The sequence below is a fragment of the Protopterus annectens genome, chromosome 8.part0, assembly GCF_019279795.1.
Source record: "Protopterus annectens isolate FY-2018-M chromosome 8.part0, PAN1.0, whole genome shotgun sequence".
Taxonomy (NCBI): domain Eukaryota; kingdom Metazoa; phylum Chordata; order Ceratodontiformes; family Protopteridae; genus Protopterus; species Protopterus annectens.
Genome location: NC_056741.1, coordinates 117,911,093 through 117,983,181, shown reverse-complemented (window position 1 = coordinate 117,983,181; position 72,089 = coordinate 117,911,093).

The window sequence follows — 72,089 nt, the reverse complement described above, 5'->3', positions numbered from 1 at the left end:
GGTCACAGTTTCAGAGATGTACAGAGATACTGCTGCACATACATTTCTATGACATCTAGTACATCTGCACAGTTATCTTTGCAAAGCATCATGACACTGACATGACTGACGTGTTTGTGTCACACACATGTCACACCCATTATGCATTGGATATCATCACCATATATGTGTGTCACCTCATTACAGTGTTCATACTCCATGTGAATGCTGTCTTGCTGTGGGCATGTCTATTTGCCTGCACTTGTGTTCTTACCTATCTGCACATGCCTGGATGTGTCCACGGTAATGCTGTTGACCTTGATGCTGTGTATATGTCACATATCAACACAGACACAGCCGTAATGGACTTGAGCAGTGACAATGCACACATACGCATGGACACCTGTACATGCATGTGTTTTGCCATATACATCTACACAGCACTGTACAGCTGTTCATCATCCTGCCACGGATCGCCTGTGTTGCACATGTGATAGACATGGGACAATGGCTAGTCAGACATCATTCGCAGGGATGGTTATCAACCATAGCATGTGCGGGCAAGGTTTCCTAGCTGTAACAGACAGCCATTATGCCACCGCAAGGTGCATCAGTGCCACATTACTGATCCAGTCAGTTGATAGTACATCTACCATGCGGCCATCACACCATGTATGACTGGGATGACATGTGCAGCTTTGATGGACAGGGTTGCATGGTATGGCGGGAGTATGTCACATGTATGGCACAGGGATCTGTCCAGCATGTGGCGATCCTAGTATTAGGACGGTGGCTGTCCATGACATATGTCTTACAGATCAGGATATGGACATGTAGCATGTCCATCATCATGGTGTAGCAAATGTCTTTCTGCAAGGTAGACAGCATACTGCATAGTGGAGGTGAGGATTGTAAAGGCTGGTATCGCCCATCCACGCATGGCCATTAGCCCTTAAAGGTGGTATGTGATCCAATATTGGTCACCACAGTGCTGTATATGCCTGTCCAGTGATCTCCGTGCTCATGGATGGCACCCTGTCATGACATGGGTACCTCATATGACTACCTAAGGGGCCTGGAGACGTCACCAAGTCGTGGGGTGCACTGCACAGCACCATCCCTTACACAGTGTCCATAATGTTGACCACAGCCTAGGTAGTAGTTAATGGGTACAGGGATGTTCACCTAGCGGTGACAATGCTGGTATCATCCATCAGACTGTGCAAATATGTCACACACCTCACCCACACAGCCCATTCTGTATGTTGTTCACAACACTAACACAGCTATACTCATAGGTCATGGCCATTCACAGCCTTACATACACAGATGTCTAACATTTGTCTGTGTGGTATGGGCTACAGTGAGGGTGGAGTACAACACATTAACCCTGTTCTACTGTAGCTGGCACTGGTGTGATATGCACATGTCACTCTGGCACCTTTTGTAGTTGTGAGTCTGTCAACAGGCCACCGGTGGAACACTCCTGTGACATACAAAGGTATTTGTAATCAAACATCCGTGCTGTCTTGTACATCTGTACTGCTAACATCTACAGTGATAATGGTTCATGGACATGCACACCATACTCAGCAGGGTTATAGTGTGGTGCCACCCATAATGACTGTCGTCACCACTTGTGGGTTGATATTATCCAACACCCTATCTGTATTGTATGGTCATGCTAGGCACTTGTTCAGAACTTGTGAGCATGTCATGAGCTACTGATTAATATAGCACCCATTCCACACCATTTCCCACAGGTACACTGGCTGTCCTACACTTCCCAGCTTGCTTATGGTACAACAGCTGTTGTACACACGTAACGCACATATCCTGTGGGACATGGTGGTATATACAGGCATGTCCAACTGTCACGTACCACTGCTACTGCCTGTCTATATGATGGATATGTCATACATGTGGCAATAGAGCAATTGTCTCATGTACACATTCAATGCTCACCTCCCAACATACGACACTACAGCCTGTGGGGGATGCACTTCTGCAGCCGTGCTGGGGGCATAGCTCTCAAGTGTACCTCATTATGAGGAACATACCTCATTTGGGGTCTTCAAAAGTGCATGTTCCTCAAAGTTCCACATTGAAAGGGTCTGTCACACATTCATTGTTGGAAATTGTTTAACTGCTAGCCATGGCTAAATAGATGTGACTCATATTACTTCGTTAGAATATCTTTTTTATATGTAAGACCAGCCTATTTTAGCCATCATATGCCCTTCCTAGTTGAAGCTGTTAGTAAGCCAGTAGTAAGTGTTCCATGTTTTGCCCATTTGTCACACATTATGAGGGCTAATGTTCCTCATTTTGGGGACAGGAGGTTGACAGCTATGGCTGGGGGTAATGCTGTCACCAACCCTGACTGCACCTGACAGTCATGTGGGGATGTGTAACATTCGCAACACACCCCACCCATCACATAGTCTCACATGATCTCCACCACAGGCCACACCTACAAGGACAACTTGTGCAGTACATCTCCATACTCTGTGTAGGCACCAGAGGCAGCCCCCATCATGGAAAACAACATCACCAACTTATAGCCCACAGACTCATATGTGCCCATCACATACAGCCAATAGGGAGTTATAACATTCACAACACACCAGTCATAGGTGACTCTGTAGGGAGTCACACTGCAGTTCCACACAGCAGGCTACACAAGGCGATAGCCGCTTACATCTTGCTGTCGGGTAGCTGGTTCTGCAACATAACCTATGCACCCATGCCACACCTCACCAGGTACGATGTGACTGTCATTTTCCATGTTAGTGTGACTGCCTTGAGATGCCACTTCACAGACCACGAGTGCAGGGACATGCAATAGCTCACCAGTCTTATAGCCCTGAGGGTGTGGGCCAAGCCCTGGGGAGCATTATGCATTCGTCCGGACCCAATACCACTGTACAACGACTGACTGTGTCACTTCAACAGTTGCCTATGCTTCTACTGTCATTCCACAGGAATCTGGTATCTGTCCGCTTTGACTGACCTGGTCAAACACAATGCTGTGGCACAGATGACTTGCACCTGTCAGCCCTGGGAGTACAGCTCACATGTAAGGCTCTTGCTGCTTCTATACTGCCTGTCTTGCACAGTTTCCAATACCAGTCACCGGCAGAACGGGAACTGGCAAGCACGACATGGGGTCATGTGACACAATGCTTGCATCTTCCTCTGTGACGCACGCAGGCAAGGCTCACCTTATGATGCACCACTCCACTATCTCTGCAGTGACTGGGACCTGCCTCTAGGCTCTGCAGAGCACACCTGCAATGACAGGTTATAGACAGACCATACCTTTCAGGCACATACCTGGACCGGCACACCCACAGCTGAGGGGTTCCCATATCCCACTATGTTGTGCACACATCCTGGCTAGTTACTTAGCACAATGCATCAGAGGTGCTCCATGTGCAACTAACTGTGTCCGGAACCGCTATACACATTGTAACAAGCTACAGATTCAACATCATACCCCATGGTTAACATACCTCATTTGTTGGTATATTGGACAGTGGGGCTCAGACAGCTACTACTGATGTGTGACTGACACTACCCCACACTTAACTGGGATGGCCACTCATGTACCGACACATCCATGAGTCATAACCTCCACTCTGCTGGATCAACCCATACACACCACCTCCAAGACCAACATTAACCTTGACATGAACACTACCACCATGTGACTGGTGTTACACACCTGGGGTTATCCCCTCATTGGTGGATTCCGAACATATGCTAATCAACCTTGTTAGCCACATCCCGGCACCACACCCATCACAGCATACACAGTACATGAGTACTACAACACCTACTACAGATGTCTTCTGATAGCGGTTGGTAACGTCATGACACCCGTGCAGATGGATGGTGCACATACAAATGCTGAAACATACCCCAGTGCACTTCATTAGCATGTACACAACTGCATGGATCATGCTATTCCACACAGAGCCATGATGGTACACACCAGATAACAGACGCCACTCTGGTGGTCATGTTCCATGGACATATGATGTACAACAACAGGTGTAGGCTGTTGCACAGTGGTGTACATTCCCATGGGTGGGGTAGCTCACTGGTCAGCCTCAGTAGGGTCACAGGATCCCTCATCACATACTCCAAGACTAGCTACATAAACATTACTGTGACACATTCCGGGGTGTACCACTAGGCATTATGGTGGTATGTCAGTAGTCGATGGCAACACCCACATCTGCTGTCACATACAACAGTCACTCAGGAACATTACAGACCCAGGTGATGTTGGCAACATGCTGGAGGATGGATTCAATGCTAACATTACACCCTCTCACTCACTACAGGGCCACAATCCATACAGGAACATTGTGGTGTCCCTGCGGTCACACCTACACAGTACTAACCTGCACTCTATATGTCCTGGGACACTGGCCCCATGTCACCTTCCAACGTCCCAGGCTGTGAAGTCCACAAACCTCTGAATGACATGTCTCCCCACTAGGCCACTATATTCAGTAATAGCCTTGTTTCAGACATTGTAGCCCCTGAATGGCACACAGCAGCATTTATCACACTACACACAGGTGGCACCACAATGCACGAGTGGGACTATAGTCCTACACACCTGACTGGACTGTTCTGCATGGCTATGGGGCACATCATCAAGGACGTCATTCACAGAGACATTGTTGGGCTCCCGTCCTTTGATGCCACCCGAGTTGGGCTTGTTAGGGCCAGAGCATGGCCCCTACACCTGGTGGACTCCTTTCATACAGTTACCAGGGTAGTTGCTGATGGTACGGGAGACAAAACATCCTACATTGTCCTCTCATTGCCATTCAGCACCATTCTTCATTCTGGTATTGACAACATACACATCCACCTGCACATCGTACCCTATGTCTCAGGATGTTATGCAATGTGGCTCATGGACAGGACACACACAGTGAGGCCAGCATACCATAGTACCTACTGCATTTCAGTTACATTTGGCATACCACAGTCCTCAGTCATAGGGCCCCTCATGTTCAGTATATGCTTCCCTGCGGTACAGGCTAGCACAGGGGACTTTCCCTGCCTAGCTTTACAAACCCCTGCATACAAAGCACCATGATTGCTCCACCAGCTGATACTGACTCCATCCATACAGGTGTCACTGTGACAGATACCTGATATGACTATCATGGCATCAAGCTGCATGACACAAGGTGCATGAACATCACCTTTGCATTACACCATCCACCCACTGACTATCACATGGGTGGTAGTCCCCTACATACATATCACATTGTACATGTTTGTAATACACACGTATGTTGCACCCACTCCTGTAGTTACCGTATTGCCACTGTGGCGTGGATATCCTTCTATGTGGCCACACTTATCTGTACTGGGTGTGTAGCTGGTACATAGGCACCCATTGTACCTCTGAACTCAAGACTTCTACACACATTCAAGGGTACACCACCCCATTTAGGGTGTACCTTACACAACAGCTACAGTTTTACATACCACAACATTAACACTCCATGACGTTTATTGAGCTCCGACAGTTTAAGTATGTGGCTACACTACGGACACCACATCTGTACACATTTGCATACTACATACTCAGGGGTGACCTCTGCTGATCAGACAGGGCCCATGTCCACAACATTATTAATGGATATACTCTTCATACGCGACATAAGCCAAGGCCACTGTGAGCAACATGCTCATGGATATGTGCACACACGCCACAATGAGTGGGATGTGCTTGAGGGTTACATTCCCAAACCGGACACTCACCATGCTTTGGGACATGAGTCCTATGTACATCACACAGGGACACTCAGTAGCACTGTTCATGTGATACCTCCCTTGGTGGTTGGGAGACACATGTAGGCCTGGGATCACTGCAGTGGCTGTACTGTGCAGAGGTGCAGGTGACACATGGCTCTGCTGTTCACAGGACACTACCCTAGAGAGGTGCCACTGGTGTGAACACTGTAGTTGTGCTTACACATAGACTTGCCAGACTGCATAGTACCTCACTATGCACCTGTGAAGCTATTACATGTCCTTTGTGCATGGTTACTTGGTAGCCCTTCCAGTTAGTTTAGCTATCATGCTATTACAATGTCCCATGCCTACAAGCCATATGTATCCTGTTATTGTACATGCCAATAGACGATACCTTTGGTATGCATGATATGCCTGTTATGCTGTGTAGAATATCTGTCATATCTACCTACAATACTGTACATTACACATATTTCACATAGTATCCCATAATGCAAAGCATACTTGCACAGCGGGACCACCTTAGATATGTCATTGATGTTATATGCCCATACACATGCGTGCTGTGACAGTATATCAACATATACTATCCCCTGCTATGGCATGTACTTGTTGGACATACCCTACCACTGACGGCGGGTTGTATGAAATTGTTCTGTTTAAAGCCCTCATGTAGCATCCCTTGTGGTGTCTGTGATGTGTACCTTGTGGCCCACTGCTGGACGCACAGTTTCTACAAGCGTTAGTATGCTCAGCAAGACATCACTACATAAATACCTTTTCCCACTTTATGCATTGCGGACACGTTTAATTAATGCAAACCAGGCTATACATACAGTAAAACTCATTAATACAGATCATGCTATGCATAACCTTACATATCGGGTGTTCTACATACCTTGTTATCGTTACGGAGTTTCGTGTCTATCTCTCTCACAGTGTTTCAACTGGTATTCGGTATAAGCATACGGTTTGAATGTCTGGCAAGTCATCCTTATATACTTCGATACCTGTAACATGTGGTTTCATCCGCCAATTGGTGTTCCTGAGTGAATAATTACGTGCATATCAGCTGTGCAGCTACTCCATTCACCAATTACGCGGCAACAGTGGGGTATAATTGAATTCTCCACTTGGGTGTTGCCTATTTGCCCTACCTTCGGGGAGACGGCCTGTATTGTGTTTTGTTATGTGTAATTGCAACTGCTATGCATGGAGACAAGTATACTTTGGATTCATGTCCCCCGTGGATTGTGCGTGACAGCTAGAGTATGTGGTTCAACATGTGGGTGTACCTGTCATCCCAACGTCTGACAACGGACTATTGCAAACAAAACCTGTAACATCGCTGTTTGTTCCATTATACAACGCCTGCGATTTTGCATGATGCCTTTAATTGTGACTCTCACAAGGTATGTTTAGGGTTCTGCAGATGTAATTGACTGACTGGATGTTTGTGCTGCTATTACAGTCTGTATTGCTTTAGTTTCTAGTGTGGGGGATGTCGGTGGGTGTACGTAGCATATACAGGTTTGTGGGGCTTGCATTTCTACATATTCCATATATATATGTGTGGGCTCCGTCCCTAATTAGAGAGCTAACAGTTAGTAGACTTATGTTACGGGATTGTACATTGGGCCGTTGTTAATTGGTTTCTATATCATCTGCAGGTGAGGTTGATACTTATATACCTCCGGAATTGCAGCAATATATCAAGGGATATGTGTAAGTGACAGCTATCCCTTGTATTTCTGTCCCAGATATTTGCAGTCATTGCGGTTGTGTTGGTAAAAGAACCTGTTTGCCATGGGTTGCCACCTTTTCATATGGCCATTGTTGGACACTTGCGGGACACACAGTGGTGTTTACAGGCCAACACATAGCCACGGTCAGTACACAGGTTAGCACATACTTTTATCCTCAGTACATACCTATTGTTGTGGGACTTTGGCTACTTATCATATTGCATGTAACATTTACGTTTCTTACATACAGGCATAACTATTTAATAGAACTATTACATTATATATGGGACATATTAATGTCCTGAAATCTCGGACAATTGCCCTTTGTACTGTTTTATATCAGGACACACCTGCCCAGGGTGGGGCTGTCCCTCCTACTGTGGGACAGGTGGTGACCGTATGCCTACGGCTAGCTATACCCACACCTACCGTACTGATCTACCTCTGACTTGGCACTAACAGACACATGTTGCAGACACACACACACATTACAGTCACACGGAGACGCACACGGCACCCTCAATGCACACATACGCAGAATACGGCACTCACAAACACAGTTGAACACAGTACCTACGTGGACCGCAACACCGGCAGCAGTGACTAAATGTCCCTTCATATCATCATACTATTACTCGCGGCTGTACTGTTCCGGTACTGTGTTCTATCGGTCTTTCAGCCTCGTGGTTACGCATGTCGGTATGTTACACATTCCATAGTTGGTGGTATCCTATTTATTTGTACCTCCAAGGTGTTATGAATGTCGTTGACCTATCTATATATATTTGCAGATATCGCTGAATCCATATATATCAACATATATCACTCTATTGCCCTTTCTATCTGTATTATATATATGCATATATGTGTACATATATATATATATATATATATATATATATATATATATATATATATATATATATATATATATATCTGGCGTGAAAAGTGACAGGCACACAGCACCACCATATGCTGATAGGCTCATGTACTGTTCAGGTATTGACATTCCGTGTTCCACTAGCTGTTGTGTGTACAATGTTTGAGGGCTGCCTATGTAGGAGTCACACATTGGGCCACCTATACATTACAATTTACAGGTGGTCATGTTTGTGTACCATCCATTTTACTGTGTGTGCAGGTGGAGAGGTGTCAGTCCGTAGGGGCCTACACTGTCAGAGTATGTGCTATACGTTCCCTCTTTGCCAAGGCGTAGGCATATTGGGCACACCTTCGTCTGCCTACTGGGGCTGGCACAGTGTGTTCATGGTCTGAATCCCTCTGTGCCTGTAATGGCCTTGGCAATTGCGGTGGGCTATGAGGGCCTTCACCATTTTGTCCCTGCTTCAGCTGCTTCCGCAGGATCATATTATGTAGCATGGCACATACTATGATGATGTGGGCACACGTGCCTGGAGAGTACTGCAAGGCTCCACCAGATGTATCCAAGCACCGGAACCATGATTTCAGCATCCCGAACACACGCTCTATGATGATTCTGGTTTGTGCGTGTGCCTCATTATGGCGTTCTTGCATGGGTGTGTGTGCATTTCTGATGGGAGTCATCATCCATGGCTCCAGTGCATAGCCAGCATCCCCCACAAGATGGCCATGTGGGACATCCCCCCTGACAAATACCTGATACAGCTGTGAGGCATGCCAGATATGGGAGTCATGGTAGCTTCCAGGGCTGCCAGCACACACATCCATGATAATGCCCTAGGCATTGCACATGACCTGGCAGTTGATGGAGTGGAATCCCTTGCGGTTTATGTAGCACCTACCATGCTCACCGGGTGGTGACTTGATTTGTATGTGCGCGCAGTCTATCGCACCCAGTACCTCCAGGTAGTGTGCCACACGGTGGAAGTGGCGCATATTGCTGGCCTACTCCTCCTGAGTTCAGGGGAAGTATATCTGCTCATTGGCATGTGGTAACATGGCATCCAGGAACTGGTGTAGTACCCTGGATGCTGATGCCTGTGAGATCCTCATTATATCTCCAGTTGGCCTTTGAAAGGTACCTGTGGCCAGTATTCGCAGGCTTACACATACCTTCGTGTCCACTGGGATGGGTTCCCCTCTGTTGTTTCTGGTTCTCAGGCGTGGCCGGCACAGCTCCACTATTTGCTGTAAGATGCCCCTGTCCACCCTGTAACGCTCTACTATCTCCAGGTCATGTAGCCCCTGGTAGGTTACCCTTGGTCTGAACACTCTCCTTCTCCTCCGAGGCCTGCGGTGGTTGTCGGCATCATCCTCCACAACACCGTCAGTCTCTAACACATGCTGATGAATCACAGCTATGGCAGCTCCCAACATGTACATTTTTAAAGTTCCCAATGTGTTTACACCTATGGTGCAGTGTTTGGGAATACACAGGTGTGTATAGGGTGCTTTCACACTTTATACTATTGTGCTGTGAACACCGATGATGTCATAGGGTGTGTATGTACGATCATAGCTACAGGGTATCTTATGTGTTTTACTACCGGAACTACTATTGTGGTGCCTTTGGTGTTGAATTACATTTGGCTACCGAGGATTACCTCTTGACCTTCCCTTTACATTTCTGCACGTTCCACCTACCATTTTCTGGCATGCATCCAGCAGCCTACTTTCATTTGTACTTTCCTGGATCTGGTGTATCTTGCGTTATGTGTGCTACTGCAGGTCTACTGTCGGTTTGCTTTGCTCTGCTGTGACAGGTCTCCTATCTTTGCAATCCAATGCGTCCCCTCCTTTCTTTGCATTCCAATGCCTCCCCTATCCTGTTTTGCAGGTTTCTGCGAGCAGACTTGTCAGCTGCCGTCAATTGGCCGCTGTGAGTTGATTGGTGTTGATTGCTCATTAGTACTCCAATTACCCTACGTCAGCATTTCCTTCTTTTCTTCCCCTGACCTTCCTGTTTGTGCTATTGTTCACGGCGCGTGCGTCCAATTACTGGGTTTCGGGCACGTTTTCATCCCCGTACACATGTGCTTTTGGGCACCATGTGTGCTCTCAGCTAAACGATTCTATACCTTCCTCCCCACCCCTGTCCTGCAGCTTTGCTTAGCAATGGACAGGCCAGATTTGCATTGCTCCAATGTGCTTACTGCTACGGTGGCACACCCCTCTGCTGATGTCATGTATCTCCTCTGAGCCACTCCTCGGTGTTATACCGCTGCGCCGTATGGTACAACCTTCATCCGGCGGGACATTTGCGATTCAGTATTATCTGCCTCATTTGCATGGCATTGACTACTAATTCATAGTTACCGCGTCAAACACTGTCGCAGGCCCTTAGCAACCCTTGCACCTTGGTTGTGGTGTTCCATGCCTACCATTGTGCATTATGGTGTAAACCTGATTTCTATTACGTTGCGATTTTATGACATTTTTTATATTATTTCTTTATGTTACAGTTTGCGCACATGTGCCCTGCGGTTGTACTGTGCGTTACTGTGGACATGACATTAAATGTTGTTTTTTAGGTGTTGTGCATCTTTTCTTATGCCATTGGCTGTGTATTTCGCCATTGGCATATGTTAACTTTGTGATACATGGGTCTAGCCCGCTTCCATAGCTCCGATGTTCTGTTTGGGAAAATGTAAACCGTGTTTTTTGGTTTACATTTCCGTGGGCTTACGCTACGCCTGCACCACTTCATGAATCACTATATGCCTTCATTTGCATGGTGCGACACTGCGCATGGGGTGATTAGCATACCTAGGCCGAGGGCTGCGCAGTTCTGGCGTATGCCGGTAGTGCACGTGGAATTGGATCGTACCTGAATCGCTCGACGGCCATATTTGGCGTTATACCACCTACGCTACGCCTGCGCCTGGCGCAAGCTTCATGAATCCCAGGGAAATACTAAAAATGGTCACAAGTTTGCAAAATGAAGAGAACAAATACATTATAAATGTATAATATATACAGGAAAATAATCCCAAGGCAAAAAACAATTTCCAAGACTACAGTGCTGGAAACTGTAAATATTACTGACTATTAGTTAAGTATTAAGAAACAGAAGCAGAGATGGGGAGAGAATGGTTACTGCAGTAGTATTAGAGGAGGAGAAGGTAGATTAAGTGGGTAACTTATCTGTCCCATAATTGAGTATAATGCCCCATACTCAGAGGCGATCTCTGCTTAACATACAAGGCCATGTCAAACCCTGAGCTGTTGAACATGCTCTACTTAAAGAAATCCCAATCCCTCAGAGCCACACACTCCAGGGATCTAAACCTTGTCATCACAATGAACAAAACATGCTGGAGGGATAGGTTCCTGGCCCAGAGACTCCCCATACTCTGGAATGGACTGCCCATACATGTCAAGCAGAGCGCCTCCTTGGCCCTCTACAAAAGGAACCTTGACGATAGGATGGGAAGTAGGAAATTCACCCCGGGGATCACGTCAGTCACCCTGCTAGACAGGGGTCCTGGGAAGTAAATATTGTGGGAAGAAATATCCAGGGAATTGTTATGGCTAGGCTTGTATAGGCTCTAGGGCCGGTAGCCTAGTACCAACCTATTAACTTATGAACCTATGAACCTATTCAGCACCTGTAGCAATTAGAGAGATCTCAGAGGTTTCTAACAAAGAAGATCAAGGGGCTCCAGCATGTTCCTTACACAGACCAACTAAAGTGCCTGTCAATATACTCCGTATTTTATAGACTTCTTAGAAGACACTTATGCCTGACCTACAGAGCAATCCAAGACCCAAACCTAATGAACTTATTGCAGATCCATAAATCAAACTGGACAATGGCTACCCGTTCCAGGATCTAAATATGACCTGTGACTTAATATGACATGCTGGAGGGACATATTTATCTCCCAGCAACTGCCACATCTTTGGAACAGGCTACCTATTCATGTGAAACAGCACACCTCTATGACACTGTTCAAGAGGAACCTGGACGAGTTGATGGGGTGCCATAAATTCTTACCAGGGATAAGGCCCATGACCCTCCTGGACATGGGCAGTCATCACTAAATGCATTCTTGGGTATTGACTACCATTTGTATGGTATTACATTGGGATGAATTCGCTAGACTTAAAAAATGACCTCCAGGTTGATAGCCTGGTAATCTCCTATGATCCTATGATCCTATTTGCTTAATTAAAGTATATAGTGCTATAGGTGTACTGTAGTTGGGACAAAATTCCTGCTGTTTGTCTGTGACTATGTCATACTTTTGAATATATTTTGATATTTGCCTCTAGATTTGCTTTTATAAAATGTTGGCTAAAGGACAGAAGTTGTAAATTTGCTGGTAGTCAGGGCCTACTATGGAAGCTAATATTTTGGACAGGGACAATATCGACGAGCCCTTAATGCTCATTGGGCTGGATTTGGAAGTGAGGGTGACACTATATGCTTCATTCAGTATCCTAATATAGTTCATAGGTTCATAGGTTCATAAGTAGGTACTAGGCTATCGGCCCAAGGGCCTAAGTAAGCCCAGCCAACAAGGTTCCCTGGCTTACACCACCCAAGAAAGTTAATTTCCTGTGCTCCTGTTGAGCAGAGCCACAGAAGTGATCCCCGGAGTGTATTTCCTATTTCCCATCCACTCATCAAGATTTTTCTTGAAGAGTGCTAATGAGGAACTTTGCTTGACATGGATAGCTTGTTCCAGAGTATAGGAAGTCTCTGGGACAAGAATCTATCCCTCCAGCATGTCCTGTTTATTATGGTGACAAGGTTTAAGTCCCAAGCATGTAGCTCGGAGGGATTGGGATTTCTTAAGGTGTAGCATGTCCAACAGCTCTGGGTTTAACATAGCTTTATATGTTAGGCAGAGATATCCTTGGAGTAGGCAATATGCTACAGAGTAAAGCTGGAGTTTTTTGAGACGGTCAGTGTAGGGCATCTGTTTGAGGCCAGTAATCCTCTTTGTGAGGTACTTCAGTGGCCTTTCCAGCTGCTGCAGATATCTTGTGAGGTACATTCCAAAAGGGGCGTTGTACTCTATAATGGGTCTAATGAGTGTCGAGTAGAGATGAACAATGACCTCTTTTTTTCCTGGATGAGAACCCTTTTGTGATGAGGTGTGCCACATAGAAGGATGTCCTGACTACTGTGGCAATGTGATTATCAAAGGAGAGACTACTGTCCACCTGGGTCCCAAGGTCTCTTATCGCACATTCAGCATTAAGTAGACTGTCGTTTATGTGGTAGTTCATGGGTACAGAGTTTTTACCAAAGGGGATGACAATGCTCTTTTTGGCATTGAGCTTGAGGCCATGCCTCTGACACCTGTCTCAGTGAGGCCTTTCTGTAGGATGTCCACATCATTTGGGGACTTGACTATGGCTCTTAGTTTGCTGTCATCTGCAAACTTCATTAGCCAGAGAACTTCTGTGTTAGCCTGTACTTCAGAGAAATAGATACCAAACAGGAGAGGTCCCAGGAAGGAACCCTGTGGTACTCCACTTGTCACTGGTTTGAAGTCAGATTTGGAGTCTGCAACTTTTACAGTGTGGGTTCTGTCAGTGAGCCAGTTGGCAATCAATCTTGTGATGTAGAGATGTATACCTAGTTTAGTGAGTTTAGCTATAATTCCAGAATGGGGGATGGTGTCGAAAGCCTTGGCGAGGTCAAGATAAGCTGTGTGAACCACCTTACCCTCGTCTACGGCTTTGGTGACTGCCTCAAAGAAGTCAATCAGGTTCAGAAGGCATGATCTGCCTTTCACAAACCCGAACTGGGTGGGGTCCAGAGTTTGGAGGTTGCCAATGTCTTTGTTGATGAGTTCCATGATGATACATTCCATGGCCTTGCATACCAGGCTCGTCAGGCTAATGGGGTGATAGTTCCCAGGATCAGTGGTGGCTCCCCCTTTGTGAAGTGGGATAACTGTTGCTGTGCACCATTCAGTGGGCACAAAGCCTGATGTGAGACTATGATTGAACATGGTGCTTAGGTGGGGAGCCAGTTCATTCTGAAGTTCATGTAAAACACAGCCTGGGATGTTGTCCGGTCCCATGGATGCCGAGTTTTTGCTTTTAGAGAGTGCAGCTTTTACCTGCATAGATGTGATTACAGGGACTCTGCATTCTTCCTGTATAGATATGGGCCCTTTAGGGGGTGAGAGGGGGGTAAAGTTAGCACTGAACCTGTTTGCAGGATGTTGGGAATATCAGTTGGTTCTGTAATTTTTGTGCCGTTGTGCTGTAACTCAGAGCAGATCTGGGTGTTACTATTGATATTCTTGACATAGCTATAGAATGCTTTGTGGATGCCCTTAGAATCAGTGATGATTTTGTTTTCATAGCTATCTTTGGAGGATATTATAAGGGATCTCAACTTCTTACTGAGGCTGACCAGGCAGTTCCTCCATTCATGGGATTTTACTCTCTTTTGTAACAGTTTCTTCCTTCTGTTGTAGAGTTTGTTTATGGCAGGGGACCACCAGATTGGCTTCCTTTTTTTGGAGGATAGCATCTTGTTTCTGTTTGGGATACCACCATCCATGCACTCGTGTAAGTGCTTATAGAGTGCATTTGTGTAGGATTCAGCAGTTGTAACTGTATTGTCCATCTGCATGGGTGTCATGAAGTTCGCCACTTCTATCTTAAGAATAAAGTTGGTTTGGAGAAATCTTTTACCTTGGTTTCCTTAATGGTGGGTGGGGTTGATATGCAGATATCTAGGGTGATTAGCTTATGGTTGGATCTGACCAACGAGGAGTTGATTTTAGGTGTGGAACACCGGTCACTCATGTTGGTAATGACTAGGTCTAGGATATTGTTGCCCTGCTGGGGGTGTGGATAAGCTGATCCAGGGCATTGGAATTTATGAATTCCAGAAAGCGTTGAGCAAAGGAGTTGGTACATGAGTAGTTTTCCCAGTTAATGGTGGGTTTGTTGAAATCACACATTATTAGGGTGTTTGGTTGAACCCTAGTATTTTCCAGTATATCAAGAAAAGAGGAGTGGGAATCCTGGGGCATGGTAGGGAATCTGTAGCAAGCTACAATTTGGATTGCAGTTTTGCCCAGAGTTAGTTGCACTTGGATAACCTCGGATGCATTATACTGTGTAACTAGCCTGGAGGTGTGGGTATCCTTAATGAATATGGACACACCTCCACCTTTGCTGTTCTGGTCCAGCTTAGATGGCTGAAAAGTGTGGTATGAGTTATAGCCTGGTAATGCAGGGGTGCTCTCTCGAACCTTGAACCAGGTCTCAGTCACTGCACATATATCGATGTTCTCCATTTTAAGGAGTGCCTCAAGTGAGTGGATTTTGAGATTTAGACTTCTAGCATTGAGTAGCATTACCATCAGTTTTTGCTTGCCTGTTCCTGTTATGGTGGTAAATTTGTCATTTGAACCTTGTCTAAAAAAGGCACTATAGGGGCAGCAAGAGCCTTAGCCAGTATCCGGAATCCCAGCGGGGACAGGTGCAGGCCATCTCTGGCAAAGCATTGTGGTCTATCGACCATGTCGTTCCAGGCAGAGAGATACTGGATCCCCTCAGAATGACACCAGAAGCTTAGCTAATTGTTGTAGTCAATCATTTTGTCTTTGTACTGCGGTATCATTCTGGACAATGGCAGGATGCTACTCAGGGCTAGGGTCATACCTGCCTGGGCTACAAGATCAGAGAGCTCTTCCATGTCTCTTTTCATGTAGTCCAGGGAGGTACATCTAAGGTTGTTCACACCAACATGGACAATGGCAGAGTCATATTTGTACTTGTTGTGGAGTGACCTAAGTGCGTGGTTTATGTGGCAGATCCTGGCACCCGACAGGCAGCTGACAGTAACCTTCTCCTTGTATAGCCTGGTGAGTGGGACATCAGTGTGCCTGACTATAGAGTCACCTATGACTAGTGTGTTGGGTACGTTGGTTTGCCTTATGGGCTGTGGTTTATTGGCACACTAAGTTTGTGGGCTATGTGTCATTTGGGTTGTGTTGGGGGTGGAGGTTGCTTGCGTTTCTGCTTTGGAGGTCTCTGTTGCTTGAGCAGATTATTATTGAGAGCCTCTGCAAATGTTTTTGTGTTTCTATGTGTGGATTTTGCTGGTGTAGGATTAGTGGGACTATGTGATGAGTGTGGAGTGGTGTAAGTGGTTACCTTCTCCTCTTGACTGTCAAGTGCAGTTTTGGCTGGAGAGAGCTTTACCTCCAGTTTGGCTAGATAAGTGCATCTCTCACAGTTTGTGGTGTTGGGTGGTAGGAGGAGAGGGTTGTCTGTGTACATGAGGCAATTGCTACATTGCCTCAAAATGCCCAGATTCACCAAATAGACAGGAGAGAACACCGGGAGCTGACCCTTGGACATGCCTGAATAAAAAACTACTTTCCTCTAGACAAGTGAGGAAAGTGAGTATAAGAGCTGTTTTTCTCTAAGCAAGTGAGGAAAGTAAGTACAAAAACTGTTTTCCTCTATGTAAAGAGGAAGGTTGAGTGTTGTAGTAATTTGTAGCTTATTTAGTGCTAACAACAAGTTCTGAACAAGTGCTGAGCATGAGTAAGCAAAGTCAAGTGCTAAAACTAAGAATCTGTACCTGGATCTTGTGGTAGATAGGCTACCTAGTGCTTACCACTCCCACTGATAAGCTAGAATGCTTCACTCCAACACAGAAAGGCTTGGGGGCTCAGAAGCTTACAAACAGTCCTGGATACAGCAAATCTATATCTGGACTAGACTAGTTATGGGAAAGGCGGGAAACAAGCACAAGTGTGGGCTTTAAAAACAGAAAGTTGAAAGAGATGGAAAAACTGCCCAAACAGCAAATAAACTGCAATTTCTGGGCCAGAAACCACTTTTGTGGTAGATAGGCTACCTAGTGCTTACTTCTCCCACTGATAAGCTAGAAGGCTTCCCTCTAACACAGAAAGGCTTGGGGGCCTCAGAAGCTTACAAACAGTCCTGGATAGAGCAAACCTGTATCTGGACTAGACTAATTACAGGAAAGGTGGGAAACAAACGGAAACTCGGGCTTTTAAACCAGAAAGTTGAAAGAGATGGAAAAACTGACAAATGGCCAATAAACTACAATTTCTGGTCCAGAAACCACTCTTGTGGTAGATAGGTTACCTTGTACTTACCACTCCCACTGATAAGCTAGAAGGCTTTCCTCTAACACAGAACAGCTTTGGGGGCTCAGAAACTTACAAACAGTCCTTCCTGGATACAGCAAATCTGTAGCTGGACTAGACTAGTTACAGGAAAGATGAGAAACAAGCGCAAATGTGGGCTTTTAAACCAATAAGTTGAAAGAGATGGAAAAACTGCCAAATGGTCAATAAACTACAACTTCTGGGCCAGAAACCACTCATAGTAGATAGGCAACCTAGTGTATACTAGGTATACACAGTCCTGAGTAGCATCCTGCCTTCGCCCAGAATGATACCACAATATAAGGACAAAATGATTGACTTCAACAATTGGCTAAGCTTCTGGTGTCATACAAAGGGGATCCAGCATCTGTCTGCCTGGGACGACATGATTGACAGACCATGATGCTTTGCCAGAGATGGTCTGCACCTGTCACCCCTGGGATTCAGGTTACTGGCTAAGGCTCTTGCCACCCCTATAGTGCCTTTTTTAGGCAAAGTTCAAAGGACAAAACCACCACCGTAACAGGTACAAGCATGCAAAATCTGAAGGTAATACTACTCAATGCTAGAAGTCTAAACCTCAAAATGCACTCTCTCGAGGCACTCCTAAAAATGGAGAACATCGATATCTGTGCAGTAACTGAGACCTGGTTCAAGGCTCCAGAGAGCACCCCTGCAATACCAGGCTACAACTCTTACCACACTTTTCGGCCACCAAAGCAGGACTGAAACACTAAAGGTGAAGGAGTGTCAATATTCACCAAGGATATTCACACCACCAGGCTAGTTGCCCAACACAATGCGTCTGAAATTCTCCAGGTGCAACTAACACTAGGTAAGACTGCAATACAAATTGTAGCTTGCTACAGATCCCCCACCATGCCCCAAGATTCTCACTACACCTTTCTAAACATACTGGAAAATATTAAGATAGAACCAAACACCCTAATACTGGGTGATTTTAACTACCCTGCCATTAACTGGGAAAACTACTCCTGTACCAACATCTTTGCCCAACTGTTCTTGGAATTCATAAATTCCAATGCCCTGTATCAACTAATCCATAGTCCCACCAGGGGCTCCAATATCTTAGACCTGGTCATTACCAACATGGGAAATAAATGCTCCACACCTATGGTCACCCCCTTGTTAGTCAGGTCTGACCATAAGTTAATCACCTTTAACATCCACATCCCACCCCCACCCCCCAGTAAGGAAACCTCCATAAAAAACTTCTCCAAAGCCAACTTCATGCTACTGAAGTCAGAAGTGACAAACTTCATGACACCCATGCAGACGGGAACTGAAAGTTCATCTGCTGAATCCTACACTAAGGCACTGTATGAGCACATCCACTCATATATGAATCGTGCCATCCCAAATAGAACCAAGATGCTCTCATCCAAAAAAAGGAAGCCAATCTGGTGGTCCCCTGCCATAAACAAACTTTACAACAAAAGGAAGAAACTGTTGCAGAAAAGAGGAAAATCCCAGGATGCAAAAAACTTCCTTACCAGCCTCAGTAAGAAACTGAGATCCCTCATAAAATCCTCCAAAGCTAGTTACGAAAATAAAATTGCCAAAGATTCCAAAGACAACCACAAGGCATTCTATAACTATGTTAAGAATCTAAATGGCAATGCTCAGATCTGCTCTGAGCTAAAACAGAATGGCATTAAATATACTGATCCCAAGGATATTGCCAATATCCTGGCAGATCGATTCAGTGCCAACTTCACCCCCCTCTCACCCCCTAAATGGCCCATCTCAATACCAGAAGATTGCCAAATTCCGGTAATAACAGCCACACAGGTAAAAAATGCACTCTCCAAAGCTAAGAATACAGCATCCATGGGACCAGATGACATCCCGGGCTGTGTACTACATGAACTACAATATGAACTGGCACCTCACCTAAGTGTCATGTTTAATCATAGCCTCACCTCAGATTTCGTGCCCACTGAGTGGCGCAGAGCTACAGTTATCCCACTCTACAAGGGGGGATCCACCTTGGATCCCGGAAACTACTGTCCCATCAGTCTGACAAGCCTTATCTGCAAGGCCATGGAGCGTATTATCATGGAACTTATAAACAAAGACATTGGCAACCTTCAAACACTGGACCCCACCCAGTTTGGGTTCGTGAAGGGCCGATCTTGTCTCCTGAACCTGATTGACTTCTTCGAATCAGTCTCCAGAGCCATGGACAAGGGTAAGGTGGTCCACACAGCCTATCTAGACCTTGCCAAGGCCTTTGACACCATCCCCCACTCTGGAATCGTAGATAAACTTACTAAGCTGGGCATTAATCCCTACGTCACCCAGTGGGTTGCTAACTGGCTTACTGATAGAACCCACACTGTAAAAGTAGCCAACTCCAAATCCAGCTCCAGACAAGTGACAAGTGGAGTACCTCAGGATTCGGTCCTGGGACCGCTCTTGTTTGGCATCTACTTCTCTGAAGTACAGGCCAACACTAAGGGACTCTGGATAACAAAGTTCGCAGATGACTGCAAACTGGGAGCCATTATTGAATCCCCAAATTATGTGGATACTCTACAAAAGGGCCTTACAGAAACAGATGCTTGGTGCCAGAGCCATGGGCTCAAGCTCAATGCCAAGAAATGTATAGTTATCCCCTTTGGGAAAAAACATGTACCAGTGAATTACCATATAGGTGGCAGTACACTAAACACCAAAAGTGTGATAAGAGACTTGGGGACACAGGTGGACAGTGGTCTCACCTTCGATAACCACATCGCCACAACAGTCAGGAAATCCTTCTATGTGGCACACCTCATCACTAAGGGCTTTTCATCCAGAAAAAAGGAGGTCATTGTCCCCCTGTACTCATCCCTCATTAGACCCATTATAGAATACAAAGCCCTGTTTGGTATGTACCTCTCAAGACATCTGCAACAACTGGAAAGGCCGCAGAAATACCTCATTAAAAGAATCACAGGCCTAAAGCAGATGCCCTATGCTGACCGCCTTAAAAACCTCCAGCTATACTCTGTCGCATATCGTCTACTCAGAGGCGATCTCTGCTTAACATACAAGGCCATGTCAAACCCAGAGCTGTTGGACATGCTACACTTAAAGAAATCCCAATCCCTCAGAGCCACACGCTCCAGGGATCTAAACCTTGTCATCACAATAAACAAAACATGCTGGAGGGATATGTTCCTGACCCAGAGACTCCCCAGACTCTGGAATAGATTGCCCATACATGTCAAGCAGAGTGCCTCTTTGGCCCTCTTCAAAAGGAACCTTGATGATTGGATGGGAGAAAGGAAATTCACCCCAGGGATCACGTCAGTCACCCTGCTAGACAGGGGTCCAGGGAAGTAAATAGTGTGGGAAGAAATAGCCAGGGAATTGTTATGGCTAGGCTTGTATAGGCCCTAGGGCTGATGGCCTAGTACCAACCTATGCACCTATGAACCTATGAACCTCAGCACTGAAATAAATAGGACATGCTGGAGGGACAGATTCATAACCCAGAGGCTCCCTTCACTCTGGAATAAAATCCCAGTCAAGGTTAGGCAGAGTCCCTCATTGACTCTCTTCAAGAGGAATCTTGATGAGTGGATGGGAGATCATAGGTTTACCCCGGGTATCACTTCTGTGTCACTGTTAGACAGAGGCACAGTATGCTAACCTCGAAAAAGGGCATAGCAAAATTAATTTAAAATGGGTGGTGAAAGCCAAACACATTCTGGCTAGGCTTATAAATGCCCTAGGGCAGATAGCCTAGTATGAACCTATGAACCTATGAACCACTCCCACTGATAAGCTAGAAAGCTTCCCTCCAACACAGAAAGGCTTTGGGGGCTCAGAAGCTTAAAAACAGTCCTGGATACAGCAAATCTGTATCTGGACTAGACTAGTTACAGGAAAGGTGGGAAACAAGTGCAAACACAGGCTTTTAAACCAGAAAATTGAAAGAGATGGAAAAACTGCCCAAACAGCCAATAAACTACAATTTCTGGACCAGAAACCACTCTTGTGGTAGATAGGCTACCTAGTGCTTACCACTCCCACTGATAAGCTAGAAGGCTTCCCTCCAACACAGAAAGGCTTTGGGGGCTCAGAAGCTTACAAACAGTCCTGGTTGCAGCAAATCTGTGTCTGGAAAAAAATAGTTACAGGAAAGGCAGGAAAGCTTAGAACTTTTTTTTGGAAAGTGGAAAGGGAGAAAGGAGAAACAGAAGATAATTCAAAATTAAGGACCTAAGTGGTTTGCCTTCACAAATGTTCTCTCTGCATTAGGGAGAATGAGCTAGTGACACTAGACTGGAATAGAGCTGGGATAGAGCTGAACAGATGGGACTGGTAGGAGTGTCTGAAGACAAAGTATGATCTCACTGTACTCGGTTGAGTGAGCAAATGAGATAGACCCAGGAGGAGTGTACCAACACAAATTTACAGGAGGGCGGGCAATTCCAAAGCCACCGAGATTAATACCAGAACAAGAACAGGGAGGGCGAGTGGGAAACTAACTGCAGAGACAGAGAGAGACCACAGTATTCTATGAAACAATTAAATAAAAAAATAAATAACTACAGATAGACACAGACTAATGAAACAATTAAATACACAGAAAAATAAAATAAAATCCAGTACAATCTTTAACACTGCAAGCTTGTACTTAACTCAGCTAGTAATGCAGTTGATTGTAGGTATGTAGCAGAAGCCAAACAACTCAGAAATTGAGCAGTAATAAATTCAAATATATGTGACTAACTCTTATAAATGCACAGAAATCCTCTAGGCTAAGACTTTAACACTGAATATCAATGAAGTGAAACACAATAGCCCCCAGTAAATGCAGAGACAGGGAGTGACCACAGTATTCTATGAAACAATTAAATAGAAAAATAAATAACTACAGAGAGACACAGACCAATGAAACAATTAAATACACAGAAAAATAAAATAAAATGCAGTACAACATTTAACACTGCAAGTTTGTACTTAACTCAGCTAGTAATGCAGTTGATTGTAGGTATATAGCAGAAGCCAAATTACTCAGAAATTGAGCAGTAATAAATTCAAAGATATGTGACTTACTCTTATAAATACACAGAAACCCTCTAGGCTAAGTGTTTAACACTGAATATCAATGAAGTGAAACACAATAGCCCCCAGTAAATGCAGAGACAGGGAGAGACCACAGTATTCTATGAAACAATTAAATAAAAAAATAAATAACTACAGAGAGACACAAATCAATGCAACAATTAAATACACAGAAAAATAAAGTTAAATGCAGTACAACTTTTAACACTATGGGCAGGATTCACGATGGCTTGCACGGAGTCTAAGAGTCATGTAAGACTCCATGCAACCATCGCGATCCAGGAACAGCCCGAAATTCCGTGTAAGAGACTAGCTAAAACGTCTCTTACATGGACTGGGCGTGGATATGCTAATTATCTCACTTGCAGCCGAAAGGCATGCAAATGAGGTAGATTAGCGATCCACGAAGCTGAAACCAGCCCGTGTAAGAGTCGTGTTAGCTGCAGAAATGTACTCAGTTGACAACTGAGTACGTTTCTGCAAATAACACAATGGAGCCATGTCAGCTCCAAATAAAGTGTGGATATGTGTCAGGCAGCATGCCAATGGCCAAATATGTGGCCATTGGCAAGGTACCCTGATGCAAATATGAGAAAATATTATTTTTTTTCGGCGATCGCCGATGTTTAAACGCAGCGCAGGCCCGCGCAAACGGGCTGCGCTACATAAAACATAAAAATGAAGGTTATAAGCCCACAAATGTGGGTTTTATGCAATGCATGGATTTACAATGCAGGGACCAGCAGACCAAAAACAACATGGCCACCGTTTAGTGGTTGCTAAGGGGGGAAGCTGAGTCTAAGACATGTAACTAAGCATTAGTAGGCAATCTTATGTAAATGAGTGTTAGGATACTGAATCCCACTGTCATATAGCAAATGAGCACATTCCAAGTAGTGTAAGAGTTACATAAGGGGGAGGAACAGAGTAGGAGATAGGTGACATCACAGGGGGGAATGGCAGAAGGAAATGCAGTTCATTGGAGGACAGTGTTACATGACAGATGTCAGACACATATCATGGAAAGAGGAGTGCCACAAGATAAGCATGGGAAAGTCAAGAAATGGAAGGTGTACACTGTTGCCAACACCAAAGTTTCTTGCTGGGCGTGCATGCGCACGTGTGCTCACCAGGAGGCGCGAGTAGGGCAGTGTGCGCGTGTGTAAGGCAGACTGAGCATGTGGGAACCTTTTGGCAGACTTGTAAGACTGTTTGTGCTGGTGTGCGTGCATTTTAACCCGGATAAGTAGATTCTAATCTGTGTAAGCATGTGTGCGTGTAAGCCACTGTGAGCGTGTTTCCGCTGGTATGCGCGTTGCTCCCCCCTGAGGAAACAGAAAGGAAAAAGGAAGCAACAGAAATAGTAGGAAGCTAGCAGGGAAAACTGCTGGAGCTAGCAGGTGAAAACAATTAGAAGCAGGCAATTACACAGGCAGAATACTAGCCCAGCCCAGCACTTAAAAGTCTGCAAACAGCAGTGCAGTATGTTTCTCTCAAGAGACACTGCAAGACAGGAGTAAGCTATTAGAAGTGAAAACTGAAAAAGCTTCACTCAGACCAAAAATGCTAGGGGCTGCCATAGCTGTCATAAGGAGACATAGGCGACTTGCTGAGGGTGGTGACAATGCAAATGCTGCCAGACAACCCACAGTGAGGAGACGGAGAAGAGTGTACAGGCCCAGGGTCACCTACCAGGGGTTACATGAGCTGGAGATAGTGGAGCACTATAGAGTGGACAGAGACCTTCTTCAGCAAATTGTTGAGCTGTGCAGGCCACGCCTCACACACAGAACCAACAGAGGGGAACCCATCCCAGTGGAAACCAAGGTATGTGTTGGCCTAAGAATACTAGCAACAGGTACCTTCCAGAGACCAACTGGTGATATGATGGGGATCTCACAGGCATCAGCATCCAGGGTACTGCACCAGTTCCTGGATGCCATGTCAGCACATGTCGGAGATCATGTATATTTCCCCAATTCCCGTGAGGCATTGGCCAGCAATATGCGTCTCTTCCAGCAAATAGCGGAATACCCTGAGGTAGTGGGTGCAATAGACTGTATGCATATACGCATCAAGGCACCAGCTGGTGAGCGGGGTAGGGCCTACATTAACCACAAGGGCTTCCCCTCCATCAACTGCCAGGTCGTGTGTGATGCCCAGGGCATAATAATGAATGTGTGTGCTGGCTGCCCTGGAAGCTACCACGATTCCCATAGCTGGCATCTGACACAGCTGTACCAGACATTTGCCAATGGGGACATCCCACATGGTCACTTAGTAGGGGATGCTGGATATGCACTGGAGCCGTGGCTGATGACACCCATCAGAAATGCACACACACCTGAACAGGAATGCCATAATGAGGCACATGCGCAAACACGAAATGTAATCGAGCATGTGTTTGGGCTGCTCAAGTCACGGTTCCAGTGTCTGGACACATCTGGTGGAGCCTTGCAGTACTCACCAACTACATGTACCCAAATAGTCATGGTATGTGCTATGCTACATAATATGATTCTGCAAAAACAGCTGCAGCAGGATCAGCATAGGCCTGGGCCAAACAGCCCCCCACCATTGCCAAGCCAATCACAGGCAGAGCGTGACTCTGAGGAGGAACAACCTGAGCCTGCCCCAGTAGGCAGAAGGAGGCATGCCCAGTATGCCTTGGCCTTGGCAAAGCGGCAACGCATAGCACATACACTGGCTCAGTAGGGACCCTGGAAATGATACCTCTCTCCGACTCACACATATAGTAAAAGGGATGCCTAAGTTGACACAACCTGCTTTCAAACATGTACAGGGAGTGTAGTATGTGCATCCAACATAGGCAGCCCTGCAGCACCACCTGAGGCATGATTGCCATGTGTTAAGCAATGTAACACCATGTAGTATATGCAAACTTGATGACCCTGACTAACATCCTACCCTCACCAAGCATGATGCCACAATATGAAGATGAGATGATCAATTACAATAATTGGCTTAAGTATTGCTGTTAGTCAAAGGGGATCCAATGCGTGCCAGCTTGGGATGACATGCTGAGCAAGACACGATGCCCCACCTGCTAGGGGTGGCGTGCACCTATCAGTCCTGGCCTTTTGGATACTGGCAAAGGCTGTTGTCACCCCCAGCGTGCCTTGAATAGGTAAGGCTAAAAGCACAAACCCACCTCCATAGGTATCACAAGGGATAAGAACCTAGATGTAATGCTACCCAATGCCAGAAGTCTACACTGCAAGATGCATGCAGTCTAAACTCCCCTCAGCATGGAGAATGTTGATATCTGTTCTGTAACAGAAAACTGGGTCAAGGCTCACAAGAGCACCCTAACACTACCAGGTTACACCTCATACTGTGCTTTACAGCCGCAAAACATGGAACAAACTACAAAAGGAGGGGGAGTATCCATATTCAGCAAAGATACCCACACGTCCAGGTTAATGACAATGCATGAAGCATCGGAGACCATCCATGTGCAACTAACCAAAGGCAAAACTGCTGTACAGTTTGTAGCATGCTACAGACCACCCTCTCAAACCCAGGAACCCCACTCAGCCTTCCTGAAGACAATGGAGAGTATGAATGTCTCACCAAATACCAAACAAGGTACTCACAAATTACCACATAGGTGGTAATCCATTAAGTATGGAAGAAGTAATCAGGGACCTAGGGACACAAGTGGACAGTAACCTCTCATGTGACACTCACATTGCCAACGTGGCTAGGAAGACCTTCTATATTGGCCACCTTATCATGAAAGGATTCACATCTACATCAACAGAGGTCATTGTGCCCCTATACTCTTCTCTTATCAGGCCCATAATTTAGTACAATGCCTCATTTGGGATGTACCTTACCCGACACCTGCAGCAGTTAGAAAGACCTCAAAGGTTCCTCACCAAGAGGATAAAGGGTCTCAAATATATGTCATATGCTGCCTGGCTGAAGACACCCCAGCTGTATGCAGTCACATACTGCCTACTCAGAGGCGATGTATGCCCGATGTACAAGGCCATGTCCAACACAGAATTAATGGACATGCTCCACCCCAGAAAATCCAAATCCATCAGAGCTGCAAGAGCGAGAGATGTCAACCTCAACACATAATTAAATAGGATGTTCTGGAGGGACAGATACATAACCCAGATGCTCCCTACACTCCGGAACAGAATCCCACTCCATGTTAGGCAGAGCCCCTCAGTGACTCTCCTCAACAGGAATCTTGCCAAGTGGATGGGAGATCGTAGATGTACACTGGGGGTCTTCACTGTGTCACGTCTAGACAGAGGCACAGTAAAGTAAACCCTAAATGGGCATAATATTCACATAGCAAGGGGTGGCGAAAGCCACACACACTCTGGCTAGGCTTATAAATGCCCTAGGGCAGATAGACTAGTATGGACCTATGAACCTATGAAGATACAAATTGTACAGGACACTAAGGATAATCACAAGGCTTTCTTAACTGATGGTAGGAACTTTGTTGGGAATTCACAGATATGCTCTGAATCACTCAAATATTACAAACAATACACCAAACACACACACATTGCCAACATCCAACCTGACAGGTTCAGTGCAAACTCCCCCCCACCAAAATGCCAAATATCTATCCCAGCAGAGTGCTGGCCCCCTGACATTGCAGATGCTGAGGTAACAGCCAGCATCTTCAAAGCAAAACACACAGCATCAATGGTATGAGATGGTGTCCTGGGCTGTGTCCAACATGGACTCCAAGAAGAATGGAACGCCAAATAACACTACTGCTCAATTTCAGCCTTACCACAGGATATGTACCCAAAGAGCAGTGTACAACAACAGTGGTCCTTCTCCACAAAGGTGGTGCCTGAATGGATACTGCAAACTATCACCCCAGAATCCTGACAAGCTTGGTCTGCAAAGCTATGGAAAGGATCAGCATGGACCTCAGAAATAAAGATATTGGGGACCTACAGACACTGGACCCTACCCAGTGTGGCTTTCTTAAGGGCAGATCCTGCCCCTTAAACATGTTTGACTAATTTGAAACAGTCATTAAGGCCATTGATGAGGGGAATGTGGTCCACACAGCCTATCTGGACCTTGCAAAAGCCTTCCATTCAATACCCCACGTGTTCATTATAGATAAGCTCACCAGCTTAAATATAAACCCCTATGTCAGTAGAGGGGTTGCAAACCAGCCCAAGGACAGAACTGACATGGTCAGAAATGCTGCAGCCATGTCAGACTACAAACCAGATACAACTGGCATCCCACAAGGCTCGGTCCTGGGACCTCCCTTGTTTGGTATATATGTCCCATAGGTACAGGCCAACATGGAAGGACTGTGTCTGAACAAGTTTGCAGAGGACTACAAACTGGCCACCATATCTGACCCTCCAGCTGACACAAGCATCCTACAAAAGGGCCACATAGAAACAGACAACTGGTGCCAGAGCCATGTCATCAAGCTAATTGCAGAAAAGTGTATAGTCATCCTCTGTAGATAAACAGTAAGTGCCCACCAATTTCCACATAGGTGTTAACCCATTAAGTACTTTATAAGTAATAAGAGACCTGGGGACACAAGTTGATAGATATCTTGCATTGGACAACCATGTGGCTGTAGTGGTTACAGAAACATACCATATACCCACCTAATCATGAAGGTAGTCAGATCTAGATCAGGGGAGGTCATTGTGCCTCTGTAGTCATCCTTCATCAGCCTCACAATTGAGTACAATGACCCCTGTGGGATGTACCTCAGCAGACACCTCCATCAACTGGAAAGACCCCAAAAGTACCTTACCTGGAGGATCAAAGAGCTCGAACAGATGCCATGTGTTGCCTGATTAAACAAACTGCAGCTCCACACAGTGCCATACTGCCTGCCCAGAGGCAATCTGTGCCTGATGTATAAAGCCATGTCCAAGCTGGAATCAATGAACATGCTGCACCTTGTACAATCTGAATGCCAGTGAGCTATGCACATGAGAGGCCTGAACCCCAGCACTGACATACATAGGACATGCTGTAGTGATTGATTCATAACCCAGAAGCTCCCCTCACTCTTGAGTAAACTCCCAGTACAGGTTAGCCAGAGAGTCCCTCATTGACTCTCCTCAAGAGGAATCTTGATGAGTGGATGGGAGATGGTAGGTTTACCCTGGGTATCACTGTTATGTCACGGGTAGACGGAGGCACAGTATACTAACCTTGAAATATGTCATGGCAAACTCCAGTTACAATGTGTGTTGAAGGACAAACACACTCTCTGACTAGCATTAGAAATGGCCTAGGGCACATCGCTAGTGTTTGCCAATATCCACCCAAGTTGCAGAATACACTACCGATGTTGGACAAGCCTGGTTTAAGTAGTCCATATCTGAACATAATGCAACATGGTCATATGTGCACAACTGGCCCTTAACCAGTCTGGTGTGCTCACTATGAATATTTAAAGCAGTGATAGGACTGAAACCCAGGATACTGTCCACCACAGTGAAAGTACTGAACCAATACACCATACGGTACTACAGTGTTTGGTCAGTATGAAAGGATGTTGACAACTGTATGCAAAGTATCCCATGCAAACCCTGCAGGCACAGTATAATCCCTGTTGGGTTCAGACACAAAGCAGTTGGGCAGTAAGTACACAACATGACACCCAACACACAACTATAAATGTGAAATATTGTTGAAGTTTACACACAACCACAAATGTGGTGGACTGCAGATTTCAACATATGGAAAGCTCACACTGGGCATGCTCGCACACTTTGATAAATGAGACATATGTCAGGCAACATGCCATGGAAAGCCTGAACTGGGCATGCTCACACACTTAGGCCATGTCTCAGTTTAGCGGTTGGCCACACATATCTGGTATTTGTATGTGTTAATCCAGGAACCAACCACAATACAGCAATCTGCCCAGTGCACACAGTTAAATGACTACAGAGACATAAGTGAAATAGTGGATCCCTCGGTTTACTATTAAAATTTCGAACAGCACTCCGTCGACTGTACTATAGTCGAACACGGAAGTTCGAAAATGGTAAAGTCGAATTAAAAAAAACAATCTAGGAATGGGTTTTAACATGGGTCGAGGTAGGGGAGATGTTTGTAGTTCAGAATAATACTGAACACCTACCTCGACCCATGTTAAAACCATTCCTAGATTGATTCTTTGACTTCGACATTCGACGTTTTCGAACTTCCGTTGCCGACTATAGTGCAGTCGATGGAGTGCCGTTCGAAATTTTAATAGTAAACCGGATCCCTCTCATATTCAAACATCTTCCACAGATACACAAGTTGTTCATAGAAACAGGGAATGCTATGGCAATAAAGACCTGCAAACAGTCTATCAGCAACAAATATTGTGCATCTGAAAATTAAACATATGGGTGTAGAGGTCAATACTAGGCTGTTTGCCCTAGGGAATAAAAGCTTAGCCAGAGTGTGCTTGGCATCTGCCTCCCCAGTACAGTAGGCTACTGTGCCTCTGTAAAGTAGGTCACAGAAGGCACCGTTTGAGGCTAGTGTGCTGTGCCTCCATCAAGCAGGGACACAGTGGAGATCCCAGGGGTTGAATTTGCTATGTCACATCCATGTGGCTGGTGTTTGCTGGAAGAGGGTTGGTGAGGACTTATAACAGTAAGTGGGTGTCAATTACAGACTGAGGGGAGCCTTATCTGTGGTGTCTGGACAATTTCACTGTCAACACTTTGACGTGATGATTTTGAGGGATTGAAGTGTCGTGCCAGTACTGTTCAGAGACGTCCTCCCTCTGTGGGATATTGCTCTGTAATGTATTAGCTCACTCCGTCTGTTGTACAGCTCATATATGGCTGGTGTACACCTGACAGGTGTCCTGTTGTGGAGGAGTCATGGGTTTATTTGGGATAGCATGATCAATGCAAACCTTCCAGATGCTCATAGAATGCAATTGTCAATGATTATGCAGAGTGGCATGTATAATCCCCCAGCATGGGTCCTTTGAAGTCTTCCACCCCAGTCTTCAAAAGTGCAAAGTCTGCTTTTGATAAATACACTTTGTTTGCAGTGACGACCTTGCCTGGGGGTGGGGATGGGATATGGATGTCCAGGGAAAGGTGGGTATGGTCAGATATTAACAATGATGGTCCACCTCTGGTGTGGAACATAGAGTCCCCATGTTGCAGATGGTCAGGTCCAATATCTGGCACTGTTCCCAGGGAAGCAAAGTGTGTGTCCTGGATTTGGGAGGGGTGGTCTGAACTGGTTGTGTTGTGTGTTACAGGTCCTGTGGTCACGAAGCATGGTATAAAACATAACCTGGCAGTGCTGATGTGCATATCTGACCCTGAAGTAGGCGGCTGTTAATGCATATCTATGCTATCCCCCTAACTGACAGATAGTAATAGATGTACATACCTCTTTATAAATAATGATGTCAGCACCCTATAAATACTGCAGGTGAAGAACAGATGCCCCGTAATTAGAATAGCGCGCTCTGCTAATGCATCTCACTCAAGTGTCATAATATAGTTAGGTAGGGGTTTGAATCCTGCAAATGCTCAGTGTGTTTGGGTAAGGGGTTAGTGTGTGTGCAATTCTGTGTGAGAGAAATGTCCCTTTTGGCAACTAGAAGAACACACTACATGATGCACATTCCTCTTTCTAAACACTGATGATGTGAGCACCCTATAAGTACAGCAGGAGAAGGGAAACATCCCAGTAATGCAAATCGCACGCTCCGCTAATGTTTCTCTCAAGTGTCATAACATAATTAGGTAGGGGTTTGAATCCTGCAAATGCTCAGTGTGTGTGTTTGGGTGAGGGGGGTTAGTGTGTGTACAATTCTATGTGAGCGAAATGTCCCTTTTGGCAACTAGAAGAACACACTACATGATGCACATTCCTCTTTCTAAACACTGATGATGTGAGCACCCTATAAGTACAGCAGGAGAAAGGAAACCTCCCAGTAATGCAAATAGCATGCTCTGCTAATGTGTCTCTCTTAAGTGTCATAATATAGTTAGGTAGTGGTTTGAATCCTGCAACTGCTCAGTTTGGGTGAGGGGGGGTTCGTGTGTGTGCAATTCTGTGTGAGAGAAATGTCCCTTTTGGCAACTAGAAGAACACACTACATGATGCACATTCCTCTTTCTAAACACTGATGATGTGAGCACCCTATAAGTACAGCAGGAGAAGGGAAACCTCCCAGTAATGCAAATAGCGTGCTCTGCTACTGTGTCTCGTACATATTATGTCATAACATAGTTAGGTAGGGGTTTGAATCCTGCAAGTGTGTGTGGTGGGGGGGGAGTAGGGTGTGTGCAATTACATCTGTGAGATAACTGTCCCTTTTGGCAACTACTACAACACACCAGATGCTGCATATTCCCCCTCTAAACACAGATGATGTCAGCACCCTATAAGTACAGCAGGAGAAGGGAAACCTCCCAGTAATGCAAATAGCGCTCTGCTACTGCATCTCATACTAGTGTCATAACATAGTTAGGTAGAGGTTTGAATCCTGCAAGTGTGTGTGGGGGAGTGGAAGTAGGGTGTGCAATTACATGTGTGAGATAACTGACCCTTTTGGCAACCAGTACAACACACCAGCTGCTGCATATTCTAATCTCTAAACAGAGATGATGTCAGCACCCTATAAGTACAGCAGAAGAGGGCAAATTTCCCAGTAATGCAAATAGCACGCTTTGCTACTGCGTCTCTTACTACTGTCATAGCACAGTTAGTTATGGCTTTAAATGCCACGTGTGTTTTTGTCACACAGAATGCCCATGTGTGTGGGTTGTTGTTCACTATAATGCATGACATCGATTAAACCAGTAATGGCAATGCACACATATGATGTATGTGTGTGCCACATACACATATATACCTGTGACCTTCAATAGTTCCCATGTCTGATGCTTGCCTCATGTGAATACATGGTATTTGCACTGGATAACATTATGACTGTGGTTTTCTGTGCAGGTGCTGCATGTGGTATGTGTATATACAGTGTGAGTTGTATATGGTATCATCCTAGCAGCGAGGGATACACATCTGGTCTGGGGCATATAGTCTACATGTTGTTGATGAACAGGTGCTGCATGTTTTCACCTGTTGTGGGAGTGGTAACAAGTTGTTCCATAGCAATTCAGTGACTACATGCTAGGAACCTTTCAGCTAGGGTGTTGTAGCTACAGTAATGCTCACACTCTATGTTTGGGTAGTTGCAGTCCAGCCATATAAAGACGTATGTAGAGACCATCATATTCCCAGTGTTGTCAGGGAGGACAGGTGGGTTTCCTGTGTATGGGAGGGTGGTGTGTGTCAGGCTATGTACCTGAAGGCAGTCCAACCCACTGTTAGTTGCACATGGATAGGCCCTGATGCTTTCTGCTGTGCCACCAACCTGGAGGTGTGTGTATCTGTGGTGCCTTGAGATACTTCCCCCCTGTTCATGTTTGGTGCATGTGTAGGGGACGACAAGCATGGTATGAGGTATAACCTGGCAGTGATGGGGTGCACCTGTGAGCCTTAAATCAGGAAGCTGTTACTGCACAGATATTGCAGTTCACCGTGCTAAGGACAGTGTCCAGTGCATGCATCATGAGGTGTACACTGCTGGCGTTGAGTAGCATTACTATTAGTGTCCTATCCCGTGTGATACCCATAGAGGTGGCTATGTACTCTGAGCCCTGCATCAAAAGGCACTATGTGTGTATCAAGAGGCTTTGCCAATATACAATGGCCCATGGGTGACAGGTGCAAGCTGCCCCTAGCAAAGCATCATGGCTTCCCTAGCATGTAAGCACACGCTGACAGGCATTGGATACCCTATGAATGACATTGAAAAATAAGCCAAATGTAGACATAGAACACCCTTTCTACATATTGTGGCAGCATTCTTGGTGAGGGTATGATGCCAACCAAGGTCAGGGTCATACCAGCCTGTGCCACATGCTCAGAGAGCCCTTCTATGTTCCCTATCATGTAGTCCAGGGAGGTACGTCACAGGTCATCCATAGTGGCACGGACAATGACTGAGTCATATGTGTCCATGCCTCTGACTGACCTGTATGCTTGTGTTATGTGGTGGACCATAGTGCCCCACGGGCATATCACTGTGACCTTCACCTTGTCCAGCCTGGTGAGCGGGACCTCACTGTACCGGACAAGAGAGGTACCTAACACAACTGTAGCAGGTGTGTTGTCTAGCTCTACAGGCTGTGACTGTTTGGCACACAGGATTTGTGTGCTATGTGTTGCATGTGCTCTGTTCCGGCTTAACGTATGCCTATGTGCCAGCTGAGGAGGTGTCTGCTGCTCAGGCAGGATGCTATTCTGAGGCTCCAAGAATGCCCCAGTGTGTTCATGTGTTCGGATTGCTGTCAGTGTAGGTCTACGTCAGACTGGTATTGTAGTCACTGTAGTATTTCATGCCACCTGACAGGTTATGCCAGTACTGGGTTCAGAGTGCTTAGTCCCCAGTTTGGCTATGTGGTTGCATCTCACACATGTGTTGTACGTTCATGGGTAGGGGAGAGGGTTGACTGTGTACATGTGGCAGCTGTGACATTGCCACATGACTCACATATTCCACAACTGGACCATAGAGGTGATTGACAAGTGACCTTTGCACATGCTACCATAGTATTGTGATTGCCATGGTGATTAACAACACATAGGGCCCATGGGGAACAAGGTACAAAAAAAGGCCGGCAAAAAACGGAGCAATAACCAACAAGGTAAATCAATGAATGAAATGCTCAAACTGTTTGAAACCAAACTGTTCAAATTAAAAAGAACACAACTTGAGAATAGTTATTTGGCCAAAAATATTGAACTTGGGATGGTGCCGAGGGGCTTACGTGTGTGGAGGTATCCTAATGGATGTGAAGGGAATGATATCATGGTTAAAGAATTACATGAGTTATTTAATAAAACTGGCTTAGGTATAATGGATATAATGGTCAAGCATAATAAAGTTAAGATAGAGGCATTTCTGGATGAGTTGGAATCCATTAATGACAGTATCACCAAAGATTTGCTTTTTGACTGTTATTACACGAATTACATTAACATTATGCAAGATGTTGATCACAGCTGTGAGGTTATCTACAATAAGAAATCTAAGAAAATACAGCGAGATATTAAGATATATGAGAGTGGGATTATTTATCCCAAATCTAAAAAAACTTCAGGTCGGCATGGTAACAGTAATGCATACGTACAGCATCATGAACAAACGGATGAGGTCACATCCGGTGATGAGCAGGAAGGAAATAATGGTTTTACCCATGTTCACGAAAGCCCTTTAGGGGAAGGAGTGAGGCGGTCAGAGAGGATCTGGAATCGGGATCCACACTACGAGGAGAACGACGATGGGCGGCTGGGAGCAAGGCCCAAGGTGAACAATCGATTGAATTTTATGCAGAAAGGAGTGTGGAAAACGAGAAGGTAGACACTTGTTCCGCTCTGGTTCATACAAGGTTTGACAACGTAGCCAGTTTGGGCTTTGTGCCATTTTTAGACAATGAGTCATTGGACAAGGCGTTTGTTAGGAATAATTCAACTGATGACACATTGGACAGCATGGTAATGAATTGTAATGTATTTTGTTTATACGCACACAAAACCGAAGTCACCCATTATTTTTCTGCCCCTAAGGGGAATGAAAATGGCATAAATTCAGCATTATCTGAGATTGGTGATAAGAATATTGACCAAGAGTTTTGTGATCAGAGTATTGGTTTAAATGTCGGTAGTTTGCATGAACATCATCACGAATGTTTTAGTTACAGCATTCAGTCTAAAGAATTAAATGTGATGAACGAATGTTCAAATGATATTTTGCTCAATTTGAGTATTTATACTGTTATGGATGAACCAAACAGTATAGAGATATACACTGACACTGGGTTATTTGAGTCAAATTCAGATGTGGATTACGATCATGCAGACGTTAGGTCATTTATTGTAGGGAATATAATTTCAGCAGTTGGTACTAATGACATCCGAGTGGTTCATGACCCATTGAGTACAGGTAGGGACTTAAGTGGTGATAACTTTTCCGAAAACACCAGTAGTGTCACTATATTTAAACAGGATATACAGTATAGTGAAAGTATTGATCAGTTTAATTTTGGGATTTTAAGTAATCCCATAATTATGGAAAACCGTATGCATGATTTTAAATTATATAATTATTCAAGTGTTCATTTGGATGTCGAATATGTTAATTTTTTTTCCAAGGGATTTAATTTTGTTCCTTGTAGGAGAGGTAATCTTGTTGATGCCCTTATTGCCTTGAAATAATTTACACGCAAGTTGAACTTAAAAGTATTTTTCAATGATACTGGTAATAGTAATAGCCCTGGTAATATTTTGAGTTTGTCCAAACCAAGTGTTTTTAATCCGCCCTTGAATCATGTTGTTGGTATGTTTGAAAGACTATGTGAATTTGATATAAGACAGTATTACAAGGATCGGAAAGGTACACCTTTTTGTAATATGTCAAAGGAAGAGTACAAACTAATGGACAATTTGAAAAAATGGGGAATATTCGAATAATGAAGCCGGATAAAGGTAATGGCATTGTTACTGTAGACAACAGTGATTATGTCAGTCTTATGATGTCAATGCTTATGGATGATAGTTATATTGAAGTAAGTATCAACGAAATTAATATTGCACATAGGAACATTGATCTTGTATTAGAAGATATGTTGTATCAAGGTGAAGTGAATGAAAAAGAATATGAATATATGGTCAATGTTTATCCTGTTATTAGTGGTATTTTTGGAATTCCTAAAATACATAAAGGATTAAATAATGTGCAAGGCAATGGGCTTTTTCTCTCAGCGGTTCTCTGATAGCAACGCACATCCCAATCATCAAATCAAACAAGTTGTTGAGAGCTATCCTCATCTCTCATGCCTCACGAGTGGTCTGTGAAAGACTCTGAATTTTTTCATTTTTTTTCTTGTGGGTCAGCCTTGCTTGCTGCTTTCCCAAAACAGCAAGTGCAGAGATTATTTCACCCTTTTCCCCTATTCCCCACCCAGCAGAAGACAGAAGTTTGGCCCCGTCAAGTTTGGGCCAGGGACTTCCTTCCCACACCCTTCCACCCTTCTCAAGTGATAGTGAAAGCTATCGCTCAGAAGGCAGAGGATCTCCATTGCCTCTCACTGGCCTCGTTACTGGCCATTGGTTTCCTTTCTTCATCTTTTTCATTGAGCGACTTTTGACATCTGCATCTAGTTCTTTGATTTTGATCCATCAGTCAGTCGGCCCCATCTCACTCTCCCTTCCTCTCTCTCACTCTCTCATTCTTCCTCTCTCCCTCTCAGCCAGGCTTCCTCAAATATCTCCTCACTGTCCAAGATGTTTGATATTTTTTAATTATCCCTTCCTCGAAGATTTTTTTGAGTTTATTGGAAGTGAGTACTCACGGGCTCAAGGAAGGGACTTCCATCCAAATGGTCCTGATTTTCAAATTTCCCTTTTTTTTTCTTCCATCATGGTTTATCTCCTCTTCCATTCATTTTTCAAAGTTCAATTGGCAGCTATTTCTATTTTTCTATCTCGTGTGTTTTCATTCTGGCAGCATTTTAGAAGGCATTTTTTTTCAGTTTTTTTTTTTTTTTTTCTATAAGAACCTTTGGGACCCTAAATTTGTTTCTTTCTTTTCTTAGTTCTTTCCCCTTTGCTTTCTTTCTCTTTAAGCCTCCTCTTCTGCTAAACTTTCATTAATTACTTCAGCTTTCTGCTAGCTATTACTTCAGCTAGAAGTTTGTTTTCCTTCAGCTCAGCTGTCTGTTGTTCCATAAGGACAGGGTATCTTTCTGAACCAACCCGCTCTTTACTTGGCTCCCTTTACTGTTGATACCCTCTAAACCTAAGCTCTAACCTCTTTCATTTTTTAATCAACCTTCTTCTGTGTTTCAGAAATGACAGTTTAATATTCTAACAGATTGTTATTAAGTTAGAAGATAGAAACGATAAACAACAGAAAATCTGACCAGCTGTTTTTCGTATATGCTGCTGTGCATATTTCCTGGATCAGGATGTAGGTCCCCCTTCTCTTCTCCCCTGGTTTATAGAGGTTTTTTGTTTATATTTATTCTGTTACTATTATAAGCTGGGCCTAGCTTACAATCTGAGAGTAGGTAACCTCTACCACTAGGGGAGCCTCGAGCGAGTGGACCAAACCTCGCTTCTAGCTTTTTTAGTAGAGCCGAGCCGAGCCGAGGTGGCTCCGAACCCATCAGAAGAAGAAGAAGAGAAGAAAGAAACTAGTTATGGGGTAAATGGTAAGAACATTTTAGGCCTATAGTAGATGGTAAGTGAAGTAAAGTTTGCTTCATTAGTCAGTTTTTGGATCATCACTTAAAAAAAGGCATTAGTTGTTTTCCCCACATTACTAAGGATTCATGGCATTTCTTGGAAAGGTTGAAATCAGTAGAGTTTGGGAATAACAATAACTTTTGTTTTGTAACTATAGATGTGTGCAATTTATTTACAGTTATTCCACATGATACTGGTTTAATATGGTTAGAAGAACAACTCTCGAAAACTGGTGTGTATGAGCAGGAAAGAATTAACGTCTATGTTAGACTTATGGAAGTAGTGTTGAAAAACAATTTTTTTGTTTTTGAAGGACATTATTTTAAACAACGCACTGGGGTGGCAATGGGGGCCGCTTGTGCCCCCATATACGCCAATTATATCATGGCGTACTGGGAGGAGTATTATGTATTTCCCAGTGAGTTTTACAAAAATATCAGGTTGTACTCGCGCTTTTTGGACGATATTTTTATTATTTGGGAAGGCGATAAAGTTGTTTTAGAAGCCTTTATCAAATATATTAATAGCACAGTGTGGTTTTTGTCCTTTACGCATGAAATTAATATGGACACAATATCATACTTGGACGTTAGATTAACATACGATAGGACATGTGGTTTATTGAAGTCAAACATTTATAGAAAAGCAACCTTTTCAAATTCATACCTCCAGTTTAGCAGTTGGCACCCTGACCATCAGAAAAGGGCTATCGTTAAAGGACAAATGGTCAGGGCTGCCCGGATGGTTAGTGATGACATTGAATTCTTAGAGGAGTTAAAATTCATGAGTTCTTTATTTAAAAATAGAGGTTATCCTGAAAATTTGTGTTCAGAGGTCTTCCTTGAAGTTAAATGTAAAAGGGAGACAGGTGTGTTTCAAGCTATACTTAACACTGATAGACTCCAATTTAATTCACTTGGTTACTATTTTGATAGGGCACGATTTTTGACTACTTCACCTTTAATGTATATTTCAACATACAACGGTGATTCTGATGAGATAAGCAAGATCATTGGTAGGAACTGGAGTTTTCTTAAGACGGAGAGAGATATGGGTTCCATACATTGCAACAAGTTGAAGTTTGTATATAGGAAGGATCTATCTCTTAAAGACATGTTTGAAAAGAATTCTTGGGAGAAGGGGCCTGTCACGAACAGGCCTTTGGGTAATTTTAAATGTGGAAGGTGCTCCGTGTGTTCTTACATTTATACTTTCACTAATAGGATAGTGGTTAATCATTGTGGTATTCCGATTTCGGGCCATTTTGATTGTTATACCAGAAATATAGTATATTTAGCCAGAAATATAGTATATTTAGCCCTATGTCAAAAGTGCAATGCATTTTATGTAGATAAAACTTGTAGGGCTTTTTGAGATAGAATTAAGGAGCATCTCTTGGATATTAAACATGGCAGAACTACTAATGCTCTTGCTAGGCATACACTTGATTACAGCAATCACAGTTTTAAGTTTTGTATTCTACAACAAATTAGGATTGATTAGCAGGGCAGAATTACTGATTTGCACTTGGATATATGTGAATTAAAATGGCAACTTAAATTAAATGCACATAATTTTCCTGGTCTTAATGAGTATATCACCATTAAGCCCCTTCTGAAGTTGAAAAACATTACTGGTGTGTAACAGAATAAGCATTCAATTATACAGCCTGGGTTGGCCGGTTTTGTGTATATTATTATTTTCATTTTATTTTTAATTTTCATTTTCATCTTCATTATTACCATGTTTTATATACAGGGCATGTATTTTAACTCTTCACGCCTACATTATTACTATGTATTATAGTGTGTATTGCATATGCATATATATATATATATATATATATATATATATATATATATATATATATATATATATACATTTTTCATTTTTCATGTTTTAATACATTTATTGTTTATTAGACGTTTGTCATTTTCATATATATATTTCAAATATATTTTTCATATATTTCTCAGTATAAATATTACATTTTAATATTGTAAGTAGATTTGTGTGTACAGTTAGGTATTCATTTGTTTTATAGTAATATTTTGACTGAATTACACAATATGTACTATTTTAATTTTTTAATTCTTGCATTAATTATGAAGCGTTAATTAATTGATAGGGTGATTGCAATGGTTTATAAGTGAGTTAGTAATTATGATTTTGTATTCTGAAGAAGTCTGTGGTTACGGACGAAACCTAGGTCAATTGTGGATTGTATTCGTTGGCAATAAACGCTTGTCGGTTGGACCTCGTTTTCTTGTGTATGGTTTGGTAGTTTATACCTGTTCAGTTCTCTGACTGACCTGTATGCTTGTGTTATGTGGAGGACCATAGTGCCCCACGGGCATATCACTGTGACCTTCACCTTGTCCAGCCTGGTGAGCGGGACCTCACTGTACCGGACAAGAGAGGTACCTAACACAACTGTAGCAGGTGTGTTGTCTAGCCCTACAGGCTGTGACTGTTTGGCACACAGGATTTGTGTGCTATGTGTTGCACGTGCTCTGTTCCGGCTTAACATATGCCTGTGTGCCAGCTGCGGAGGTGTCTGCTGCTCAGGCAGGATGCTATTCTGAGGCTCCAAGAATGCCCCAGTGTGTTCATGTGTTCGGATTGCTGTCAGTGTAGGTCTACGTCAGTCTGGTATTGTAGTCACTGTAGTATTTCATGCCACCTGACAGGTTATGCCAGTACTGGGTTCAGAGTGCTTAGTCCCCTGTTTGGCTATGTGGTTGCATCTCACACATGTGTTGTACGTTCATGGGTAGGGGAGAGGGTTGACTGTGTACATGTGGCAGCTGTGACATTGCCACATGACTCACATATTCCACAACTGGACCATAGAAGTGATTGACAAGTGACCTTTGCACATGCTACCATAGTATTGTGATTGCCATGATGATTAACAACACATAGGGCCAATGGGGAACAAGGTACAGAAGGTGAGTATGTGAGGGTGTAGTGCTTGTGATTTGTTAGCGCTGGCATATATGACTGCTCACGTGGGCAAATGCCAGGTAAGTCATATGCAATGTGTCACAGGCAACGTACATGTGAACAGGACAAACAGTGACGTTCTGTCAAGTGAGACATGGACATACATATAGTAAGCTATGCAGATGTCACTAGGAATCCACAGAAGCTCTGTAAATCTGCATTGCACGTGGAATCAGTGTTCCAGGGTAACTTCAAGCAAACATGCATGCAAACAAAGCTACAGTAAGCAGGGCTGGATGTAGTCCATTGTACAACAAACAAGGTGTACCACTTCCAGTATGTAACAGTGCAAATATACAGGCACTATAAACTTGTACCTGGAAATGCACAGGTCAGATGGCCAGGGTCTAGTCTCAGCACACACAAGTGTACAGACCATGTACTGTCATGATGTACAATAACCTGATGGAAACCCAGGTGCTCATACCTGCACTAATACACATGTCAAATAACAGACACTGAGCCTTCACTCAGTGGTTCCATACTTAGTAGGATGTATGCTACCTGTCCTGCCACCACAGTATCCCTGACATTTATGGGGACTCTCCCTCCTGTGAAAGTTAGTTTTGTGTGTTGGGGCTGTCTAGCATGGTATGAGGTGTGAGCTTGCAGTGCTAGGGTGCTCCTGTGTGTCCTGTACCTGTCGTGTAGTACTGCACACATATCAACATCCTCAAACATCCGCATTGCAGAGTCCAGTGTGGGCAACATGCCACTTTCAGTTTACATGTCCATCATTGCGTAGCAATACTTTCATTACCTTATCCCCTGTGCTACCTATGTATGTGGCTTTCTGTTGACATCCTTACCACCAGTATGCAAAGATGTGCAGATGATACACTATGGTACTTACTATGGGTGTAGAAAACAATACAAGACAATCATACTGTTACTGCATCAGGCATGCTGGGATATACCCACAATTATATCAGCACACTGTAATGTTAACAACATGATACTATTACTACACTTCTGTGTAGTCACCCTGTGCATCAGCAACATGTTAACCTGTTCCTGTGCATCAGCAACATGTTAACCTGTTCCTGCACTGATGTTACAGATTGCAGGAGGTGGCACAGTTTCATCATATGCACAGGGTGTGAACTTGGTATGCCTGAGTCTGCCACTGATACCACCAATTGACATGTATGTGTGTTGGTGAGGGACAGCAGTACAAGGTGGGGCAATGTTGATGCAGTGTGTGCGTGTATGTGGTAGCCCTAGGTGTTATCAATTTGCATGTGTGTATGCATGCACACAGTTCCACCTCATGGCTGCCATATACCGGTGTTTGTGGACAGCCACAGACTGTACCTGCCAGGTCATACAGATCAGTGTCTCTGGCCACGGACATGGTACCTGTGCCTTGCAGGGGTGCTATGGACCGTATCCGGTACTAAGCCAGACTGAGTACTGTCATCAGAAGCAGGTGTTCGTTGACTGGACACAGATCCCTGTTGGGAGTGTCCAGAGCCATGTGCATGTGGTCTCCTGGGGCGGTCTGATGACAGCACAGACCCAGCATTGCTGGGGCTGCTGCTGGCACTATGGGGGCAGCCACGGCCCTGTTGTCGTCCGCGACAACTGCCAGCTGCTGCTGTTGCTGGCATACGCCCACGTCGATGCCTCAGCTGTCCACCATTGCCCTGGCTCATGGACATGTAGTTGTGGAACTGATCTAATATGTCCCCACAATGTCTGTCTATGACATCGGTGAAATTACGGATGGCAGTCACAATGTCACGCATACTGTCACTCATGGCTGTGCGACATGCTCTCAGCTCCCTCAGACCCTGTCTGGTGTACCGTTCCATATGTGACTGTGCCTGCATGACAGCCCAAAACATAGCTGAGGTTGAGAGACCTCTGTGGGCACGTCTGACAGGGGCAGTACACCCACGGATGCTCCCACGAGAACCCCTGGACATCTGTCTGCGTGGTACCATCTCAGGACCCTGCCCATGGCTGCTGTGTGGGGAACCATGTGTCACAGATACCACATTACCCTGTTCAATGCCCACTGCATCCTGTCCATCACCTAGGGACATTGGTGACAAAGGATGTATTGGCATGATGACTGTGCACATTGATGGGGTTGACAGCTGTGTACTGTCAATTGGCTGACCAATGGCTGACCCTGGCACACCTTCCTGTGCCATTACACAGATATCATCATTATCACTACCCGTGGAACCTGATTCAGGTTCCCTGCTGTATGACACCAGAGCAGCACCAGAACCTGTGGGAGGGAAACAGGAAACACAGTTTACAATGTCTACACAATGTTACCAGTGATGCACACATGTGCACATGCACACATGCGCACATGCACACATGCACACATGCACACATGCACACATGCACACATGCGCACATGCACACATGCACACTCCTCAGTATGCGACATATCAACACACAGACACAAACACACCTGCATGCATACACAGAGCAGTACTGATTTAGCCTATTATTACTATTACTATCAAGACTATTACAGGTATTGTTTATACCCACTCACCAGCATGGATAGGCTGCCTTGCTGTTACACCAGAGGGACCTGCGGAAATGAGGAAATTAATGTCAGTGGGCACAACTGTGCCATTGATACTGAGTATGATACAGTTCAGTAGTACAACAGTTGGCTTTCACAGGTCAGCTGTTGATATTGGCAATATCACACCTGCACAATTAAATACTATGTTGACAGCTACAAACCAAGGACACACCTCACACAGGCATAAACTACCAGTGTACAGAACAGTCAACTATACATATGGCATATTACCTGCATGCTCCAAGTCATGGTGCTGTGTGGCTCCAGCCTCCATCATAATGCATGTCTGATGCTGTTGTTGTTGTTCGTGGGCTGGAGCCACAACACTCAGGAGTAGTCCCTCCAGTCTAGTGACGGGGGGGATGTGTAGCCACCCCACCTCCTGTGGCAACCTGTTGCCTGTGGATATCCGACGCACGCTGATGGACATTTCTGATTAAATCACTGCAATGATGTCGTACCTGCTCATATGTCCTATTATGCGTGCCTATGTCATTTACCCGATGGACCAGGTCTTGCCACAGTGCAGCCCTCTCCTGCTGATTCTGGCTGGTGCAGGAAAAGAGTATTGCAAAATCCCGCACCAGGCTCTGGTGTATCTCCTCATCCTCAGCTGCAGAGTACGTTGGATTGCGCTGGTGCACCATGGCTCTGAAACAGATAAAAAAACAGGATATCAGCAAAATATGTCAGCAAAATATGGCACACATACTACACATGATACTCGACTGTAGTGATATAACATATCTCCCATATATAGCATCTGTCTGTCTATTGGTGTATACACATGTAAATGGGCAGATATCAGTGCTCAGCCAACAACTGTGCAACAGTACCTGCCACATTCCATACGACATAGTACCAAACCCCAGCAGTCAGCACACTGATTCAGGTCCAATGCACCACCTCACTCTGGGGTTTCATATCAAGGTACTGTATGGGGAACATCATCCACTAGTGAGATCTGACCACATACTAATCGCCCTGGATATACATATCCCACCTCCACCCCCAGCACAAAAGACTACAGTGAAATACATTTCAAAAGCCAACTTTACACTTCTTAGGACTGGGATGGTATCCTTTCAGCCCACTGGGCCAGTGGAAGCCACAACCCACAATGCTGACCCCTTCACAAATGCTTTCTACTGACATCCCCGAGAATGCATGGATCATGCAAACCCAATTCAAACCAAGACCCTCTGCACAAAGGGTAAGCATCCTGTCTGGTGGACCCCAGCCATAAACAAATAGTATAACAAAAGAAGGAAGCTACTGCAAGACAGAGCTACATCCCATAAAGGGAAGGCATGTCTGATCAGCACTAGTAAAAAGCTAGGTTCTCTCATAAAAACATCCAAGGCCAACTTTAAGAGGAAACTCACCAAGGACACTAAAGATAACCACAAGGCCTTCTTCACTTATGTTAGAAACCTGGTCCAAAACCCTCAGATATGCTCGGAGTTAGTACACAACAACAAATAATTCACTGAACCCACAGATATTGCCAACATTGTGGCAGACAGGTTCAGTGCAAATTACTCCCCTCCCTCTCCCCCACTGGAGGAAATACTTATCCCAGCTGAATGTGACCTCCCTGTCATCTCAGATGTCCAGGTGAGAGCCACCCTCAGCAAAGCAAAACACACAGCATCAATGGGACCTGATGGTATCCCCAGTTGCATGCTACGTGAACTCCAAGGGAAGCTAAACCCCCATATAAAAATGCTATTTAACCCTAGCCTTACTACAGGATATGTACCTGAACACTAGCGTACAGCAGCAGTGCTCCCACTCCACAAAGGAGGCACCTCTACAGACCAATACAATACAATACAATACAATACAATATGCTATTGCCCCTGGGACTACAGCAGCATAGTGTTATGCTACCCTGCCCCTTGTGACACATGTGATGTGATGGTACCTGCACCTGTCTAACAGTTACACAGGGTGACTCATGTGGCATATTACCTATCTGCATAACATTCAGCAGGGGTATGTGTGACATGTACTCATGGGGAGTCTTGCTTCTTAATGCTGTGTGGTTTATTGCAGGGTATGTCTTATCTGTGGGTAGGAACCTGTACCTCCACCATGTGCTCTCTACTGCGGTGACAGGGACGACACACAGCGGTCATTTAGGTTCTGGATGGTGTGAGGTGTTACTATGGTTGTTGGACAACTATCATGGGTGTGACTTGAGTATGTATATTCAGCAGTGGTAACCTCTATGTGGGTAGTATGTGTGCGCTCTGTGGTCTTGTCAGTCACTCTGCATTGGTAATGTGATTGAGTGCATTGTCACAGTGTCTTAGGTGTGACTGTGTCCTTCTCCATATCTGTAGCTGTCATGTGAGGTACATACCGTGTCAGACATTGTGTGGTGTGGAGGGGTACACTGACCTACATCTCCATACCTGAGACACCATGTCTGCTGACACACCATGTCTGCTGACACATACCATGTACAGGTATTCCAGGACTAGTGTGCCACTGTCAATATCACTGGGGGGCCTATTGTACACGTTTATGGCCCTGTTCCCACCTGACACATGCAGTGGTGGGCAGCCAATCACATATGTGGTGGTTACTGGTGTAGGTGATTTGGAATGGGGTATGGTACTCCAGTATCGACACTGGTGTTTACTCCATGCCTTTGTCACCAGGCACCTGTTGCAATACATCTGTACACATGTGCCTCAATCAGTATATATATATATATATATATATATATATATATATATATATATATATATATATATATATATATATATAGATATATATATATATATATATATATATATATATATATGTCTACTAATGCCCGAAACGATTCCCGACAGAAAACTCACCGACGCCAGATGACCGACAGGTAAGTGTACCGACAGGGTGATTTGCCGACAGCGGAAAGACCGACAAGGGAATGTGTGATCGCGACGCGGTAAGTGTGCGATGGTGACGGAGTTAGGAGCGGTCAGGTAAGTGCTCGAGATTGTGGGATGTCGGGTTAGGCTGTGGGAAAGGTGAGTGTGTGTTCGTGTCGGAGGTATGGTTCGGGTAAGGTAAGTGTGTGCTAGTGAGGGACTGTAGTTTAGGGATGGGTTAAGTGAGTTAGGGTGCAGGTAGGTGATGTGTGCGTTAGTGTCGGAGCTTGGGCTAGGGGTGGGTTAAGTGAGTTAGGGTTAGGGTGCAGGTAGGTGATGTGTGCGTTAGTGTCGGAGCTTGGGCTAGGGGTGGGTTAAGTGAGTTAGGGTTAGGGTGCAGGTAGTTGATGTGTGCGTTAGTGTCGGAGCTTGGGCTAGGGGTGGGTTAAGTGAGTTAGGGTTAGGGTGCAGGTAGGTGAAGTGTGCGATAGTGTCGGACCTTAGGGTTAGGGTTTGGGTCAGGGCTAGTGTGTATGCTATGTAGTGTCGCGTGTTGTTTACGTTCCGTGTGTCGGTGTAATGATGTTCTGTGTTTTGCGTTGTCGGGTTTGTGTCTGGTTTGTGTGTTGTCGGTCATCTGGCGTCGGTGAGTTTTCTGTCGGGGAATCGTCGTGTCGGGCATTAGTAGTAGACCCATATATATATATATATATATATATATATATATATATATATATATATATATATATATATCTCTCTCTCTCTCTCTATATATATATATATATATATATATATATATGTATATATATATATATATATATATATATATATATATATATATATATATATATATGTATATATATATATATATATATATATATATATATATATATATATAGATATATATAGATATATATATATATAGATAGATATATATGTATATATATATATATATATATATATATATATATATATATATATATATATATATATATATATATATATATATATATATATATATGTATATATATATATATATATATATATATATATATATATATATATATATATATATATATATATATATATATATATATATATATATATATATATATATATATATATATATATATATATATATATATATATATATATATATATGTCTGTATACATATCTACATATATATATATATATATATATATATATATATATATATATATATATATATATATAGATGTACATATATTGATATAGATATGGAAAGCGGGGGTGTGTGTGACAGAGAGGGGGTGAGACTGACAGATGGGGTGGGACAGGGGGAGTGTGAGATAGTCATATACAGTCATATCTGTAGACAGTCAGATCTGTCTGTCTATGTATATGTATCTACATATGTATGTGTGTATTACATATATATGTATGTACATATTCTATCTATCTATATCTGTGTATGTATTCCTACATCCCTCTCTATCTGTGTATACAAATATGCATATTATATATATATATATATATATATATATATATATATATATATATATGTATATGGATCTAGGTCATTTGGTCGACAACTCATATGACTGACACTCATTTGGTCGACAGCTCATTTGGTCGACAAACATTCTAGGTGGGGGGCTTCGCCCCACCCCAATGGGGGCTGCACCCCACCCCCAACTATATATAACAACTCCACAGTCGCACAACAGTGGGGAGGGGGGCAAATCTCAGGTTTTTGCCTTGAATACTTTTTGTCGACTAAATGAGCTGTCGACCAAATGTGTGTCAGTCATATGAGTTGTCGACCAAATGACCTAGATCCATATATATATATATATATATATATATATATATATATATATATATATAGATACATACATATATTGACATACATACGTATACATATGATATATAATTTGATAAACATGTTTATTTACATAACTGTATACACACACTAACATACTGTTAAGCAGACATAACTGTGAAACCTACATTGTACATTGCACTACGTCCTACATACAACCTACATTGATATGTGCACATAGATGCCTTCACATACATATGTATGTACAGCCTTCAGTGATAGTTGCTGTATGTCCCCTGCCCTATTCACATCTTCATATACATATAGATACAGACCAATAACACATATGGAGGGTTCACAGTATGTAGACTATTACATTGTTACTTTATATTACCTGTGTTTGTCACAGCTGATTGCGTAGCCGTTTGTCCACGTGTGTGTTGCTGATGGTAGTGCGGCTTGTATTGTGTCACTGCTGACAGGTTGTTAGGATGGTTTCTTATGTTTATTAATGTTTGTTATTTTTTTTTATTTATTTATTTATTTTCTCTCTCTCTCTATCTCCACAGGGTGCAATGAAACTATTGCATGTATGGACTGGGAGTACAGGATGCTTTTGTAGGGATCTGCATATGTCCATGTGATGGCCTCTGCACCAATTGTTAGCCAGCATTTGCTGATTGCATGCAGCCAATTGTGTGCTGATTGCAGTTGTCACTGTGATTTCATGACAGTGCTATAAAAAGGTGTGTGAGATAGGCGTAGCCCTTTCAGATTTTCAGGGTGGGGTCCATGCTGGTATGCTGTGGTCATTGTTCTGTGAGTATAAAGGTTAGTATCTCTCTCATATTTCAGGCTGTGTTGTAGACACTGTAATGCATGTTGTAGTGTAACCTGCATATTCATTTCTCCAGTTTCCTGTAGTACGTGTGTATGTAAACTGACAACTAAGACTACTACTACTGTTAATATGGGTGTGTGTGCTTTCCTGTGGGACTTGTGGTGTAACTGGTATACAGCAGTGGCTCTTGCAATTTGTTGCTATGGCTTCAATATTTGGCCTTTACATTCACTCCTTGTATGCCTGCTAGGCAAGGGCACCCGCAGGCAGGTGCAAGGGGGTGCACTTGCACCCCCCTGGATTTTCTTAGCGCTATACACACTTTTTTTTTTTTTTCGCTATACAGACTTTTTTTTTCCACTTACTTTGTTTTTTCCCCCGTTTTCCCCATAGCCTGAACTGTTACTGGAGATGGCGTGCCAGGCAGTCACATGACTGACGCGAGTCTGACATGATGACAACTCGACAAGCCTCAAACTCCTCCTTAAGTAATCGCGTTATTCATGTTCGCGTAGTTGCAACTTGCAATTTGATGGAAGAAGACTGCAGGTGGACATCGGTGGAAGAGTATTTGATGATTTCATGCTCAGGAGCAAACCAAACCATCGTGTTTCGTGTGGTAAGTGGTGGAAGGACTGGACTGGTGGTGGTGCGTATGGTGTTGGTATTATTACAAGAAGAGAAGGTAGGTTGTTTTTTTTGTACTTTTGAAGGTGACTGACTGAACACTTGGCGCCAAAACACAAAACTGGCGTGGCACACTTCACTTGAGTGTGTGAGAGTGAGTGGTGCTCTGGACTGCACCTCCGTGTCTGAAACTGAAACCCCATCATTCCCTACTTTAAAAATCAAACTTTATTTCGATTCCTGCACCAATTCAACGTCCGACCAACCGTCCCTCCAGGCATCATCACGATGTGATGAGCTGCCATCTTGCTTTCCTTTTCCTCATGTGCTTTCCTGGCAGTGGCTGCCCATACTAAAGATGGCTGTGAGGATGAGGCGGCCTATAATTTAGAAAAGCTGAGTTGAAGAAAGTGACTGTGTGTCTGTGTCATTTAGAGGAAGAATCCTTAAGGGAGTCCTGCTACATTTTTAATTTTTAATGTTTCACTGACTATATCTTTGCAGAAAAGGTTAAGTTGTGAACTTTACTGTAATTAATTTGTTAATGTAATGTGTCTGGATAATTGTGGGCAAGTAAGTTAACATTTAGGTATCAGGTAGACTGCCAGAGGTAGTGGTGTGTTGTTCTTGTTAGTATTAAATCTAAGACTGAATATTGCAGCCAGAGAGGAGTATTTATTTATCTGCTACATTTTTTTAACCAGATTTCTGTAATGATGATTATGTCAGGGAGAGTATAGGGATATGGTCCATATGGATGCATGTGTATCTTGAATTTTACTGATGAGGCTCCTTACATTTGCATTTAAGAAAATGAACCAGGGTATCTTTTTGGGAAGAGTGGACAGATGTAGTGGAGTTGGCAAATGGGAAGCTGAATTTGGTGTGGTGGTCCTGGATTGGGATGTATATCTCCACAGGTAGATAATGAGTTGAAATGGAAGTAGGTATGAGAGTTGTTTATTTATTGTTATTTGTGTGTGTCTGTCTGCGTGTGTCTTTGTGTGTGTGTGTCTGTGTGTGTGTGGTTTGGGGTAGAGAAAGAATTAATAGAGAAGAATTTGAGGGAGAAGTTATTAGTATTGTAAATTTGATGTTATCTATAAGAAAGGAGACAGTGTGGTATAGAATTGCATAGTTCAGATGATATGTTTTGATAGAATGAGTTATTGTAGTTGCTTAAGGTGTGGGTTTGTGGGAGACTTATAGTGAGCTGGTAGTACACATATGTTTGAGTTAGAAAAGATAGTAGAGATAAATTGAGGAAAAAGAGAAAATTGCTTAGAAACATGTTCGGTGTGTGAAAGAAAGTCTTAGAACCTTAGACATTATTGTGAAGACAGGGTAGTATTAGTCATAGGATCATAGTAGGTGGTAATGTGCTTTTTGAGTAATGCGAGGCTGACACTCAAATATGAATTTTTTTTTTTTTCATAGAGGAGTTGTGGATGTAAAGCATATAGTACTAAGAAGTCTGACAAATTATTTAGTGATTTCAATTCTCAAATAATCTAAGTGGTTTGCCAGGCAACTATCAATTTTATGAGGGACAGACCAAAATATGAGGTAAACATCTGGGCATTCTGCGACAAAATGGACAGTTGAGAGGTCTGAAACCATGAATAATCAAGCGTAAAGGCTGTTATCACCCTCACTAACACTCTTCAAGAGAAACCTTGACGGGTGAAGTTTACCCCAGGGATCACTGCAGTGGCTCTGCTGGACAGTGGCACAGGGAACTAATGGCTCTGCTGGACAGAGGCACAGGAACTAATCTAAGGGGTGGCGAAGCCGACACATTCAGGCTAGGCTTATAAATGCCCTTGGGCAAATAGCCTAGTACTTACCTATGAGCTTGTTGACTTTTCCTTGCTTTGTCAGTCATGTGTGGAATTTTGGTGGGAGGAAGGGCTCAGTAATATGTAAGTGTTATGCTATTTTACTATTTTACTGAATTACTCAGGTGTTCTCTTTACTGATAATGAGTCTGTGTTACACAACAGCTGCCCAAGTTAATATAATGAATTCCTAGTCAACAGGTTATGTGCAGCAATTATCACCTTTGTCTGAGCCTGCATAAATTTGGAGTACTGAAACAAAGGTCATTATCACAACAGCATTAAGCGCAGTTGCAATATAGCAGTGAGTCATTGTCACTGTCTGGTAAAAGTCTCAGCTGCTGTAATTGTTATTCACATAAGCAGAAGCAATTATCACTTTGATGAATGCACAATGCAGATTTTGTTTTTTCTGTGCTTGTAGTCAAGCCACCCATACTTCATCAACTACCTGTCCTCCAAAACCGCTGATGTTTGTTTTCCTATGTATGTATGTATATGCATGTATATGTATGTATGTGTATGTGTGTGTGTGTGTGTGTGTGTGTGTGTGTGTGTGTGTGTGTGTGTGTGTGTGTGTGTGTGTGTATATATATATATATATATATATATATATATATATAGTGTGTGTCTGTGCATATATGTGTATATCGATATATATGTATGTACACAATGTATTTGCACATATATACATATACACATGAATATCTGTTTGACAGTGGCCTCTCTTGTGAGATAGGGTGATGCATCTGTAGTTCATTTAGAGGGGATTTACATGTGCCCTTTCTGTGCCCCCTTGTCAGCTACCAGCCAAGCCCTTATGCATCAAGGCCAGGAAGGTGCCTCCTCCGAGATTTGTGCCAACTGCTCTTGTGTATAATAGTTTTTTTTAGATACAAACCGAAGGATTCAGAAAAATTATCACCACTGGTGCTATTTGGCAATGTGGGATTCTACCTAGTAGAGCATCATGACTGCACACATCTTCATGAGCCCTCCACACACACACACACACACACACACACACACACACACACACACACACACACACACACACACACACACACACACACACACACACACACACAAACACATTTTAGGTTTAAATAGAGTGCGGAACTGTGTTTTTATCATTGACGTGTTTTACGAAAATTAAAACTTTTTATGCTATTTCAGTTTTAGTCTTTTCTGTAGCACTGGTATATAGCGAGTGGTTAACTGTTTTGTTTATCAAATGGCAGTCACTGTTTGCATTGTAGAATTTGAAAGCAGGGTTAGCATAGCAGCATAATTGCCTTTGGTGCAGAAGGCTGAGGCTTTTACTCCCACACCATGTAGATGAAGTGCTGATATTGCAGTGCCATTTTGACTGTGGATTATTTGGTGCATTTTAAGAAAGTATAGGGGGGTTCTACACTCCTGTGTGTCCTCCTTTGTATAAGATTCCTAGTAACTTGTTGGATTGTCAGTCGTTCCCTATTGCAATATTATCAGCTTACCATTTTTAATGTAACATAGACAATTTATACTTCAAACGCAGCAGTCACTGAATTTGTATATGAAACATTGAAATGTAAAGTTTTCTTAGTTACAGAGCTCTTTAAGGTAGAAATATCTGGATGACGTTTACTTCTGAAAAGATTGTGCTTTTTAAGTAGTATTGCTGTATTATAATGATGGAAGTATGAGTGGCATTTTATGGTCAACATTTTTTGAAATGGGTAGCTTTATCATTATCTCATACATTTTGTTTCATTGCTTTCTAGAAAAATGTTCATGACTACAGAATTAAAATACCATTCTAACAAATTGTGATGTATTATATAAGGAATATAATTTATCATGAGGGTGAATCAAACAATACATACATGTGTGCATGGCCCTATAAATGTGTGCAAGGAGCTTATGGTTTGAAAACAGCTCAAAGGTTAACTTAATCCTCCACTGTCAGATGCATTTTCTTTTAATGTGGGTTTTCATGCCATGTCAATGAGTGTGAGTTTCAAGGGCAGAGAAGTTTACTGCTCATGCTGAGTCTGTTTTCATTGTGAGACTATATTTAGCAAATGGCTGTCAGTGCTTGTGCTATTTTATTTCAATATCTGTAATAATTGTAGAAGTAAATAAGAAAATTGGTTCCCTGTGTCGTTTTTTAAAATATCTATGATTCTTTCCATGCGTTTACGTACAAGAACAGTCAAACTTATGGTCTATGGTTATCCATGTCAGTAGAAGGCCAAACCTTGTGCTAAGGATTAAGTACTGCAGTCCGCCATTCACTAATCATGAAGCAAATTAGTTGGCTAATGTTGAACATTGATTTTAGAGTGCCTGATACCTCATGTTTCATGCTATCCAAGAGGTATCCCAGGATATTCTCAGGGTCTATTGAGGTAGTATTCTTTGACTTGGAGAGTGCATTGAAGACTTGCTTGCTAGTGATAGCCAGAAGATTTATGGTCAAGGGTGTCTTCTTGAGATTCACATAATGTAAGCAAGGTAGTAAGGATGTAAATTTCAACTGCTTTACTTTTTGCTTGATTGACTCCCATGGGTACACATCTTCATTAATTGTCATAGGAAGTATGACTTAGCCCAGCTAAAATGTATTTGCTGTTGGGAATGTAAGGTTTACCATTCCAAAAGGCTTAGTGTGACTGTAGTCCATAGGAGTGATCATGCATTGCCAGGTGACCCATGCTGGTGAAAGGGAGGTAGTTGTGGCTCATAGCTTGGGTGTTACGTAGGGAGAGCACAATATGTTGTACCTACAGACCACAACACTGCGGAGCATGTGATGCCTAGACCCTGACAGTCATTTAATCAGCAGCATTACTGGAGGTGTAATGACCCACTACAAGGGTTATGGGCTGCAAGGGGAAGAAGAGTAATCTTGGGCAGGGGGGGGGGGTCAAACTGATCTGTCCTAGTGTAAATGGAAAGGTATTTTGTTTTTTGACTTACGGAAGATATACTTTTGGAATGAAAATGTTCATGCATCGTGTAATTACTACCGTGGCATATACTTCTGTTCCGGGATCAGCAATATAAAGGGGCGCATGATTTGGTCAGCAGTGTTAATGTGGATGTGGCTTGTTAAGGGGGAAGCAGCAGTTTGGGAGTTGAGTACAAATTTGAAAATCCTGGCTACACCCCTGCTGTAGAGCATATCTCCATCTCTGCAGGGTCTCATCAAACACCTGTTCCCTAAGCTCACTACAGATCACAATGTCATCTACAAACATCATAGTCTACAGGGACTATTTATTTGCTTTATTTTGGAAAACTGCGAAGACTGTGCATAAAGTATGTATTTCTGTCCAGATAGTACTTACTGCAGTATTAAGTTTTCCTTGCATAAATATGTACAAAAGCAAACATCAACTAGTTTTATGTATTTATTTTTTGTTGTTGTCCAGGTTAGCATGAGAAACTTGTTAATCATTGGTGATGTTGAAACACATCAAACATTTTTTAATCCCATATCTGACAGTTTTTTTTTCTTTTGTTCAGTAACATCATTGATAGAGCTGCAATATACATACTACAAAGGTAGCACTAGCCCATCATCGGATGCTTTAAGTTGTCTATTATTGAATAAGTAGGGTATGTGATGGCACACAGTGAGGACATTAGAAAATTTTTCAAACAGATTAGTAAGAAAGCAAGGTACGAGCAACATGAAGTAACAGAACTAGCTGGGTCTGTTGATGAACGTATAGAGAAAGGTGCTGTCTCTGCTGTGTTTGGGGAACAGCGAGAGACCCCACAAAGTGTATGTGCAGAAACTGATATTGGTTGTTACATTCGATCAGACAGAATTGATGACTTCATGAAATTCAGGTTACTGACACAACCATACATCCCTCCAGAGAATTACAACTTCAAAGCTGATGCATCAGACAAAAGCGAGCATTCCGATATAGTTGGCTGTCTCAGTATTCACCGTGGCTTGCATATTCTCCTCTCTTGAAAGGCCCACTCTGCTTAACTTGTGTATTATTTCCTCAGTCAGTTCACCGTGGGTTGCAAGGCAGCTTCATCACTAGTGTGTGCACAAAATATAATGCCTTCAATGAGTCTGCAAGAAATCACATGCAGTCATCATGGCACAAAGGTTCTACTGAAGATGCTGCCAATTTTTCTTGTACGCGACAGAAGCCAGAAACAGCTGTTATTCCACAGCTAGATGCAGCAGTAGCAAAACAAATTGCAGAGAACCGAAAGAAATTGGAACCAATTTTATCTACCATTATTTACTGTGCAATCCATGACATTCCTCTTCATGGAAAAGAAGGCTCTGGTGGAAATTTCTGTGACTTATTAGATTTTCGTATTGAAGCTGGGGACACAATATTAAAGCAGCACAGTGAAACAGCTGCAGGAAATGCTCGGTACACATCCCATAGGGTGCAAAATGAGTTGTTGGCAGAATGCGAACACGTACTTCGAAATGAGATTGTTTGTGCAGTGCGTAGGACAATTGGATTTAGTGTATTGGCAGATGAAACTGCAGATATCTCGGGCATTGAGCAGTTGTCATTGGGCATTTGGTTTGTTGATGGTGATTGTATTAGAGAAGAGTTTCTGGGTTTTGTTCCCATTGTTGCGAGAGATGCACAGTCTGTATCAAATGTCATTGTCAGTGAATGCATAAAGTACGGTCTAGACTTGGAAAAATTACTCGGACAAGGCTATGATGGCTGCTCCATAATGGCAAGCATCCAGAATGGTGTTCAGGAAAAGATTCGTGAAAAGTATCCAAAAGCAGCCTTTATCCACTGCGCGTCTCACAGACTAAACCTTGTAGTCAATGATATGAATGATGTTCCTGAAATAAGTAGTGCTGTTGGTGTTATCAAGAAGATTATTAATTTTTTTCGTGACAGTCCAAAATGATGAGCATTGGTACCAAATATACCTCTTCTGTGTGAGACACGATGGACTGAGAAATATAAATCCATTCGTGTGTTTAGTCAAAACTTTGAGAAAATATTTGACTGCCTCGCTGATCTTCAGAAGATCACTGCTGGTGAAACCAGACAAAATGCACATATATTACTCAGTGCTTGCTCTTCATGCACGTTTCTTATTTCTCTCTTCATTATTGCAAATTACTCATCAGTTCTTGAGCCCGTTGCCCAGATGTTGCAGTCTGTTCAACTTGATATAATAAAGGCTCAAAAGCACATCAACAGACTCATTGAAATATTCAAGGAGCACCGTAACCATGCTGAAGAGCACTTTAGGAATGACATTCTCAGTAAGGCAAGATCAATAGCAGATAAACTTGGTATCGAAGTTAGTGTTGCCAAGGATTTGCAGTCGACAAACACACCGAGCAAATACAGTAGCCGGGGATTTTGAGAGTTATTACAGAACGAGTATTTATATTCCCTATCTTGACTCATTAGTTTCTTCACTGACGTCTCGCTTTTCCAGCAGTAACACTGCTCAGTTCAACTTATTTTATCTGCATCCTAAAATGATGCAAAACCTAGAACGTGAAGAATTCTGAAAATGAATTGCAGTCAGTAACGAACTATATCATATCGACAATTTGGAATTAGAGATGATGAATTTGTTTGACTATTGGCATACGAAGGTTCCAGATATAGCCAAAACAGTGGACTTTGCTGACTTGTTGCAACACTGTGATTTATTTCCTGCTGTTAAGCAGGCAGTTCTGATTGTGTTGACCTTACCAGCTACTACCTGCACCATTGAACGATCGTTCAGCACTCTGAGACGGGTCAAGACCTGGCTAAGGTGTACAATGACTGATGATAGACTTTCAGCACTGTGCATGATTAGTGCTCATCGTGAACGTGTCATTCGTGAAAAACAGTTCATCAGTAAAGTTATTGACGCTTTTGGCACCCACAGCAGACGCTTGCAATTTATATTTGCGCCACAGGAGTCATAGGCCTAAACTGACCATGTAGTTCATTCAGTGTTTCTTTTTTGCTTTTTAATTGCAGTTACCTACAAAATGTATGATTTCTAAACAAATGAGTTTGATACTACAGTTCCATTGGTCTTATTTCATACTTGAAATCCACAGACAAACAATGAGGTGATTTCAAGCAGCACAAGCAAAGGATACTGTCTGCAGTACCCATGGTTAATGAAAATTCTGAAAATTAAACATGGAATCACACATGTACAGAGCAGCAGCAGCATAAAGACAGTAAATAAAACAGAGTTAGTGAAATCTTTATAAGGCTGTTAGCGCAGGGAGATTTTTAGTGAAAATTTCCACACAATACAGGTAGAAGCAGATGAAACCATGATATCCACTTAAGCAGCAAAAGTTAAGTGGAGTGATAAGAGGAAGGAGTTTAGTATGGCCAAGGGGGGTGACTCCCTGGACTTCTGAAGTATTAGACTGCAATAAAAGGATTTGTAATTATTAAAAGTTTATGATGGTTCACCAAGAAGTTTACCTGGGCCCTTTTTGTTGTCACAAAGGTCAAAGGCATATACAAAAATATGTTCGAAAATGAAAAGTATAGCACAATAACAAGTTCACATAGGTACTTGCTAGTCTGTTGAGCCATAAGAATCATTCGAAATCTATAACAGCATTCCCCTTGTATATCTCACATTTTATTAACCCTGAGGCAAGCTGAATATTAACATGATGTTTCTGTGTAAGAGGGACAAGGCTACTAAAATCAGGAATGAAATTAGGCTTATCCATCCAGATTATGGTTAAGTACAGTAAGAGGTCTACTTTGCTTTATGTGGAGAGGAAGATCATTCCAAAGAAGTGGGAGTCTAGTTGATAAACATCTGTCCTTCCCACATTTATGTTGCAGTACAGATTGACACCTGTTGAGCGGCTGTTTATACCCTCATTGCAATTATGAATGTGCAGCAGTTTTGACAGGACTATGAGGTTATGCACGTGTAGCACAAATCTGTCCTCAGCAGCCTTTGAGACCAAGAAGAGTGGCAAGGCTTGGAGGTGGTCCACATAGTTTTTGGATTTATGCACTTGATGGATGTTGACATTTAAAATATGCCTTTAGGTGGTAAAATTATATCCAGAATCTGGAACAAATGCACAAAGCAAGAAGGATGGCCTCCCTGTTGTAGAAGTAGCAGACCACAAAAATCACAAAAACGGATAGGCCAAAGAAGAGCCATAAAGACGATACAGTGAACTATTGAGGATAAGAAGGAAATGATGTATTGTTACTATTATGTAAACAGCCCAGAATTTCCAGACACAAGGTATATAAAAAGATTGAGAGACATTACAGGAATGAAACTGTCAGAAGCTTCAAATAAAAATGTGTCTTAATTACAACAGATGCATGAAAAACTGTATGTATAGACCAAGAAACTTTGATCCGTTTGAAAAAAGGAGCATCCGAGGAGGTATGAATATATAAATAACAAAACCTAGAACTTTTGTAAAGTGTAAAAAAGAAATATAGACATGGGGAAAAAGATTTGATATGGTGCCATATTCATGCAAAGGGGAAAGCCAAATTAATCAGTATAAAGAAGGCAGCCCCAAAGATACTCAACGAGAAATACAGGCGAAGGCATCCAGATATGCAACATTTCACAAGTCACAGAGGGAATGTAGAAAACAAGATTAATAAAGTAGAATTAAAAAAGCAAAACAGAAGTATAAGTTATGGAGTGCCTGGAAAGTGAAGGATTTGGTGTAGGTGTAACACACAACACAGGTTACCTCACAGCATGATGTAATGAGTTCCCAAAGTAAGGAGAAACAGGAAGATCAGGAGACATCTGAACAACAAATATGGACATGGGAAAGAAAAGAGATTTAATATAGTGTGATTTCTATGCAAAGGAGAAAGCAAAACTAATCAATACAAAAAGAACAGCAGCAATGATATTTGAAGACACATACAGACAAAGGAATCTGGAGATCGAAAACTTGACAACAAAGAAAATACAAAGACAAATAGAAAAAGTAGAAAAGGGCACAGTAGCGGAAAAATTATACTAGTAGAAACTGAGGTTATGGAGTACCTGCAAAGTGAATGATTCAGTGTATAAAATCTAATTCAGAAAGCATCACAAATCACAACATGATAAATCGATGGATATCCAATTAAGTGGAAACCAATGGAACAGGAAGCAATTGGTCACACATGCCAATGCCATATGAATATATTAGTAATTTTCACAGGAAACCCGTATAAGTGTTCACTTGAAGCTGGGCAGCAACAGAAGGAACAGGAAATTGTAACTGTGGAAAGTGTGCAGTCAATGTTGAGGAGTGATACTGATAGGCCAATGAGTTCCCTTATGTCAGAGCAATGGATGACATGGGATGAAACAGTGTGCCACAGGAAGATGCTATAGAACTTTGTATAGAATGCTCACTGCAAATGGAAAACAAAAAATGTGTCCTCAGTTTAGAAGAAAATGAGCTAAGAGTTGCTTGATTTGGTAGAGAGAGACATTATTAAGATAAATTATGAAAACAGTCTTCAGAAGGTCAGTAAAACCCAGAAAGTTTGTTTGATAAAACAAGTGAAACAAGTAATTAGGACTGTCCATAGAGATTCATGCGATATAACAGACGTAAACAGGCTATATTACTATGAAGCTAATTTGATAACTGATAACGCTTTTGAGCCATAAGAACACAGGGTAGTGAGAGAAAAGAAGGCGAGAAAGTTAATGCCATCATGGAAACAAATCTATAAAGCAATTGAGACAGGGGTTGTCACCGTGTCACAGAAGAGGGAACAGATTTACAAAAATACTTACAAAGATAGATGTGATAAAGGTAGTGCGCAGTATTAGAACAGCTTAGGATGTATCATGTACGATCGCAAATAAAGTAAAAATCTCAGCACAGGAAGAATAAATTAGAAGATACACAAATAAATATAAGGGAAAAGTACAAAATAAGCAATTTATTGATGACCCAACAATTTTTTAGAGAATTTGGAAATGAGGTAAAAGGAACTGACAAAAAGATACATTTTGGAGAAGTACTTACGAAGATCATGCGCAACATAACAAAGATGCTAAATGGATAGAAGTAAAATAATAACAAGTTTAAAGGGACAAGACATGAAATGGGATGACTTAACAGCCAGAGATTAACACAAAGTCAAATCCTATAATTGGAAAACCCCAGGCTCAGATGCAGTACGTAACATCTTCCTAAAAGTATTAACATTGTTGCACGAAGATTTATCCACGAGTAATAACTATGTATATACGCACCCCAAACAGGCACCAACCGAACTAAGAGGAGGAAAAACAATACTCCTACTTAACAGTGAACTTGCATGCTACCCTAAACCAGTAACTTGCCTCGTTTCTGACGATGTATAAACTCTGCACTGGAACTGATGCTAACAGAGTTTATAGTCATTTAGAAGAAAACTCAATTATGGCAGTAGAACAAATGGGCAATACAGAAGGTCATATGGAACAAAGGATCATTTGTTAAAGTCATACTAGTTTACTGTAAAAGAGGCGAGAATCTAAGTAGGGCATGGACTGACTTCAAAAAAAGAATCTGATAGTATCCCACACATTCAAGGACAAGAGTGCTTAAAAATGTAACATACACTTCACACTGATCGATTACATTACAGTGATGTTGATGAGGAAACAGTGGCAGACCTCTTTGCAATTAAGTTATGATAAAGGACAAATTATTATTCCAGGGATAAAAATTAAATGGGGGGAATTCTGGGGTGACTGTCAGTGACACCACTGCTATTCTTTCTTGCCCTATAATTTGGATCCTAGAAAGCAACAGCGTGTAAAGACCTCTCATCTTCTCTTTGTCGATTGATGCAAAACTGTAGAGCTAATCATAGGAAGACCTGAAAGCACAAGAAGTTGTCAAAACATTTTCAGACGATAACAGAATGACTTGACCATTTGGTCTTGATACATGTGCAAAAGAAACCTTCAAAGCAGGACAATTGCAGCATCAAGAAAATAATTTGGGACAAGAATGTGATATGAAAAAACTTGAGCAAGAGGGAGTATATAACTATTTGACAGTAGATTAAGGATCAATAAAGCATGAACAAATGCAAATAAAACCTGGTAAGGAGTATTTTGGAAAACTTAAATTAATCCTGAAAACAGCATTGACTTCTAAGAACAAAATTCATGCTGAAACTCAATTTGTTCTTCCTCTCCCAAATTACAGTTGTGAGATGATTGGCCCCAAAACGTGTTGGATAGATTAAACAGGAAAACAAAAAGGATGCTTCATGCTCTCCAAATGATTTATAAAAAAAATGAGTGCATACCAACATTATATATCCCCCCTTCTGAAGGAGGGACGGGCCTCCTTGAAATTGATTACATGTACAGATCTGCAATCCTGGGATGCACACATCTGACCTCACAAGACTCAACATACCGAAAGTTTTGAAACATGATTAGAATAATTATTGGTTTTGTTCACATTTTTGTGAAAGATGCACAGACTATGCATTCATTGACAATGACATTTGATACAAAGTACGGCCTAGACTTGGACAAGTTACTCGGACAAGGCTATGATGGCTGTTTCATAATGGCAAGCATCCAGTGTTCAAGCAAAGATTTGTGAAAAGTATCCAAAAGCAGCCTTTACAAGATTTAGTCTGAGAAGCACAGCACAGTGGATAGTCAGTGTGATCTGAATGATGGTCCTGAAATATATAGTGCTGTTGACGTTATCAAGATTTTTTTTTTCTGTGACAGTCCAAAATGATGAGCATTGGTACCAAATATACCTCTTCTGTGGAGACATGATGGACCGAGAAATATAAATCCATTCATGTGTTTAGTCAGAAGTTTGATAAAATATTTGACTGCCTGGATGATCTTCAAAAGATCACTGTCAGTGAAACCAGACAAAATGCACTTGCAGTATTTTACTCAATGCTTGCTCTTCATGCATATTTCTTATTTCTCATTCCATTATTGCAAATTACTCAACAGTTCTGAGCCCATTGCCCAGATGTTGCAATCTGTTCAACTTGGTACAGGTTGAACAACATATCAACAGTCTCATTGAAATAGACCACATTAGGAATGACAATCTCAGTAAGGCAAGAATCAAGATCACTAGCAGATAAAGCCACGAGTAAACCGTTTATATGCACACCCGGAACAGACACCAACCTAACTAATAAGAAAAAATGCTCCTACTTAAGCCTGAACCTGCAAACGTCCCTGAAAATTATAGGCCAATAACTTGCCTCCTGACACTGTATAAACTGTACACTGGAATTTATGCTGACCGAGTTTATAGTCATTTAGAAGAAAGCTCAGTTATGGCAATGGAACAAAAGGGCAGTATAAAAGTCATATGGAATAAAGGATCATTTATTGTTAAAGTCATAGTGGAGAATTGTAAAACAGGCAAGAATAAGTACAACATGGATTGACTACAAAAACATTTGATGGTATCACACATTAATGTATAAAAGAGCACTTTAAAATGTATAACATACACTTTACACTGGTCGATTACATGACAGTGACCATGAAACAGTGGTAGAGCACTTTGCAATTAAGCCACGATGAAGGACAAATTATTATTTCAGGGAAAAACTTCAATGGGGAGTACTCCAGGGTGACTCTGTTACTGCTGCTACTCTGTTTTGCCCTATAATTTGGATCGTAGAAAGCAACAGCGTGTAAAGACCTCTCATCTTCTCTTTGTCAATGATTTAAAACTGTACAGCTCAGAGGAGGAACTGAAAGCACAACTGCAAGTCAGACGGTATAAGAGAGTGTCATTTAGTCTTGATAAATGTGCAAAACAAACCTTTAAAGCAGGAAAACTGCAGCACCAAGAAAACATCAGTTTGGTACAAGAATGTGATATAAAACAACTTCAGCAAGAGTACAAATATTTGGGAATGGGAACTGATAAAACAATCAACAATAAAACACGAGCAAATGAAAATCAAAATTACTAAGGAATACTTTAGATTACTTAAATGAATCCTGAAAACAGCATTTACATCTAGGAACACAATCCAAGCTATAAACCAATTTGTTCTTCCTGTCCTAAATTAATTTTGTGTGTTTGACTGACCTCAGTGTTGCATAGATTATATAGGAAAACAAGGATGCTTCTTACTCACCAAATGATTTATAAAAAATCAGTGCATACCAGGATTATATGTTTTCCACATTCTGAAGAAGGGATATTCCTCCTTTGAAATTGATTACATGTACAGATCTGCAGTCATGGGACTCCACACATCTGCTGACCTCACAAATGTAGTGAACGTTTTGAAAAATGAGAATAAATCTAAGATACATGACTTCTCTGCTTTTCCCTGCTTAGGCTTGCAGAAGCATATCGGCATCAAGCAGAAATGGAAATCAAACTAGAAGTAGATAAAAATCGGGCAGCAACTGAATGTACCAAGAAACAAAAGAATACAAGGTCGGTGATGGACCAATTGAGAAGATGAAAAAATGTGGAAAATGCATAAATATAGTTGCAAGTATAGAACACTTCTGGAAAAACCTCATGCTAATCAGGAACAAAAGCTGGAATGGTCAAGGCGAGGTGAATTCAAACTAAGAGAGGAAAGGTCAATATTGGCGGCACAAGATAGTGGACTATCATGTACACATTGGTTTACAATGTCCATTGCACATGTGGGAGAAACAGACAAATGTAGGTTTTGTAAAACAGAACTGGAAACGGTTGAAGTTGAACACCTTGTTAATGGTTGCAACATACGGTAGAAGGACACTGTATACTGACAAGCATAATAATGTGGCAAGACTGTTGTACTGGGCATTGTGCAAACATTATGGTACTGAAGTGGCTTAAAAACACTGGAAACATAAGCTGCAATTTAAGCATCATAGAAAATGCTAACTCCTACATCACATGGGATCATCCTCAATTACCAACAGCTCAAAAGACAGATGCTAGAAAACCAGATATTAGTGGTCCAAGAGAAGAAGACAAAAGTAGCATTGATCATTGAACTCTACACACCCACTGACTACAGTGTGTTATGTACAGAGAGACACAAAGTCAAACTCCTACTATATCAGGATTTGCAGGCAGAAATGAGAGCAATGTGGAAGAAAGATACCCAGGCAGTTCCAGTAGTAGTAGGAGCAATGGGTCTTATTAAAAAAGAATATACATTCGTATTTAGACATGTTACCAATGAATGTAACTCCATACCAATTGCAGGAGGACTGAGGAGTCATCACTGGGCAGTGCACATTCATTGCAGGTACTCTGAAGAGCACTTTGGCAGACATCAAAGATTGATGACACCGTACTGATTTTGTGAACTTTTAATCATACTTTGATTTAGGAATGCAGTACATTCCTGTCACGATGGTAGACATCCAAAAGATTTGCTCTATCCACTTTCTAAGGAGGTACTACAAGGTAGGTAGGGAGATTTATGTGTGTCATACCTGTCAAATGTACAGATTTTCAGTGTCCAGATTTCTGATTTATATTTCTAGTCTGTGTGTGTGTGTCTGAAATGACCTACTTAGACTTAGCAGGTGGAATTTATTTTCAAGGAATTGAGAGCTTCAAGGGAAGATAAGTTTACTGCTGCTCATCATGCTAGGTTTGTACAAATGTGCAACTCTTTTGTTTAGTAAATAGTATCATTGTAGTATAGAATTTTAAAGCAGTGTTAGTAGCACAGCAGGTAGCATTCTTGCATCTTGCTACAGAGGGCTGTAGCTTCTACTCCCACAGCATGTAGATGTGTATTTTAAGGGGATGGGGTGCTGCAGTCCTGTCCTGAGTATATCCCTTTGGTGCCTAGTAACTATGAACCTATTTTTCAGCTTGTTACATATTCCCTGTTGCAATATACCAGCATATCATTTCTTTTAATGTAACATAGGCAATTTATTCTTCTAGGGCAATGGGCACTACATTTGTAGATGAAACACTGAAATGTATGTTTTATAGCAACAATCTCTTCATTAGTTTCAGATCTTTGTAATGTGGAATTCAGATGACTTCTGCAGACTGCAGAGATTGTGCATATGGAGTAATATTGGTGGATTGTAATGATAGAAGTTTGAGTGGCCTTTTATGTTTGAAATGTTCTGAACTAGGCAGTTTGTCATTACTGGTTCATATGTTTTGAATTGTTTCACTGCTTACTGGAAAATGTTCAAAACTGTAAATTTAAAATACACTCTAACAGGTGGTGCAGGTGCTGTACAAGGGATATAATTCAATTATAGTTTCATAGGTAGGTACTAGGCTATTGGGCCTATATAAGCCTAACCAAAGGTACCCTGGCTTTCGCCACCCAAGAAAATTATTTTCCTGTGCCACTGTCAAGCATAGCCACAGAAGTGATCCCCAGGGTGAATTTCCTATCTCCCATCAGGAACATGAATCACCATACTTTTGCATGGGCCTAAAAATGTGTGCATTTGATATGCTTTGAAAACGGCCCAAAGGTAAACTTAACCTGCCACTGCCCAGATGCATTCTCTTTGAATGTGGGTTTCAATGCTGTTTCCATCAACGTGAGTATCAAAAGCAGAGAAGTTTTAATGCTAAGTCTGTTTTCATTGCAAGACTGTTGCTTTGTTTAGTAAATGTGAAATGCGTGCTGCAGTGTTTCTGCTATAAAATTTGAAATAAAAGTTGTGAATTAAATCCAAATATCTGTAATCATTGTAGAAGTAAAGCATAAGACAGTATGCATACTGATAGATTTGAACAGTGTCTGTGGCAAATGGTGAGAAATAACCAAGTAATGGGACACTGCTGGAATGGCTGTGTGTGTGTGTATGTGAGGGACTGTGTGGGGGCGGGGCTGTGTGGGGTAGGGGGAGGGGCAGTGGGGGTAGGGGGTGGGGCTATGTGGGCGGGGCTGCACGGGTGGGGCTCTGGGTTTTGCACCCCCCTGGAAAAAATCCTGCGGGCTCCCTTGCTGCTAGGTGTCTTGACTGTACTGTGTTGCTATGGCTTTCCTATTTTCCATTTACATTCACACCTTGGAATGCTTGCTATATCTGATAGGGTGGTACTGCATGCAGTGTGGTCTGGCCATGGTGTGGGCCTTGAAATCTATTAGGGTATTTGATTATGCTGCTGAGCAGGCCTCAGATACTCAGTGGGGTACACCCATTACATTGTCTGGTATTCTGCAGTTGTGATTGTGGGTTATCCTGAACATTTGTATTACTACACTATTTTTGCTGTGCAAGTGGTGCATACTTTCAGTACTTCAGAGTTACCATTAAATGTGTTGTAACACCTTTCTGCCTACTGTTTGTACATTTCACAGGGAGTCAGTGGGGCATCCGTGTAAGTCAGTCACTGTTGCTATGTCTAGGCCCTTAACTATTCAAATATGGCAGTGTCATACCTCTCAACTGTACATATTTTTCCAGAATGTCCACATATTTGCCTCATATTTTTGGTCCATTTCTCATAATTTTGCTTTTTCTGGAAAATCAGTCAGGGTTCAGGTCAGAATATCATGACAAACATTTGAGTTTCAGACTTCATACCCTTCCACACATTAACAGTAATGCACATCCTGTTATTCTATCAACTTTCTAAGTTTGTAGGAGCAATATTTGACATTTGTCCCTGTTTTTGTGCCTTTGCTCCACATTATTTATTACTTAGTCCAGATTTCTTGCTGTAAGAGGTTGTGAGGTATGGGCAGTGTTTATCCTGCAGTGAGCATGTGTGTGGCTTGCAAGTTGCTACAGTGACATTATTACCTACTAGCTACCAACTAGCATGTCTGTTTCTCTTCACACAGTACTATTATACACATCCACTACATTTGACAGTAACTATACATGACATGCTTTGTGTACTAGACTTCCTATATTCCCTTTACATTTATTCCTACTATTGCATGATATATTTATTTTAGCACAATGCTTTTGTATAGCTGTCATGGCTTAGTGGTAAGTCATGCAGACTAATGTTTCCAAGGTCCTGGGTTCGGGACTGACAGTGGGATTTTATTTTGCTTCTGAGCAGACTACAGGCCTTGTCATTCAGAGTGACTAAGGCACTTTTAAGCAGTTGTAAGCGGGTTAGCGCTGGTTTGCGGGGAGCTCACGCATGCGCACTGGCGTTTAGCTTCCCGCACACACGCGCATACCCGCTTACAACTGCTTAAAAGTGCTTATTCTTGCACACACCCGTGCTAATTTCTTTGAAAAAAATGAAAATGGGGAGACAGGAAAGTGGTGAAAAAGGGGTCACAAAGAGGGAAGGACAGTAGGGAAACAAGCTCAGGATTTGCAGGAAGGGTGTAGGAAAGGCCCATAGCTGCACATTTCTTTATCAGCAACAGCTGTGCATGCATGTGTAATTTGGTGTGAAATTTGAAACCTTCCACCCCTGAGACAGGGGTGAGGACAACACAATTTGTTGTACAGCCAATTGTGATTGCCAGTTCACATGTCCAGCAGACATGTCTGTGAAATGGGCAGCTATGTATGGGGTGTAATTTTTTTGCGGGAACAGAGTGCCCTTTTTTTTTTTTTTTTTCATGTGAGAGTGGAATGTCAGGTACGGGAAGTAGGTATAGTTGGGGAGGTAGGTAGGGGTGGTTAACAGACAAGACAAACAAGACGCATACAGGGGCGGTGTATGACACATGTGGGGGGATACACATTTGACGGGGATGGATGTTGGGATAACTAGAGCCCATGAGCCCACAGATGGCAACAGTGGAACTGAGATCCCCACCCATGGGCAGTTGCCACTGTGCCTTCACTGCCCAGGACAGGGCTGTGCTGGGGGCTGTGTAGGATGGGCAGCAGGCACGCCCGTGAGTTGTGCCACCCATGCCTCAAGCTGGCGTAGGGGCCCAAGCACAGAATGCCTGATCTCCCTAAGCACCACAGTCCGGACACTACGGAGGGTGAGTGTGCGGTCTCCTCTGGCCATGCTTGCAGAGGGGGAAATGAGCCCCATCCCCTGCAGCGCTTCCACCCGAAGGTGGCACAGGGCCACCGGAGGAGGGTCCGGCCTCGGCACTAGTGCCAGGTGCAGTCGCCAGCTGAGGTGGGAGAGGTGGGTCCGCTGGAACCCGCCTTCCCTGTCGTCCTATGTTTTCGATATTTTAGGATGGTGTGGGTTAGTAACAAACAATACCATTCACAATTAGTTGTAACAGCATGCATTAGTATTCCCATTAACCAAACACCCATATATTCAAAACATTGCACAGCAGGCATAACACATGCATAATTTCAACAACAGTACACAATCCAACAGCATGCAGGGTTGATTGATGGCAACAGGCCATCAGGTTTGGATGTATGAACAGGGCACATGCATCAACGTACATGCAAATATTCATGAACCAACAGGACAAATGTCCAGGGGAATTAATTGTGAATACACATACCCATTTCATGTGAGATGGATTATTTGTGGTTATAGGGTAGGGTGAAGAAATATTTCATTAACAACGTACATTACCTATACATATGCTGTACATTTCTACTAGCTGCAGATATATGCACCCTACATGTATGACTACAATTTCCTATGTGTAAACTTAGGCATGTTGGTGATGGGAATGTTACTGCTACATTAATATACATTGCATTTTTATTCATGCACGTTCATATCTGCCTCTGTTCAGCTACAGCATCCTGCTACTTTTCATTTATATGGCTCTAGACAACTGTGGATGTTTGGTATTGCATACAAACAAAAACTATCTGCATATTGCTAAGGTACAGCTACATATCCAAATTGTGGGACACACATTCCAGGTTCACTACTTTATTGGACACATTTCACTGTTTGGTTGTGCCTGTCACATTCATTTCATGCTGTACTGACTGCAGTATACTTCATTCAGGAGTTATTACAACTTTCTGGGTGAATTTGTACCTCTTTTTCACACTCTCACTTGTTTTATATTTACAATTCAGGATGGTACTTAATTCTAGCCTTTATTAACATGTTTTACTTGGTTACAACAATCCTTTCCAACAGTCTCACTTGTGTCAGGTTTCACAGTTTAAACAGGGATATATTTCACACATGTGTTGTACTGAACTTGTATAGCTGTAATATACAGCCTGCTGCAGGTTATGTCCTATTACATTACAGGTGGAACATCTTTATTTCAGACTTGTTTCATTTTTATGTTTGAATTACAGGCTGCAGCACACTTATGTAATCACACAGTACTAGCAGAATCTCTCTTACAGTGTTACTTGCAGTTTTTATTAATAACTGACTACACTGCAGTCTTTTGCAAGCTGTCATACTTATATTTATTTACAGTTACAGGGAGAGGATTTCTAACCTGCCTGGTGGTGCAACCGCACAAGCCTATCGGCATAGGCTCTACGATTCGTGGAGCGTACACCTGCAGCTGGAACATAAATTAAATGATATTGGAATACACATCTCCATAATATCAGCTAGTTTTATTTCTTACATAAATAATGACATGTAACTTACTCAGTAGTGGGGCGTTGGGCATTTGCCGGGCCTCCTGGATCCAACGGTTCAGTTGGTCCTGCTTCCGTCTCTTCAGGTCCGCATGGTGGTGATGGACCTGTTCACCAGTCCTTGGTATTCCTGTGGCACTGGTGAGATCATGTGCCAACCGGTCCCATGCCTCAGCCTTGTATGCTCCCCACAGGACCTGGCCCTGCATGAGTTGGGCCTCATGATCATGGACGAGGAGCCAAACCATATATTTGGACTCCTCAATGCCCCACCTCTGTGCTCGGAAGCAACTACCCTCTCCTACAACTGACATCCTGACTGCAAGTACTTTCCACAATCAGTTATGCTGTGTATTCTCGCCTATGGGGCTTATATATGCCGTTTTTCCCGCACTTATCTGTGATTTGGCATTTTGGAATTGTATCAGCTTCAGTAAATCTGCTTTGTCATGCTTCTCTTTCCATTCATTCCTATATATATGCTACTACTGCATTTCAAACAGCAACTGTCATGGCTTAGTGGTTTAGTGCTTTGACTATGGTGCATGGTACCTTAAGTTCAAGCCTGGGTATTGCTTTTTTTATTTTATGACTGTCTACACAGGCTAGGAGGTGTGTCTGTGTAAAGGCAGTTTTGATACAGCTTGCTCAACGTTGCCCACCGGTAAGCTTGTTGGCGCGGTGCGCAGCTCCGTGCAAATGGGTTACGCTGGCTTACCTGTTATTTGGCTGTCAGCACACATATTACGCTCAGCTCAGCTACGGGCACACAGTTGCAGCGTGTTAAAGTTTACACCTGTTATACCACTGCTCACCTAGGGGCAGACATACTCAGCTTGTTAGAGTGTAGCTCAGCTATGGGCACTTCTGACATTTTTTTTTCTTTTATTGTCTCACATTTCTTCAAACTACATGGCCCATTTCCTTACATTTTACATAAAATATGATTATATATCTGTTAATATATGTCAGGGGATTGTCTCGTGCTTATTTCACTAAAAAAAAAAAATGATGTTGTTGGGACTCGAACCGTGCTTGCTTCCGCTTCAGACAGCATCTCTACCGCTACGCTATTTTGTCTTGCCTTACTTTGCATATTTAGAACTTATATGCTTTTCCACTGACTGCTAACTGTGGCTAAGCGAAGGGCACACCCGCGCAAACGAGCGCAATTATGGGCAAACATTTTTTAAACTTGCAAAAAAACTTAAATGTTCTTTTTTACATTTTATATTTATATTGTAGTCTGTGGGGGCATGTGTTGTATTGTGTTTGTTGACATGTAGATGGACTCACTCGTGGGTGTTTACTCTCGGGACTGTGACTCTTCTGGGGCCGTGTCTGTTTACATGACTCGCCCTGTGGACACAGCCCCTTCTTTCTTACACAGACCATGTTAGCCTTAGGTGTGAGTCAGCATGTTCTCTTAAATATGCATGGCATGCTGACATCACTCCGTTTAACTACAGCCTCCATGTAAGACTTGTGACTCTTACACGGAGGCTTCATGAATCCTGCCCTATAAGTTTGTACTTAACTCATCTAGTAATGCAGTTGATTGTAGGTATGTAGCAGAAGCCAAAAAGATCAGAAATTGAACAGTACTATTCATTCTCAGTATTTGGAACTGTAATGTGTGGAACTCTGCTTTCGGTTGTAGCAGTTGACTGGTTTTGCTCTTTTTATGAAAGGTATTAAAGTAGAAGTTTGTAGTAAATGCATTTATCTAGGGTACTTTGTGGAATGTGAGTGTTTTCCTGTTATAGAACTTTATTGAAGAAGATGGGAAAATATGTTCTCTTTACATTCACTAATATTTATCATGATGATCTGTGAACTGAAGAAAAGTTTTAGAAATATATTGTTTGTATTTAAAATTTCAAATGGATTGTAAGAATATTTTTGCTTCCCTGGATATCTTACTTTGCAGAGAGTCTATTTAGGTCAGCTAAACTTTATTGGTGTTTATTCGGGTGTCCTTTCTTAGTTTCTGGAAGTTTTCTCTTTTACTTTGGTTATTAATGCCTGTATGTCAGTCTAGTCATGTTTTATTTTAGGTTTTAATGTGTACTTCTTTGAGATTTTTTTTTAACCATTGTGGGAGTTTTCCTTTTTTTTTTCTGGAAAACTGC